This window comes from Sarcophilus harrisii, chromosome 4, assembly GCF_902635505.1.
Source record: "Sarcophilus harrisii chromosome 4, mSarHar1.11, whole genome shotgun sequence".
NCBI lineage: Eukaryota > Metazoa > Chordata > Mammalia > Dasyuromorphia > Dasyuridae > Sarcophilus > Sarcophilus harrisii.
Window position 1 is genome coordinate 302,417,948 of NC_045429.1, and position 72,089 is coordinate 302,490,036.

Here is a 72,089-nt window from a genome sequence, read left to right on the forward strand (position 1 = left end):
GTGAGGAAGATCTAAGTTCAAATGTGACCTCAGTTGTGTGACTCTGGACAAGTCACTTAATTCACTTAGGAAGGAAATGACCAACCACTTCAGTACCTTTGCCAAGAAAATACCATGGATAGTATGATTCATAGGGGTCACAGAGAGTTGCACATAAAACTAAGTAGGGTATCTAGTAAATGTTTCATTAATTTATTCCTTCTGAACTTCATTTTTGGGGTGCATTTTTAAAAAAAATTGCATTGCTTTTCTGTCTTATTGATTCCTTCATTCCAATTAAAAATCAAGAGAAAAAAAACACTTTTGTAATAAAAAAAGTCAAGGAAAATTAACACCACTGTCATGCCAAGAAATATATATTTCTGCAACTCAGTTCCATTATCTCTTTGACAAGAAAGGACATCTCTGAAGATGTAGATTGGTCACTCCAACGATCAGGGTTCTTAAACAAAGTTGTTTTTCTTTACAATATTGCTATCTGCAGGATGGTTTTGGAGAGGTCTGTAGAGATTTACATGAACTGATGCTAAGTGAAGTGAATATAACCAGAAGAACATTGTACCCGGCAACAAGATTATACAATGATCCATTCTAATGGATGTGGCTCTTTTCAACAGCAAGGTGATTCAGGCCAGTTTCAATGGTCTTGTGATGGAGAGAATCATCTATACACAGAGAAAGGATTGTGGGAACTGAGTATGGATCACATCATGATATTTTCACTTTTTTTGTTGTTTTCTTTGATTTTGTTTTCTTTTTCATTTTTTCCCTTTTTGATCTGATTTTTCTTATGCAGCATGATAATTGTGGAAATATGTATAGAAGAATTGCACATGTTTAACATATATTGTACTACTTGCCGTCTAGGAGAAGGATTGATTGGGAAGAGAGAGAAAAAAATGGGATACAAGGTTTTGCAAGGTTGAATGTTGAAAATTATGCATATATTTTGAAAATAAAAAGCTTTAATTAGAACAAAACACAATATTGTTATCCTCATATAAAATAGTCTCCTGGTTATGCTCACTTTGTTCATCAATTCTTTCTACCTAGCATTCTCTGAAATTCTCTTTCAAAATTTCTTACAATGCAATAATATTCCATTAATAGCCATATACCACAGCTTCTTCAGCCAGTTTCCCAATTGTCTTTAAGATGTAACCTAAGACAATCTCTTAGATTCTAGTTCTTTTCTTTTTCTCTCTGTAAGATTAAATTAATGTAAGATTAAACTTACATTCAGAAATCAGGAATTTTATTTCGCATGCAGTTATTTCCAGCTCTTTATTATCCTTTTCAAACTCTTCCTAATTCATCCCTACTTGTTTTCCTGTTAAATGTGTTGTTCCTTTACATTAAATATATGCGTATTCAACCATTTTTGGTCCATTTCATTTAACAGAGAGGTTCATCTGATGCCATCCTCTCCCATACTTCCCAAATATTTGCATGCTATTCTACTTATGTATGTCAATTATGAAAAGTCACACAGGTCCCTATAATTACTCAAATAAGTTTATGTTTCTAGGTTTCTCTGCATTTTTATTTGTGTTTCAAGGAGGCTAATTCTCTCTGGTCTTTCAATTAGAAATGCTTATTTCTTCCAATTTTTTCCCAGAGCTTTTGTTTCATTAAAAAAACAAACAAAAAAAAAACCCTTAATTCATTTCTCAAAAAGACTTTAATTCAGTTCTTCATTTTAGGTAATCTTTGTGGAAAATCCATTTTTCCCCCTTTTCTGTTTGCCATTATGTAATTATTCTCTTTTTTTGGACATTTCTAGGTTTGCAGACACTTGAATACTAGTTAATGTTGTCTTTGATTTATTCATATCTTCAATTTTAGTTCCAGAATTGGAGCTTTGTGCCAGGGCCAGGTTCTGCTTTTTAATTAAGTTTTGGTAGAATAGATAGCCCAGCTTGATCTCATCATGTGACCTGCCTTTCATTGGATCTGAGGTTTAGAGTACTGGCTATCTCAGTTAGAATGTCTCAGCTCCTCTGGGCTGTTCTGGTCTAACACTGTGGTACTAAAGCCACTTCCACAACTCTCTGATTGATTGTCCACTGCTGCTCCTTAAGGTTTCCAAGATTGACTAATGAACAATTTTCTCAGGGAATCTCTCCTTTCTTTCTGCCACCAACTACAGGAGAGCTTGTTTGGCTGGAGGAATATCTCTTTTCCTCATTCCTGCTAACATTTTTGGGGGGAATCCTAAGATAGCAAAAAATCACTCATTATTGTTTCTCATTAGATTTCTTAATCATTATTTGGTCTGGTGATAATTTCAGTTTTGCTAGAATAGCTACGTGGGAGCTAGATAATCTGCCTCTTAGTAGAGGCAGTCATCTTGTCAGGAAGTTAATATATACTTTAAAAAATACGCTATACATAATAGAGATTCATAATGTCATATCTAATTATACTTTCCATTCTGTGCAGAAATACTCATTTTTCACAATAAAAAAATTAATTTTAAAACTCAAGGCTGTTGTTTATATGAGCCAGATTAGAATTCGAACTCATCAAAAGTATTTAGGTGCTTTTCCCCCCATCTTTAATATCTTTTTATTTTATGAAATACATGCCAAAGATAGTTTTCAATATTCACCTTTGAAAACCTTGCATTCCAACTTTTTCTCCCAACTTCCCCCCACCCACTCCCATAGATAGCAGACAATCCTATATAGGTTAACCATATGTGATTGTTCTAAAGATATTTCCCTATTTGTCATATTGCACAAGAAAAATATGATCAAAAGGTGAAAGAAAAAAATGGAAAAAAAATAACACCATCACCAACAACACAAATATGGTGAAAAATACTATGCTTTGATCCATATTCAGTCTCCATAGTTCTCTCTGATGTGGACAGATCTTTCCACAAGTCTAAGCCTTGAATCTAGGTGCTTTATCTTGGAAATCCACTACCATATTAGCCATGACAAAAAGTTATTCTTAGGGGGTGGCCAGCTCTGAAAGCCCATAGTTAAATTTCCATCCTGAGCATTTATTATGCCTTAGAAATCCCAGATTCAAATCAGAACTTAATTTATTGTTTTGTTGACAGTCTGGACTTAAGTATTAATGATGCAAATTAAATTTTAAAATGTATATTCATACATTCCACACACCACCACCACCATTACTACCCCCCAGAGAGCCTTGTTGTTAAACATTTATCAGTAAGTTCTCTGTATTGCTCTATAAACATGGTGTGAAGCCAGCAGGAGTACAGTACAAGGCTTAAAGAATGAAGTCATCATCAGGCTGGAGGCTGGCGAGTATAGGATAATAACAACAATAAATGGCATTCGTATAGTGCTTTAAAGTTTGAGAATCATTTTACATCCATTATCTCATTTGAACCTCATGACACCAGTTGTTCTCCATAGAGAAAACAAGCAAAATAATGATTGGACAGCTTTTCCTTCTCTATTATTGTCTTGAAATGTTCTGAGCACATACTGCCCCTTCTTTGATCCTCCTCTTTTGTCTTCTAGTTTTTTTAAAAGCTCTTCTCATCTTCTGAATTTTAGCATCTCTGATATCATCCTTAAAGTACTATGACACACTTTTATATTCATCATCTTTGACCTGCCTTGACTTTTACATATATTTAAAAAAAATTCTAAGTTGGACAATAATTAAAACTCAATGTTGCCAAATAACTAAAAAAGAGATATGAGAAGGCACTTCTCCATGTTTGCAAAGGTAGAAGATGCTGGGAGTGGATCATTGCATTTAAAATAAAAATTGGTTTTACTGAATTATGGTTTGCCCAATTCTCCACTCTCTTATTTGCTTAAGTTTACTTAAGTTTACTCTCTTGAGAAGTGATGTAAAACAAAAGATATTGATATAACCTGTCCTTGGCAGGTTTCGAGGAACTAATTGCATTGCCTTCTGGGAGATTATCGTTTACTATGTTGTGGAATCTAGGACAGCAGTGGTAAAATGGATAGTGCGCTGGGCCTGGAATCAGGAAGGATCATCTTCCTGAGTTCAAATCTGGCCTCAGACATTCACTACTTATATAATTCTGGTTAAGTCACTTAACTCTGTTTTCCTCATCTATAAAATGAACTAGAAAAGGAAATGGTAAACCATTCCAGTATCTTTAACAAGAAAACCCAAATGGAGTCATGAAGAGTTGGACATAACTGAACAGGAACAATTGTGGGGGAAACTTTTTTGAAGGATTTGGGGCTGGATGTTAAGATTTTTTGTAGCTTGTAGAGTTTGCTGAATAACTAGGGCAAAGTTGGTTCTGGCTAGAATTGTAAAACACAGTCTAATAAAAAAGTAAGACAAAAAAAACTAAGCTGTTACCTATTGAATGGTTTGGGGTAAGAGTCCAAAGGTGTGGAAAGTGGTTTAGATTGATTCTGCAGATACTAAAAAGAAAAATAAAATTGTTACCACAGACTTATTAATAATATTTATCCAGGAACCCCAAATACCCCTGACTTTTTTATTAGAATTTGAAGATAGACATGGGAAAGAATGTCTTCAAGACAACAGGAAGAAGCTGTTTCATGTTCAGAGTGGACTAATGGATCCTAAAATAAACAAAAATGGCAGCCAACAGCTCAACTTAGCATGTATGCATGGATAGGCTCCCTCAAATCTGAAAATGTCTTTTTGGTGAAATAGGATGTCTATTAATGCCACTAAATAAAAAATAAGAACAGGAATCAGGATCCTGGCAAATTGCTGAATACTGGAACAGATTTGTGTAAAGGATTGGGCAACATTATGCTTTGAAAGTCATTGATTCCCACTTTGTTTAAGGCTTCAGGTAAGTGAGGCAGATTGAACAAGATGATTTCTAAGTTTCCTTTATAAAATTCCTAACTTTCTTTTAGGAACTTACTTATGATGGTTAACAAATTAGTTGGGACAAGCAATGATTCTGATTTTTTCTAATTTCATTAAGTGATAGTAATGGTCATATGTGCATTAAGTTACAACTGATACTGACTCAGACCTGAGCAGATAAAACCAGATTTCTCTATTAGTTTTCTGTCAACTGGATGTTAAATTTTCTGCCATACTGATGTTTCACTATTCTCTTTTGTTCTATTTTTAATTATGTGATTTTTAATTATGTGAAAAAGTTGCAGCTTTTTAAAGAATACCTGTCAATAACTATTAGAAATATTGCAATGGATCATATATTTAGGTATGAAGGTCTCAAGAGAAAAGTTCAATTTAAAATGAAAAATTGAAACTATTGCAAAACAGCCTAAATAATCTTCATAATCCAAGAAAAGTTCATCAGAAGAACCTGGTATCTGGAGAAATTGTTACTGATTCCTCTACAATGCAAGCTTCTTAAAGTTGGAAAATCAGGAAGATGACAGGAAAAAAAATAAGAGAGTGGCTGTTGATATGAAGGAAAAAAAATACTTGTCATGGGCAAGACAATACAAAAATGAAGACTGAAACTTATTCATTTAATGCTATGCCAAAACTGTCAGAAGTTGTCCAGGTAACCCTATAAGATATGGGCATCTTCATCAAATTGCAAAATATTCCTTCCCTCCTCCCCACAAAAAAATTCATGTTGAGGACTTTTCTTTGCAGTGAGCCTTAAGTCTTGTTACTCAATGGGAATTGTGAGCCCTAATAAATACCATCATTTTGAGATGCAGAATTATATCTGAATTACAGAAATTCCCAAATGGAAATGAAATATAACACATGCTCTTCACCATGTCACACATAGCAAAAAGTTAAGAAATTTATCTAAGAAAGACCATATTTCAATGGTCTGGAAATTTGCTTGGTTTAAATCTTTTTGAAAAATCCATGAGCTATTCTCAAGACTAACCATGGAAAAATAGAATTTGTCAAAGATAGATATAAATGTCCAGTTTGATAAAAGTGTAGTTTCATGATGAAGAATTAAAAAATGTGTCAAAATCTTGTATACTCAAGACAAAATTGTGTAAAATAAGTGATTGTAGTCAAAGTCATACAGAATATTACATACTGAAATTTTACATACTGAATATTAAGTTTTTTAAACAAAGTTTTAAGATTTATTGTATAACTCAATACATTTTACTTAAATTCATTTAAATCTGAATAATAGTTTAGACTGGAATGAAATCTGATTATAGTCAGCTGTCACCAACTGTTCCCCTGCCAGCCAGTTGATCTCTTGCCAAGGTTCAAGTTTTTTTCAAAGAGGGTAGTTACTGTATTAGCTTATGCTCTATTTAATTTAAATGGCTTTATATGGTGAAAAAAAAAATATTCTGACTCAGAGAAGGCAGCAAGGAGAATAATTGGTATATATAATGAAGGTCATCACTTTAGGTAATTCTGGTCTCTGAGAAAAAAACACAATAAGGTCACCAAATAAAAACTTCTTAATGAAGATTTATAAGGTTACCAAATAAAAACTTCTTAATGAAGATTTATAAGGTTACCAAATAAAAACTTCTTAATGAAGGTTTTCAAGATTTTACCATCTATCTTATCTTAATGGAAGTGTCAAGCCATAGCCATTTGCCAGAGGAATTTTATACACACACACACCCCACAATGTAATGGAAAATGAAAGAGCAACTTTGTATGCTCACTTCAATCTTGAAAAACAGATAAATTCTGTGATTCTCAGCATTTAGGATAGAGGAAAGTTGGAATATTAAATAGAGCTAAACAATGAAAGTATATTAGATATGAATGAGATCATATATATTCTAGATGTGGATGCCTCTAACAAAATAGCTAGCCTGAGTGTGGCAAGAAGATATATTTGATTTTGACTTGTCTCACTCTTTCTCTAAAAGAGACTGATTTCCATCTTTGTGGACTATCTCCAAGAAGGATCTATCGACCACAACTTGAATACTGGTAATCTAGGAGTATGATACTTTTGGGGTTCAAGATAAAAGCTCTTTTCCTTTATCACTTTATCCTTTATCACTCCTCAAAGAGGGGTTAAGTCATCTTATACTCACCAGCTTAGCTGGTGTTAACAAATACTTGGTACATAAAAGATAATCATAAATGGTTAGTTTGCCTCTTTACCTTAGTAAGCAGTAAAATGAAAACCAGAAAAGTTATACAGATTAGAGTAGGTAAAAGGCTATTTGAATAAATGAACTCTTTCCTAATAGATAAAAATTTTGGCTCAATTACGGATAGAATGATCTCACCAGGGGAGCATGTCATTGACCATCACTGGGAATCCAGGGACATGTTGGGGAATAGCTTTTTTATATATTTATAGCTCCAGGATGGTCTTTTACTCACCATTCCAAAGGATTCAGCATTGTAGGCTCAACCAGTCTTTCATCTTTCTTTCTTCCCTACCCCCTCTACTGCAAATTGCAGCACCACACATTGTAGTCCCTCGAAAACCTGCTCTAGGCTTAGGTGGAAGTAGAGTTACATAAGTATCTTGAGGAAAGTAATATGACTTTTTCTATTTTCTATATATATATATTTTTTTCTATTCTCTTTCTACAAGCATTTAATATGCATCAAGAGCTTTTAGAACTAGATCTAAGTTTACAAATGTATTCTCCCAATTGTCAAGATCATATGAAAGGGAAGGCAATATTGTAACATATATAATGCATATTGGGTATGGTGCTCTCGCATATACTCCATTGTAGTAAATCATACAGCAAATCATTGAATCATGGAACGATAGGGTAAGAAACTTCAGAAATCTTCTAATAGGGGCAAATAAGTGGCGCAGTGGATAGATTACTAGCTCTGAAGTCAGGAGGACCCAAGTTCAAATCTGATCTCAGACACTTAAAACACTTCCTAGTTATGTGACCCTGGGCAAGTCAGTTAACCCCAATTGCCTCAGGAAAAAAAAAATCATCTAATACCTAGTCCATCTCTTGTCCTTTTAGCAGATGACAAAACTCAAGCTCAGAAAAATTTTATGTAACTCAGGGTCATATGGCAGAGCTAGACCTAGAACAATGATCTCCCAATTTCTGGTCTAATGGTTTTTCTAATCTTGAGTCAACATGAAAAAAACTACTACCTTTTAAATAAAACATTATACAAGAGTATATATCTTCAAGCCAACAATGTATAATAAGAATGCTGGATTTGTATCCTAGTTTTCTCATCAAGAGAATAAAGGGATTAGAGCTCTGAGGTCCATTCCAGCTCTTTATTTATGCTAACTACTCACTAGGAAGTACTAAACTGGATAGTTTAGTACTAGTATAGTTAGAAAAAGAATCTAAAACCTGGGGACTTGATAGTATCCCATTTCCTAACCTGATAAAAGTTAGATAAGGCAAAACAGAGTAAAATCACAGACTTGAAAACGAAGAAAATTTGGAATCTGAAATTGAAATTTGAAAATTTGATAGTCAAAAAAGCCAACCAAATTAAAAAGTCCACCTTTCTCCTTAAAAGTATTCCTGAAAATGATTGTTTATTCTTTTTGCCTGATTACCATGCCACTTGTCATTCATTTTTGCTGTCAGTAAAAGTTGCTTTGCTCTTTAATTCTCCACATAGTTGTGCTATCTCCCCAGTGGAATTTTAAGTTCCTTGAAGAGATATCTTATACCTCTTGGTTATTTGGTTATTGTGGTTAATTACCACAAGGGCTGAAGTCCACAGTTGGTACTCAATAGTTAAGAGATTTTGATTGACAATTCATCAACACTCCTTCCAGGCCACAACACAAAGGAAATGTCATATGACTAGAAGCCCAAAAATTAGGTCAAGTTTAACTTATATGCTTACAAGGCAGACCAGGAAATTTAAATCTTGATTAATAAAACTTATCATGATAAAAATAGAGAAGGAAAAGATTAAGACTGTATCTGTTAGCACTTCTATCCCTGACACTAATCAGAGGTATTAATTACCAACAGTCCTCTGACCTCCCTCTGGCTACAATGAACACATGGGCTCAGGATCACCCATGCTATTTCTTTTGAGTTGAATTTTGTACCTTCTCCTTGACTCACTGACCTCTTTGGAGTAGTCTTATTGCCTAGTGTAGGAAAGATCTAGTATAATGTAGATAATCTATCTGCCTAATGTTTTATTTTCACAACTGTGACATTCCCTAGTAGCCTAAATGTCAGTTAATTCTTTCATGTAGATCAGGATTAACTTCAATAGATCTTTTCACAATTTTCTACCTTCCAAAATATCTGTGTTTAATATGTATACTCTTAATGTAGTATTTTTACTACTGTTTATACAACATGGCTTAAGTAGTCTTCAAAGAAGACTTGACCTGAGCCCAAAGTCATTGTGACTACCAGTCCTCACAATCACCAAATATGGGGCACATGGGGCTTACCTTCACCATCAGTACCTACCATTCTCTCCAAACATTATTCTCCAGATTCTGCTCCCTCCTTCTACAGGACAAACTTCCAACCATCCCCTCTAAAACTAACCTTCCGGAAGTAGCTTTCCAAATACCAATGGAAAAATCTCCCTCCTCTTTCCTCCAACATAGCCAACCCATTCCTCCAAGATCATCCCATGGTCATAGCAGACACTCCTCAGGGAAGGCTCTGGACTCTTGAGCAGTGACCAGAAAAAAGCCCATCTCCCTATTCATTTTGAGTGGGACAAAGTAAATCAAACAAAAATCCTTAGGCAAGGATGGTTTTAAGAGATTGTCTCTATCATCTTTCTTAGAAAAACTTACCACTTTTCTAAACTTACCTATTACTATTTTGACACCATCTTATCCCAGTCATTTAGGTTCAACAACCTTGACTCCTCCCTCTCTCCCTCAATTTAAATATCCAATCACTGCCTAAATCTCTCCTATCCCCTTCTTTACACTCACATAGCTACCCCTCTACTTCACAAGCTCATTACCTGTCAATTGGACTTCTGAATAGCCTAACTAGTCTCCCTCCTTCACTTCTTTCATTTCTCCAATACCTCCAACTAAGGAGACAAAGTGATTTCTAAAACATGGGTTTGACCATGTCACTCTTCCACTCATTTCTAGAAGTTCTCTATTGACTTTATAATCAAATATCCTAATCTTTTATTTTATTTTTTAAACATTTAAAAGTTGCTTTGCTTTTTAATTCTCCACATAGTTGTGCTATTTCCCCAATGAAATTTTAAGTTCCTTGAAGAAGTATCTTATACACTACCACAAGGCCTGGGGTCCATAGTTGGTGCACAATAGTTGTTAAACGAGATTTTGATTGACAATTCATCAACACTTCTTCCAGGCCACAACACAAAGGAAATGTCATATGACTAGAGGACCAAAAGTGAGGTCAAGTTTAACCTATATGCTTACAAGGCAGAATAGGAAATTTAAATCTGAAAGAAGTCCTACATCTCAAAATCAACAAGTCTAACGTTCAAAAATGCAATCCTCAATCTCAAATTTATCTATGTCCATGGCTCCATCATTTTCTCAAAAACTCAAGATGTTAAATTTCAGGCCTCTAAATATTCAGACCTTCTTATCCATATCTAATCTATTATCTCTGTAATTATGTGATTAGTCCTGCCTCAAATTTCTGGGACTTTGCTTAGATCTTCTCTTTATCTTTATTTAAAGTTATTTGGATTATAGTTATTTATTTATCTGTATTGTCCCACTGAATTACTTCTCCTGTACTTGATCTTGGAATGGAGGTGAGCCTCCATTTGATATATAATCAAAGCTCTGAAATTGCTTTGATTATATATAACCAAGAACAGACCTAAAGATCTTCCTAAATGAATTTAGAAAGCCTCAGGTAGGACACAAAGAAAATAATTGCTAGTATTGCCATAAGATACTGTAGTATGGGGTAATTCCAGTCAATTGTGGTGGTTTTAAGTACCCATAAAGATGAAATCATGACTCTTTTCCCATTTTATATCATCTCTCTCCCATAAAACAAATTTTTGGGGTAGAAGAGGTGTTTTAGCATTATTCCTTTTTTATTTCATTAGCACATTGAAGGTCTTAATGTTTGTTGAATTACTGTTGATTTTTGAATATATTCATACTAATTTTGAAGTCTGAAATAGCTTCATTACTATTTCATTCTGTAAAGAAAATTGATCATTTAGTGTAACATACTATTTCTCACTCATTTATCTCCATACTAATTCTAATTTTCCAGTATTAAATTATATTAACTTTTATTTTCAAATTCTTTGGTACTAATTTTAAATCTACCATTATATAAAAGTTTATTTACCTCAAATTATCAAAATTTTGTATTTACTTCTCATGTTTAAAGAGGTATATCATCTTGAGCTTTGTTCTGAATGATTCTAGCCATACAAAGATTTCTGAAATCTGTAATTCATTCAGTGGCCATCGGGATGGTTATATTTTCTTGAAAATGGAACATTTTATTCTAAATGGAAAAAAAAAATTCACCAAGACACTGACAAAACTCACAAAAATTCATTATTTTATTGCACCATGATCTTGGCAATATCTGAGGCTACCGAGCACCCTTCAGCAGGAGGTGCAAAATACAAGATGACATTTCTATCCACACACATACATTAGAGAGAATATACAACCATTAAATATAAGACTTTAAAAATTGTCAAAATGGAGTCCAGGTTAATAAAACAAGCTGATCAATGGTAATTCATTTTGAGTGATATTATACTTGATCACTCAAAGAGGATAGTCTTTACAGTACAGATCTTACACTATTCCAACTCATCTCTTAAATGCAAAGTTAAATAAAATCCACATTCTAAGTCAGTTGAATGACTGCTATTATAAAAGTTTTAATATATATATGTATATATGTTTGTATGTATATTTATAGATATGTATATATGTACATGTCATCCTAGAGTTTGTATATGAAATTATTTCTGGGCACTATCCCTTCCCTCTCCCAATTTGTTTAATCATGTTTTATAAAAGGAAATGGCTAGTCTACATTTGGACAATGATAAAATGCTTTGGAAAGTCATATATATGTATGTGTGTGTGTGTGTGTGTGTGTGTGTGTATACACATATATATACACACACATATATATATTCAAAGACTGTATGGGGAAAAGATGTCATAATTATAATATGGAAGGGAAAAATGAGGGGGTTTAGGAGTAGAGAATGAGATAAAGGAGAAAAAAATAAAGAGGATACTATGCCAGTAGAATACTCAAATTTTCTTTTTCAACTATAGGACATTAGAGGGAAATAGCTTGAGATATTCTGTAAAGAAGTAAATTTCAACATAAAGAAGAAGTGATTGCTGAAAAAAAAAGCTGCTGCTTCTTCTCCATCATGGCAATAGATAATTAAGCTACAGAACACTGATGACTGTGTCTTCTTTTCATAAGAATGAAGTATAAATCAATATTCAGAAATAAGCACTCTTGAGAGAAGAGCAAAAAATTCTCTAATTAGCATTAGCAAACCCTACAATTCTGTTTTCTCAAGACCTGAAATAGCTGATGAGAATATACTATATGTATTGTTATTCTCAAACAGTGTTCTGCAAATAGTAGCTGCTTAATAAATGATTGTTGAATGAATGAGCCCATTAAAAAAATAAAGGTCTAGACAATGCTGTTAATTTCTCCAAAGCAGTTTCTATCCACACATTCAACATTAAAACACCAACAAAGGTAATAGCAGAGTGTAATGCAAAGTTAATTTAAGAAGAAAGTGGCACAAACATAAATAACAATAGGTCCCATGCAAAAGAATCACTTGTTGGAATGAATTTAAGCCACATGGAAATTTTCCATTTGATACTCAATGTGAAATTTCTATCACCTTTCCTCTTCCTTCCTATAATGGAAGTTTTCTTAAAATGCCAGATAAAGTGAATTTTCCATACTTCTCAAACTGTTAATGTTAAAGGCACAGTAAATAATATTGGGTATCATCTAAACCAAGGTCGTCTATAAAGAGTATCAAAATGGGTGTGTACTACAAAAAAAAGGGCAAAAGGAACATAGGTTAACCACTGGCCTGGTAATAAGTACATTTTCTTCTACCAAATATGAAAGTAAAAGAGAAGAATTTCACCCCCAAGACCACCACCTCAATGGGTCATTGCAGCTGTAAGGTAAACTACATCACAGTCACATTGGAGCAAGAAAAATAGCATCCTTAGAAGCAAAGGGCAGATAATTCCAGCTCATTACAAGCTCAGATTACAGAAAATCAGCTTTTTACTCTATAAAGATATCAATAGCAGCAATTTTCAAGGAAAAAGAGAAATATTAACTGAAGCCTCCATTTCAAAGGAGAAATACTGCAGTAGTCCTGCTTACTGCATCAAGATGGACAGGAGAGGCACAGACCAATCACTCAGGTTCAGAGAAATGCCAGCTCCACAACCAAAAATAAAGACAGTGAGCAGAAGCATATAAAAATGCCAGCAGTTTTAGTACAGATGATTTTTCACCACGAAAGTTACCAAATTTCAGGTGTGTCCCCTCCTTAAAGTTCCTGACATTAGGTTTCCTTTAGGATACAATGGGAGGAGATGCTAGTTTTCATGAAACTACCTGATCCGTCCCTTCATCTTGCATATTTTGTACACACCAGTATCTAGATCTTCTTTGGCTGGATTCAACATTTCTTTTGCTGTGGAAGAATCTCTGTCTTACATTCACTTAAACTACATTCAGTTCAGTTCACACCCTGAGCCCACTAAACTGTCATTTCTGTAGTACTATCAGACTCTGAATTTTTCTACAATCCATTTTTGAAGTCACCAAACTTTAAGCCTTAAAAATCTTTCCTTTTTGTAAAATAATGGTCCATAAGACTCTATTCCAGGATGATCTGTAAAGCAGTGGAGGGAGACTTCTCCTGCCAACGTAAGCTCACAATATAAATACTCTTGGAATAGCAGGGTTATTTAAGGTCCACAACATCTGTTCTTTAGATCCAACAGACAGGCAGCTACAGCTCACAGAGTGATGCTTTTTTTCCTGGAAGCTGTGGAAGAAAGAATTAGTTGATAAATCAACAGACATTTATTAAGCTCCAATTGTTAGGCATTATTAGGTACTAAAGATAAAAAGATAAAAGTGAGGCAGTCAAAAGTTTAAAATCCACACATTCACAAATAATTAAATATAGTATCAATATAAAATAGATACAAAACAAGTAGGGAGATTCAGGAAAAGCACTAACATCAGAATTATAAAAGACTTCTTAAAGGAGTTCCAAAAGAAGAGAGCAGGGCAGTCTCTAAAAAGACATGGAAATAGGGAACAGAATGTTATATACATAGGGAGCAGCAAGAGGACCTCTTAGGACGAATGGCTGAATATTCGTCCTATCAGCCTGGAAAGAGAATGGAGCTATAATGTAAAAAGCTTTAAAGGCCAAAGATAAAGGTAAAAAGGAGAATTCTGATTATATACAATTAAAATTTTCATATCAACAAAACCAAGACAGATAAAATTAGAAGAGAAGCAAGTAAACAGGAAAAATTTTTGCAATATGTTTCTATGATAAAATCTCATTTCTAAGATATATAGGGAACTAATTCAAATTTATAAAAGAGTTTTTTATTTCTTTTTGAGTTTGACAACATTTTCTAATTCATTAAAAATTAGGAAAATGCAAATTAAACTCTAGGATTTCAATTCATTCTCTTCAGATTGGCAAAGTTGACAAAAAAGGAAAATGAGAAATGATGGAGGGGCTTTGGGAAAACAGGCATATTAATGCAGATTGATTGAACTGGTCTACTCATTCTGAAAAACAATTTAGAACTGAATTTTAAAAATCTATTAAACTGTGCATATCCTTTGATCCAATAGCACCACTAGTAGTTCTCTACCCAAAAAAGATGAAAGAAAAAGGAAAAGGATATATACAAAAAAATATTTATAATAGCTTAAAGTTAGCAAAGAATTGGAAACTGACAGGATGCCTATCAACTTGGGAACACTTGAACTAGTCATGGTACATGTATGTAATAGAACTCTACTGTTCTTTAAGAAATGATGACTAGGATGGTTATCCGAGAAACTAGAGAAGACTTAAGTGAACTGGTCAGGGTGAAATAAGTAGAACCAGAGGAACAATTTATATGATAACAGCAATACTATAAAGACAAAATTTAGGAACTAATCAGCTTAATGATCAACCACAATTTCAGAAGACCAGGAATAAAACATGTTGTCTACCTCCTGATAGGCAGGTAATGGACTTATAGGGCAGACTGAGACATAATTTTGGGACATAGCCAATGCAGGATTTTCTTTTGCTTAACTAATACATTTATATGACAGGGATTTTATTTTTCTTCAAGGAGGGAGAAGGTGAGATGGAAAGAATGTGGATCTGAAAATAAAACAAAATTGAATTTTTAAAAATTCAGAGAAGAGCCTGTATATTATCTTCAAAGGGAGTCAGTGAAGCTTCCTGAGTTGGGAAATAATATGTTCAGACCTATACTCCAGGCATATCAGTTTGGTAGTTGTTTGGAAAACAGAGAGATTGGACAATGCAGGAAGGCCAATTAGACGATTACTCTTGTCACTTGATTTGAGGTGACAAGGGACTAAATCAAAGTGGCTGAATAGATTTTTAAAAATTGAAAAAAGAGTTGCTGAGGACAAGAAATAGTCAAAACTTGGCAACTGACAGGATACTAGAGAAGGGAAAAGTTAAGTGTTGATTTAGAGTCAAGTGTGATTCAATCCCCTCATAGTCATCAGACGGACAAAAAATGACAAAGATAAGTGTTAAGGATGCTGAAAGAGAGCAGAAACATTATGTCATGTTGTTGAAACTAAAAATTGATCCAAACCATTCTAAAGTGAAATGTGAATCTGAGGCTCCCAAATCTCTAAAAGAAGCATGATATCACATATGCCTAAGACGTCAAATAGAGAGGGAGAAAAGACCTATAAAGTATTAATAAGAACTAACATTTAAATAATGCTTTAAAGTTACAAAATGTTTTATGAATATCATGAAATGTACAAAAATATTTATGGAAGTATTTCTGTTCTATAACAAAAGAGTATATATCAATATAACTATAACTATCATAATACCAGGAGAAATGATAATTTGAGAAGTTCCAAAAAATCTGATAAAATTTGTAAGAAGTGATGCAGAAGAATATATGTATAATTAAAAGACCAGTTTGCATGAAAGGTCACATGAAAGGCCACAGATTTTTGATGGATGCAGAGACCAATCATAACTTCAGAAACAGACTTTACCTCTAGTGAATAGTGAAATCTTACACCAATCTCTTGGAAGGGAAGAGATAAGAGTACAGGTTCAGAATGAGGCACATCTTTATATATGGCCAATATGTTGATTTGTATTGCTTGACTATATTGCCAATTTGTATTGCTCATTTGCTAAAAGGAAGAACTTCTATGTGGTATGAGGGGTGGGAGTTAGCAAGCTGTATAGAAGAGCAAAACACAAAGAGCATTAACCCAAAATTTAAGAACATGAAGAACAAAGAATTCAGAAAATGACATAAAACAGGTTAATAAGGTTAATTCTATTATGATGTTAAATTTAATATATAATTTTTTGTAAAGAAATAAACTGTACCTAACAGAAGTTAACAGTTTCTTATATAAAACCTATTTTTTGTTAATTGTATCAACTGAAATGTTAATGTTTATGACTGTTAAGTTCATAACAAGAAAAAAAATTTATGGTAGTGCCACTGACACAAACAATAAAGTTGGGGGTGGATCCTATTTTGGGGTCTATAGAACACCTAAATTGAGATGTACAACAAGTAGTTAAGGGATATGGAGCTCGAATTCAGGAAAGAAATGAAGAAGCTAGAAATATAAATTTGAGAGTTATTTGATAGAGATACCTGAACCTATGGGAAATTACTAGTTCATTGAGAAGAGAGATCAAGACAGAACCCTGGGAGGGGATTTATTTATTGATGGGTTATGAATAATGACCTTAACAAAGAAAAGAACCAAGACAGAGCAACATCATGAAAACCTGGGAAAACCTACTCAGAATGAGGAGTGATGGTGGTCATTGGCAAATATTGCAGAGAGATCAAGAAATATCAAAACAGACAAAAGAACAATTGAGCCAACACAGGGATCATAAGTGACCTTGGAGAATGCAGTTTCAGTCAAGTGATGAAAGCAAAAGCTAGATTTCAAGGGGTTGAGGAGTCAATGACGAGAAAGTGGAAGGAACAAGTATACTCATTTAGCTATGAAAGGTAGGAAAAACTATAGATTGAAAGCTTGACGGGATGCTCCAAGGAAGATTTTATAAGGAAGGGTAGGGAGATATGGGCATGTTTGAAAGTAGCAGGGGAGGAGCTACTGGATTAGGAAATGTTAAGAATTAGGGAGAGCTTGCCAATCAACCAAGTCAGAGAAAGGTGTCAGAAAAAGAGAAGGGAGATAAGTCTCCCTTAAGGCTAGAGATAGGGAGGGATGCTGCTGAAGTGATTTGAAGTGTGGAACTGGGAAAGAAAAGGAGTTCCAGAAGAATGTCTCAATGTTTGCAAGTTAAGTAGGAGAAGAGGTCCCACAGTAGATGGCAGCCTACATTAAAGCTATTAAATTTTAACACTTCATTTCATCTTTCTTCTACTCTGTCAACAAATGGAACAAATATGCATTTCAACAGTGAAGAACAAAATAAGATCCTTTCTTCAAGTTACTAGTACTGAAATTCAAAAACAATCTTAGTTTCTAAGATATTTCAAACTTACCTTTCTTAGTAGTAGCAGGGTTCAGCGGCGGTAGCTGAGGCTTGTAACTTTAGCTGGATGGGTTACAGACCAAAAGTTCCGCCTGCTCTGAAGTTTCTGGAAGGCATTGAAGTTTCTTTTCTTCTCTCGTTTAAACTTCTTTATTTTCTTTTCCTAAAAGATACAAAAGTCAAAAATCTCACAAAACACAGTCATCAAATGGCATCAAGTTTTCATTAAACTAATTTCAAGTTCCCCTGACTTAGCTTCATTATATTCACCAAAAAACATTAAACATTAAAGGTTTCCCACAGCACTTTGAATATATTTTTTAATATACATCATCAGATCCATATTCTCAGTCATGTCTTACCTTCCCAGAATCAAATTCTTTGTCCCAATCATCAATCACTGTCTCATTCTGGGCCAGTCTACTATACTGAATAGCATCCTGGCTGATGGCTGACACCTCGCCATCCCAAGTCAAAACTACAAAACAGAGATACAACTGTTAGTACTTAGATAGGCTTAGCTAACTCAGAAAGCTAAATTTCTAATTTACCAAGTGGCATGATGAACTATACTTATCATTTGCTATTAAAAGTGATTTTTTTCAGCAGCAATTGGCTCATCTAATTCTTTTGGGAAGTCCATTTAGTTAGTAACAGCAACAGACCCTAGCAGAAGAGATGAGAGAAGAAGCCTCTATTTCCTTTTTCTGAATACCATCTTCACAACCTTTTTTGCTGAGGGGAAGAGGATAGATGACACTGAATGAAGCTCTTTTTTAAGAAGCTTGCTAAGTAACTTTTTACACCGAGAAAGAACTGAATGCTGACTTTGGAATGTTCTTGGGATAGGTATTAGTGTTACAAAAGAGACCAATTGTTTTAAAGAGTATCCAGAGCAGAAAAAATTAGTCTCCTGCAACTATGCTCAAAAACCTATCAAATTGTGCATACCCTTTGACCCACAGTGTTACTACTGGGCTTATGTCCCAAAGAGATTTTATTTTATTTTATTTTATTTTATTTTTTAATTTAATAGCCTTTTATTTACAGGATATATACATGGGTAACTTTACAGCATTAACAATTGCCAAACCTCTTACCCCCCCCACCCCCTCCCCTAAATGGCAGGATGACCAGTAGATGTTAAATATATTAAAATATAACTTAGATACACAATAAGTATACATGACCAAAACATTATCCAAAGAGATTTTAAAGAAGGGAAAGGGGACTATATGTGCAAGAATATTTGTGGCAGCCCTCTTTGTAGTGGCCAGAAATTGGAAACTGAGTGAATGCCCATCAATTGGAGAATGGCTGAATAAATTGTGGTATATGAATATTATGAAATATTATTGTTCGGTAAGAAATGACCAGCAGGATGATTTCAGAAAGGCCTGGAGAGACTTACATGAACTGATGCTGAATGAAATGAGCAGGACCAGGAGATCATTATATACTTCAACAACAATACTATATGATGATCAATTCTGATGGATGTGGCCATCTCCAGCAAAGAGATGAACCAAATCAGTTCCAATAGAGCAGTAATGAACTGAACCAGCTACATGCAGGGAAAGAACTCTGGGAGATGACTGTGAACCACTACATAGAATTCCCAATCCCTCTATTTTTGTCCCCTGCATTTTTGATTTCCTTCACAGGCTAATTGTACACTATTTCAAAGTCCGATTCTTTTTGTACAGCAAAATAACTGTTTGGATGTGTATACTTATATTGTATTTAATTTATACTTTAACATATTTAACATGTATTGGTCAACCTGCCATCTGGGGGAGGGGATGGGGGGGAAGGAGGGGAAAAATTGGAATAAAAGGTTTGGTAATTGTCAATGCTGTAAAATTACCCATGCATATAACTTGTAAATAAAAAGTTATAATAATAAAAAAAAAATTAGTCTCCCACAGTTTGATGAAACAGAAAGACGATGCCTTAAGCCCTCTGGTAGACTCTGCATCTGATGTGCCAATGGACTAAAATTGTCTGAGATTAATAATGCTGCTATGGAAGCCTCTGCTTGATAAAGTCAAATAATTATTACTATTTCCATTTTGCTTTTCATTCCCTTTCTTGAAGACCTATTTAAAGAGGTTGAGTCCCTAAGTAATGTTAATTAATACTACTTTGAAATTGACCTCATATATTCATATGCTAAGACCAAGTGGTATACATACTGATATGGAAGTGTGTTAATGCACAAGCACTTAACTCCTCAAAAAACTGAAATTATAAGGAGGCAGTTTTAATGAACATTCATGAATGACAAACCCACAGTTGGGTACTGAATTTGTCCCAGATAAAATTACTCTCTCTCAGTGCTCTTGGCAACATTCTAAGATTCTAAGTTACAGAAAAAATCCTGATCTGAATTGGTAGAGGGAGTCTCCTCACCTGGGAGTTCCCTACATCAATGAAATCATAGATCCAGTTGCTATCCTCGTTCACAGGTAAAACATACTACAATAGTAGAATTAGATAAATAATGCAATGAAGGGAAGTAAAGACCCTTTTATAGTCCTATCCACTACTGTAGATGGTGGATATATAGGGAGGGAACTGATGGAAAATTAGAAGTCAGAGAGATATAGAACTGTTAAGTCAGCCAACTATATATAAACATCTATTGTATGTCAGACACTGTACTAAGTACTGAGGATACAAAGGCAAAGACAAAAACAAAAAACTCAAATCAATCAGTCCCTCTTTTTAAGTTCAAAGTCTAATGGGAGAAACAACTTACAAACAACTGTTCATACATACATAATATAACAGGGAAAAATTCAACAAGACATATACAGGATAAACTGGAGTTAATCAACAGAGGAAAGACACTAACATTAGGGTAGACCAAGAAAAGTCTCTTATAGAAGGAGGGACCTAAGTTGAGACTTGAAAGCTAAGGAAGTCAAAAAGGAGAAGAGGAAGTAAAGTATTCTAAGCATTAAGGGACAGGCAGTGAAAAAGGTATAAGATATGGAGCCCTGAAAGAATGGTAAAAAGACCAATGACTTTGTATCGTAGAATATGCGGAAGGGAATAAGACTGGAAAAGTAGGAAGAGGCAATGTTTTTAAAAGCTTTAACCATCAAAGATTTGTTGCTGAACCTAGAGGTTAACAGGGAGCCATTAGAATTTAAAGAAAAGGGTCTTGAATGACATGGTCAGACCTACATCATAGTGGAAGAATGAAATTACCAGGGATGCCAACAAAAGTAAAAACAACAGTTCCTGCTCTCAAGGAAGTCACAAGGAGACAAGATGCAAACATGAATGAAAGATATATAGAAAAATTTGCAGGTAGTCACAGAGATAAAAAATTAGCATGAAAGGAAATGGAAGACGGGAAAGCTAAGGGACCAAGATGAAGATGGGGAGAATTCCAGCAATAGAATTTTCTAATTTTAATTTTCTCTTCTACCCCTTCATTGGCAACCAATTAAAGGAAATGAACTATGTTCTTAGTCCCATTATCCCAGAAGCAATGACTAAATGAAAAGAAGTTTCTCAATATAGAATTTGCTTCTGTATTGTTAAATTTAACTATGTAGGGTCTGTGTATATGGTTCTGTACCTCTTTCTTATCTCTGACCTGTTGGTTAAGAGAGGTTGCAAGCCAGTTGTATATGATTTTCCTAGTTGTCTTGGGGCTAGCCTATTGAGGGGCAGATTATGAGTGGTCAAGGTTTGGGCTGTTTATCTAATAAGCTATCTATGGTCTAGTCATGATATCCTACTGCTGACTTAGAAATTGTCATTTTCCTTTCTGACTATGAATTCAGAGGTTACAAACTAGTATCCTTTATTTGAGTAGAATCCTTTCCTTTGAGGTGACCAGACCCTGCATTTGGCTTTATGCATGAGTAATTGAAAAAGCTTGGTGAAAAGGTACTGCAAGTTGTGGGAGAAAGCACTTTTTCTCTTGCATGGATAGTACCACTAGGATAGAATTCTGGGCCTGCATTTAGGAAGCCCTGAATTTAAATCCTGCCTTAGATACTTATTAGCTGTATAATCCTGTCCAGTCACTGTAAAATGGGGATAATAGCACCTACATCCCAGGGTAGTTGTGAGGATCAAAAGATATTTGTAAAGCATTTAATGCAAAGTCTATCACATAGTATATACTTAATAAACATTCCCTCAATTTCCCAAAATCATCTAGCAAAATACTCATTTGTATGCCATTTTCCTCCTTTTTTGTTCTACCTTGACCTGATGATCACAATCTCCTTCATTTATTTCCCCCACTACTACTCTTTTCTTGTTATCCTTATCTCTCCCTTGGTGTTCCAGTTGAGCAATATGCCAAATAAAAGGCATACTGCTTTAGGGGAAAAAAAAACAACCCAAAAAAACCTTGAATAAAGATGGCCATAATGAGAGGGGAATAAAGATATAAAGTATTCCATATATCTAAATTAATCTTTTTAATAAGTATTCCATATATCTAAATTAATCTTTTTAATAAAAATCCAACAAGTAAGCATTGTTTGAATATCACAAAAAACAAAATAAAATTTTAAACTATCTGTATCAATACCTTATTCCTCACTTTTTGTCTTCAATGATAAGTAGTACAGAAAATTTACTGCTGCTAAGAAAGACAATTTGTGGACACACTTTCAAGTTTTCTCTAATCTAATGATTTATAGCCTTTCACATCATTTCAGGATATCCTTAAATTTTTTTCAGATCTCCTATCTCAAATAATTCTGAGAATTTGGGAAATTGTAACCAAAGAAAGAAAAAAGAGGCATGGTCTTAAAGGCAGTACCTTTTTTCCCATAAGCTTTATCAGATGAATACTTGAGCAATTCCTGGACTACATTAGATTCTTTCTCTTTATTCCAGAGCTGAAAAGGAGCCTGTTTCTTCTCTGTAATTGAATAAACAGTTATAGTTATAGACATCTTTATGTTAAATCATTAAGGACACAATTTTCTTTTTTCTTTACATCACATTCATAGAAAAATATTTCTTCCCCCAATGCAACTCTCCCTTGTAACAAAGTTAAGGAAAAATGCCCAATGTGGTGGGCCCAATCTGATTTTAAAGACCATGTCCCAATCTGATAATATATACAAAATTCTGTCTTATTAGTCCCTCCCTCTCCCCTCTGGGGTGAGGAATGAGGTATATATCATCTTTTATCTAGGACCATCACTGACTTTCTAGTTACCCAGAATTTGGCTTCCCTTTAATGATCATTTTAATGTATATTGCTTGCTTGCTAACTAACTATATATATATATATATAATTCTTTTGATTTTATTTCTTTTTCACTGAATCAGTTCTTAAGAATCTTCTCACATTCCTCCAAATTCTTCATTTGAGAGGCTGGCATTTCAAAATGAATAAAGCACTGAAACTGGCAGTTGGGAAGATCTATGTTCAAATTCCACCTGAGATACTTAATTAATAAGCACCCAGTTCATTTCACCTTTTTATTTTTGAGAGAATAATATTTTAAATCTTAAGTGATGCTGTTTCTTCCTGTCAAGGATGAGAACAGTAAGGAAAATTAACCCATTTAAAGCTAAATTGGGAGAACAAATTTCACGATGACCACAACAGTACAAAAGAAAACAACACTGGAGAAGTTCAGAATTCTGGTCAATGAAGAGACCAAATATGACTGCAGAGGAGAGCCAGTAAAGAAGTACAGAATGAGGCATCAAACTACAGGTATGGCCCATCTAATGATTTGTTTTAACTGTATTTACTTGTTACAAGGGATGGTTCTATTGGTGGGATTTGTCATTGGAAAGTAGTAATAATGAAAAAATAAATTAGAAATAGTATCAATAAAACAATTTAAGAAGAAAAAAGTTAACATTTACAACTAACAGAAAAGGCAATTATCTGAAACTCTTGGAAAAGACAAAGCGAATCAATGTGAACCATATATTTTGTGCAAAAATAAATAGACTATACTTCATATTCTAATATACAGCCTCAAAATTGTAAGAAGAGAAGGAATATATTCCTCAAAAAGGATATACTTGCAGAATTTGGGGTCAAAGTTGAAAAAAAAATAAGTAAACAAGGTTTTTGGGGTTTTTTTTTAAAACAAATAGTTAATAATCAGGGGGGAAAATGAGCCAAGTTATGGAATGTAAGTCAAAATCATCCTGAAGTTTGCCCTTGCATGTAATGAAAGTTGGCAAAGATGAAAACAAGTCAAATTTGGTGGAGTCATGCTTGGTGGAGTTCTAATTTAGTCTTATCTATTCTGGAAAGCAATATGGAATTACAAAAATAAAGTGACTGAAATATCCACACCCTTTGACCCAGAGCTAGTGTGACCTCCACAGAGGTCACAAACAAAAAAGAAAATCTCAATCTCTCTCTCAATTATATCTATATCTATCTATATCTATATCTATATATCTCATAGTAGCACTTTTTATGGTAGCAAAGAATTGTAAACAAAGTAGACGCCCCTTGACTAGGAATGGTTAAATAAACTGGAGTATAAAAATGTAATGAAATATCACTGTGCTATAGGAAAACTGACTATAATGAATATAGATAAGTATGGAAATGAACTGACACAATGATTCTAACAATATAAATGAACAGATGAATAACTATTAATGGTTATACTCAATCAAAACAATGCTAATGAAGTCATTAAAAAAAAAATTAACTTCACAGAAAAGATATGAGAACCTCCCCCCACTCTGCAGAGGTTCTAATTTACTATTGTGTATATACTGTCAGATTTTTTTTTTATTGGTTCTCTGGGAGAAAGAAGGAAAGAGAATGAATGAGGTAAAATGTAGGTAACATAAAATCTATCTTAAAAATAAATAGTATTTTTACTAATGAGATTATAGTACCACCAAATCTCGTCAAAGACAACAAAATTTAATATAAATTGTGAAATTAACTATAACATGTTCAAGGTAATATTATCTTAATATAATGTTATTAATCAGAGAGCACAAACAAGTGGCCCATAACACTCTAAATTAAAATGTCTACACACACACACACACACACACACACACACACACACACACACACAAAATACTTTTTTTAAGTTAATATGCAGCCCACAGGGAGCCTTATGTATGGATTAGTGGCCCATTTCTTTACTTATGTGTGGCCCATTCTTATTACTTTTTGACAATTCCTCTTAGATTTCATGTAGATGTGTCAAATGTAAACAGAAATGGGCTGTCTCTAAATATCTTATCACCCCATTCATCTCATTTTAAGTGTTATTGGATAAAATTATGCTAGAAGGTCATAACTCATTCCAAAACAGAAGTTTTAGTTTTCAAATAACAGTTTGTCTGAACATCAGAACACCTCTAAATTAAAAAGAAAAAACAAAGCAGAACAAGAAATGCTAGCCACGACTCATCAATCACGTAAGACATTATTCTCTCAATCTGCCCATCTCCTAATTATCCCTCATCTCACCCAAAAACAAATATGAAGCAATATTTCCAGGATGCTGGCCATTCACAACTGGAGACTGATTGCTGTCCTTGCAAACACTGTTTTCTTTAAGGATGACCTTGTGATCACTTTGGCAGTCCTTTCTCTGGTGTTTTTGGTGCTCGTTCTCTTCTACTTCCTGTTCTGAATTTTGCTTTCTTTTCTTTTTTTTCTTTTTCCTTGGAGACTCTATAACAGACTCTGGCTCATCCCTGTCACAAATAGAGAGCTGCTGTAAAATTATGGGTTGTAGTTAAAATCTCTTACTCAAAACAAAGAATAAAAAGAAACTCATTTTAAAGAAATCTTATTTCAAATAAAAAGCCAAAATACACTTTTCTTCCATCTACCTGTAATTTGGGAAGAGGGAGGCCCTACAAACTATCACCCCAATTCTTGTAGTCTAGAAACTAGAACCTCAAGAAAGGACAATAAAAATCAATATATTGTCAAAATAAGCTCAAACTATTTAACACACATAGTTAAGATAAGTAATAAATGTACAGCACTACCAGACTGAGAATCAGGAGACAACAAAGTATATGCAATTAACCCAACCACAGTTTGAAACTGTACCTGGTATATTCTTCTACTACTTCCCATAAAGACTGTGGTCAAACTGTATCATACCTAGAGTAATAAGTTTAAATTTCATAAAGGTGGGTTGATATCTGACACCCTTTTATCACTATGCTCACCTGTCCAAAGATGATTTCTGATAGTGAAAATGTTCCTCATTACATTCTTCCATTCTCTTTCTTTTTTTCTCCTTTTTCTTTTTGCAAAAATGGGCATCAGTCACAACTCCTATGTGACTCCCATTCATCTCTTGATTTTTCTCTTCCTCCACCCTATCAACAGTCACATCTAACCCATATTTCCTTCCTAACCCTCTATTCCAAATTGATCTCTGTATTTGTTCTTCCTGTGTAAGAGATGTAGCAACTTCTGTCCAAGATCTATGATTTTCTTCTGTATGCTTCCTCTTCTTCTTTTTCTTTACATGAGAAAGGTCAGCTGCTGCCTCTCCATTTCCCTGTGAGATTTCTTCTTCTGGATTTCTGTATGATCTATCTTCACTTACATGCTTTTTCCTTCTCTTTTTGGAGAAGCTTTGAGGGATATTACTGGTCCCCTGCTGCTGGTGAGAAGAGGACATGTTGTCCCCATTTACCTGAGGCAGGGGATTAGAGGCAAAGGAGCAGCTATGTGGTTCGGTCATCCCTGAAGGCCTAAAGCTGGACAGGAGTGGTGAAGCTTTGATTGAATAGGAATTGAAGGAAGACTTCAAAGGACTTGATGATTTGGGAGGTGAAACAGCCCTAAAAACAGAAAGGCAAGCTTATGAAAAATTAGCTCCAACAGTTCCAAGTTGAACTCATCTTTGCTAAAATTTTAAGCTCAAACAATTTAACCACGTATCTTAAACCCAGTTTCCCCTTAAGAGGGTTAATAAAGATTGCTTTTGAGATGTATAAATACATTTAAGAAAGTATGTCATTGTAGCAGCTGAAATTTAATTTATTTTCACAAAACTTACTATCAAATATTTTATTTTACTTACATAGTTCATGGCCCTCAAAAATTTCGGAAAATTTTGAAATGTTTTTTTCCAATTCAAATGCTATCAGAATTCGAACATGAATGTAGGTCAACCACAATCTAGAAATCTTGGAAACAGTTGAGTGCCTAAAATTAGGCTCCAGTTCCCAGCCCCAAAATTATCAGGGTATACAAATGAAAAAAGGAATTGTATAAGAAAGCCAAGTAAAAGGTCCAAATATTTCCTGTCTTTCTTTACTTAAACAGGGTAACAAGTTGTCTAAATAATGGACGTAAGCAGTTTCAGTAAAATTACTAAAGTAAACCCAATTCAAAACAAAATTATTAAAGTTTCTGGTCATATTCCTAAAGAATTTTCTTTTTGTGCCAACAAGAAAAAGTAGAAAATAAGTGCCTATTCAACATTCCAAAGGTCCTTCCTGAAGGATGAGGTTCAATCTCAATCTCCTACATATTTCAAGCATTGGAACTAAGATATAGATAGAAGAGGAAACAACAATGTTTAATAGAACAAATGTGTTGAATTAAGTATTAATTAATTAATTAACCTTATCCTTTCTTTCTCCCTAAATCAAAGTCTTCAGGGACTTTTCATTTTTTTTAACAGATCCTTTACAATTCTAGAATAGAATTCTAGAATCTAGAAAAGGATTCTAGAATCTAGAATAGAATTATAATTCTAATTTCTTTTTTCTTTCCTTAATGTATAAATCCTAAGTTCTACCCTTAAAAAAAAAAACTTTAAAAGAAGCAGAGTAATTCAAAATATCAGATGGTATAAGACAAATGGAAAAAAGCAAACTGCATAGAGCTCATACTCCTAAATTTTCTGATTTGAGCTCTGATATCCATATATCAACGTACCTTTCCAATTAGTGGAGAGGGGACAGCACCAATTTCAATATTTTTCTTGAAATGCTCTGGAACTACATTGTTTGGCTAGGAAGGGTGGAAACAGTTTTTGAAATGAGGCCCTCATTCTTATTGCTATTTTTTGTTTTTACATCACCTTTATTTTGGATCTTCTTTTCCTTTTTCAAGGTGTAACAAGATTACTCGGATAAGTCTTAGTATATAGTTCGGAGAACATATATTTATGTCTACTATCATATATCATATGGAACACAGTCTCAGAAAAATAAGAACGATGATAACAAGCTGTGGAAATTCAGCTTTTCTTTTACCAAGGAAGGATCCTCTCTCAAATTTCTAATAGGTAAAAAAAAGAAACAATGAGGAACATGTATTACTGTCATTTTTATCATCCCTTGTTTGGTCATTAATCATTCTCACTTCAATATCTAATAATACAACATCCTTCATAGGACTAAAAATGTAGTTTCCTTTAGCCCAGATTAGAATAGACGCCAACCCTATATAACTAGAGTTCTGTGTTGTACAACTTACCTGATTTTACTGACAGGCCAAGAAGAGGCGGAGGCAGGGTGGGTGATTTTCGTGGGGTAGGTGTGGTCAGCGAATGATGAATGGGGAGGTGAATGGAGGTCATTGCCGGTCGCCCTCCGTAGGGTGCTGGCCTGTAGTTATCGACATAAATAAAAACTTGGTGGTCTAAAAAAGGTTTCCGTGAGTGAAGAGGAAAAAATAAAATAAAAATGAGGGGAAAGAAGAGCCCAGAAAGAGGAAAGGTTGGGATGGGCAGGAAGAGAAAATAAAAAACAAACAAAGAAGGTAAAGGGTGGGAAATGATAGAAGAAGAATCAGAAGTGTTTTTGGTTAGAAACAAAAAGGAAAAAAAGAAGGAAATTTCAACAGAAATCTCAGCATAACTGTCACTATCTTCTCATTCTTTCCTTATGCCCCATGAAGGAGATTGCTGCCATTTTCCATGCTGCTATTTCCCTGTCAAACTCCACTATACCCAACCCTCTGAATTCAGAGGCAAGGACACCTATTTGAGCAAAAAACCCTAACTGATTTCTATTGATATTCACCCTAAGTTTTAGGAGTAAGAAATTGGGGTTTAGCTTATGCATCCATCTATCATTCCATAAGGGGACAGTTACTTTCTCTTTTCATAGAATTCTCGGGATGAATTTTACCTTCATTAACAATATGTATCAAACAAACCCAAGAACTATACAAACACAATTACAAAGCATTTTCCATACAAATAAATTCAGATCTAAACAAATGGAAAAATATCAATTGTCAAGGGTAGAGCTAATATAATGAAAATATCAATTCTATCTAAATTAGTGTATTTGTTCAGTGCCATACCGATCAGCCAAAAAAAATTAGAACATTAAATATCTATAAGCTAATATAAGAGAGAAGCTGAAGGCTTCCTTAAAATCTGTGATCTCTACTGTTCCCATCCCCTGCTACTACAATTGTAGTTCAAAATATTGCTAAGGAGAACAAAAATAAAATTAATTTTTCTAAATTGAGGACCAAACACTTAATAGTTTCTCTTCTCACGCACAGTCACTCTAAAATTCTAAGGTGGAAAAGCAAATCAAACCTGCCTCTCTAGCCCCATGGATCACATGCAGGGGATGAGACCTCACATACCCACCTTCTTGGAAGAAAGGGCCAGTTTTTTGGCTGGTGGGGGGGACATGATGCTTGTAGGCTCAGTGGCAGTATTGGTCAGAACAGGGGACTTTAACTTCACCATCTTAGAATCCTCTCCACCAGGTGGCTCTTTGGTACGCTCACCAGCAGAATAGTCTGTTTCCTGAGAAGTATAGAAACAGCCAACTCCATTCTTCGGGGTCTCGGGCCCCCTGGCTGTCTCACTACTGGCAGAATACTCAGGGCTGGAACTGATGGAATCCTTCCTCTTGGGATCTGAACACTCACCATTACCCTTTGGCCCATGGCCATTGACAGTCACTTCAGGCAGGAGCTTAGGTGAGGTAGCTAGCATAGCATTCTTGTTCTCCCATGAGCCTTGTCTACGGCTCTCAAGTTTAGTGCTACTTAAGCTGCTGGTGCCATTTAACCCGTGAGATACTTTTAGTGATGGAGAAAGGTGTTGCAGGGAGAGAGGCTTCTTGACTTTTTTCCCCAGTTTATCCAGTATGACGGGTCCATGAATGGGCTTTGCTGAAAGTTTTGGGGACAGGGACCCCAAGGGCAGCTTTAGTTGAACATTTCCATTCTGTGATTTAGACCCTATCATAAAGCTATTTCTGGAAACTGGGACACCATTTTCTTCTGCTGTATGCTGTTTTTTCATTGATACCAAGTCCAATTTCTAAAGGAAATCCAAGAAGAAGGCACAGTTTAAGGACTCTGAAGTAAACAAAAGGATCAACAAGCAAGACACTAAGTAAGGCAAACACTATCACACTAAAAAAAAGTTTTTCTTATTGTAGAAAATTTTAACAAAGAAATTTTCCATATATAGCCAAATAATGTAAAGAAGACTGATTCCATTTCATTATCTTTTTGTCTCCAAAAGAGATGAGCTAATATATTTTTCAAACTTATGGACTGACCTTCTCTGGAGACAGAAGCAACAAAGCCTACTGTGCAGTTTTTTGGCTTACTTAACATTCACTTTTTACTCCTTCCCTTATTCAACTTATATTGCCATCCCATACAAGAACAGAGTAGAAGCTTACAAGTTTCTTGAAAGTTATTTTACTCTCCACTAAGTTCCCAATAGCACAGAAATGGCCAGATCATAATCATCTGTAATAGATTTCTTTTTCCCAAATAATGACTTGACACTTATTTATACAAACACTGATACAGATTACTCCTTGTTCTTTGTAAGGAAGTATCTTAATGTTTTACAAATTACTTACCTTTCCAATTAGTGGTGAGGAGACAACACCATTACTAATATTTTTCTTGATGTGTTCAGGAACCACACTGTTTGCTCGGCTAGGAAGGACAGAGGCAGTTTTTGCAATGGGACCCTCAGGACTTTTCTTAGAACCTGGAATTCTGGGAAGAAAAAGAAGCTAGTAATAAAGTTGAAAAGACAGTAAACAAAACAGATGACAATAGATGACAAATAAGCAAAAGGACCATGGCAAGAAATAGAGTTACAGCAGAGGGAACCTTAAGGTTGCTAAATGCCTGACAAAGAGAAAAGAATCACTAGATAAATCTTATCTCATCCTATAAACCAATGTGACTTTGTTCATTTTCAAATATATGAGTCTAACTGAACACAGAGCATAAAGACCCTTTTCAAGTGATAGCTTTCTGACTGGGTAAGTTCCAAGATTGTTAACATAATTCTATAATGCCTCATTTTAACTTGGTAGCAACTGATTGATTGCTGATCCTGGGTTCCAGAGACTTACTGGTAACCATCTATGGGGTAAGAAAACCCACATGATATAACTCCTCTTGCATCCTAAGTTTAGATGCTAAGCATTTCAAATCACCACCAATTTTTTTAGCTGTGTACTTCTCTGGCAAGATACTTAAGGGCACCAAAACCCTTAAAGATAGGAAGTACAAAAGAAGCTGGGTTATTTCAGAATTCAAAGATTAAAATGCCATAGAGCAAACACTCATATTCTTTAATGTAGGTGTTGTTTTTGTTTAAGCTCAGAAACGAGCTAGCTTATTTTTGAAAGGGTATATTCTGATATAGTCTTAACTTCAGTGGATATTCCTAGAAGACAAGTTTTCAGGTACATACATTTGGAAATGGCCCTTGAAGTTCTAAGCCAAACTAAAACTAACACTCCACTAAACTGGCACCCAGATGTTCCACGTCTGGAATCTAGCTATGTTAGGACTCCTGAGGTCTGTTTGAAATTGCAGGCTTTTGGAGATTACAAATGAAATTTTTTGTTAAAACATCTGCCTTCCTCTGAGAATTTCTAATTAATTTCCAATTAAAGGATCTAGACAGACTTAAACGAAAGTTCTAAAGGCAGACATCAAAGGACTTACCTGAGATAGAACAAAACATAAGCTTGCTGGTTGAGGACTACTTTGATATTACTAGAATGGACCAAAGAATCATTCATTTGGTACCACTGCCCATTGCTAGCCTAAAGGAATGAATTAAAAAAAGAGGAAAAGATCACTGAAGGTGTGAAGATTCCCTTTTCTGTTCTAAGTAAAAAAACTACTATTTGTAATTTCTAATGTTATATAACTTAAGTGCTCAGAATATATTAATAATTTAAAGAGGCAGGCCTCAAATGGTAACTCCTAAAAAGTTTGACAGATATGAAAGGCTGATATGAAAGGTATAGACCTTTTACCACAAGTAAATGCATTCCTTTAGCTAAGATTCTTCTGTAGATTTATCAGGCAAAGCCATTTATAGCCCAAGCAATTATAACAACTACTTCCCCATTCTTTCTCCACATTTCATAATAGTATAGGTGTTAATAATTTTTTTTTTTTTTTTTTAGAGATTCTTGCTTCCCTTATGTTCTAAGTGGGATTCTGGATCTGCTAGAAAGATGCCCTATTTTCTCTAAGACAAGATTCTAAAGCAAGGGTACCCTTGCACTAAAAAAAAAAAAAAAAAAAAAAAAAAAATCAAGATTTATCAAGAATCTATTACCAACTAAACTGACTAAACCTAAAAAAAAAAAGAAAAAAAAAAAGATACTTACCTTCACATAACAGTAATAATGTCCAGCATGGCAGCTATAACCTGAATGGACAAGTACAGCATATAATCCATACATGATAGGGTCACCATTACTTTGTGACATGTATGGTCGTATATTGAGAAATTCTGGATATCCTACATCCTATTATAAAAGAAAACAATTTAAAATTCATGTCAAGATAAAAGGTCAATTTTGTTTCATCCCTGTCATAACAAAAGTGTTTTTTGGATAACAACTCAAATAGTAATTTCTGGTCCTGTTATAAAGGAACAGTTCTCATCACTTCTTTTCTCATAAATAAAACGGGAATACATTTTTTCCTTCTACTATTCCATAAACACATTGTAAAGATGAATGAGACAATAACTAATGTGATCTATTTAAAATAAAATATATGGATGAACATACCTACTTCCTCCAATAAATACTACTTTAATAGAATGGATCAGGACTAAGGTCATTCCACAAAAATCTTTTTTCTGCAGAATGAGGTGAAAAATGGAGACCAATAAAAATTGACAATTTTTCTTAGAATATTCTCTAAATACATGAAACATACTGATTTTTAAACTTAATTTTAAAACACAAAAATATAAAAATAATTCAAAACTTCAGTCATTTTCATTTGGAAACCAGATTAATTTGCTTTTGTTCAGTCAAAGCCATTTGGTGTTTTCTTGTCAAAAGTACTGAAATGATCAGCCATTTCCTTCTTCCATTCATTTTACAGATGAGAAAACAAGGTTAAAGTAACTTGCTCAGGATCAGACAGTTAATGTCTGAGATCAGATTTGAACTCAGGAAGAGGAGTCTAATTCCAGGGCCAGCACTCCCTCTACTGAATTAGCTAGCTATACAACCTGGAACTTAATAATTACAAAAAGATAATTTTACTACATATTTAAAATCATAATATCTGGCTGGTACCTAGAAGAGCTTCCAAAGCTCTAGTGTTTACTGAATAATTCTTGATAGGAAACTCACCTTGGTGATCTTACCCCCACTGAAATTTGCAAAGCGCTTTAGGGAAAGAGTTAAGACATTGGATGTCCTATGAATTGTGAAGCGCTTACTGGCTGGCACTTTTTTCTTGCATCTATAGGGAAAACAGATTAAAAACTATAGTAGCTTATACTTTAGGAAGAATTATTCTCTCATCTATATGATTTGGGAGTGATGCACAAGAGCATATAAAATGTTTTTCTAACAAAGAATAAATCATCACAAACTCATCCTTTGCTTTTGGACAGTTGATCATCACATAAAGAACTGGATGCTATTTATTAAATAGTGCAAACTATGGAGTTTAACCCTTCACACTTATAAAGTTTTATTATTGCTATTTATGTATCACTGTCATTTATAGATACATAGCTCCTCCATCTAACTCCATTTTATTCTTTGTAACAAAGAAAAAATTAAGCAAAACATCTGATAGTATATATGCAACATTTCATATTCACAGTCCCCTATCTCACTACCAAAGAAGTGAGCTTGTAAAGAGTATGGGAAAGGAAGTAACATATAATATGTAACATAACAGGAAGGACATTTGGACCAGGTTGTAAAGGTCTTTAAAAGCCAAATAAAGGGATTTATATTTTTGATCAGAGGCAACAGGGAGACATTTAAGTCTGTTGTTGTTCAGTCATTTTTCAGTCATGCATGACTTTCTGTAATCCTATTTAAGGTTTTCTTGGTATAGATACAGGAGTTGCCATTTCTTTCTTCAGCTCACTTTACAGATGAGGAAACTAAGACAAACAGAATTAAGTGACTTGCTTTAGATTACAAGGCTAGTAGTAATTGTCTCATGTCAAATTTAAACTCAGGAAGAGGAGTGTTTCTGACTCCAAGGCAGGCACTTTATCCACTGCAACACCTGGCTGCTCCTATTCCATTTAAGTTTACTAATTAAGAAAGTTATGGGATCTGATACATGTTAAAGAAAATCACTTTTTCTTTAGATGAACAGCAGTGCAGAAGATGAACTGAAGTGGACAAGATGGACTTAAGGCAAGGAAACCAATTGGGATACCATTGTAAGTGCCTTGGCAAGAGACAATGAATTCTTGAATTGAGGTAGTAGCAGTATGAGTAAAAACAGAAAGTGAAATATAAGCCATGTGGCAAAGATAGAAAAAGTAGGATTTGGTAATTGATGGTATATAAGGGATGAGTGAGAATGAAAAATAGAGAACAACTCCATTATGATTCTGGGAAACAAGAAGTTTGGAAGAAGGGTGAATCTGGATGGATGAGATTAGTTTGGCTATGTAAAGTTTGAGTTATTAACATACAGTTTGCAATGTCCAATTAAGTAGCTGGTGATGCATTACTGAAGCAAAGAGGAAGAGCATGGAGTTCAATTTATAAATCAAAATGTAAATCTATGAGTCATCCACATAGAAGTGATAATTAAACCCATGGAAACTAATGAGGTCACCTAGAACACACCCAGAATGGAAAGATGGTCAATATCAAATATAAAACAGGTCAAGAAGATGAAGATTAAATCAGCAGATTCTAAAGGATTCCTCCTTACCCCCACCCATGGGGATGACTTGATCTGTTACAAGGCAGTAGAGAAGGAATCAGAAGACAGGGAAATGATGAGTGGGGAGGCAATCTGCTAAAGACGACAGGATGGGATGGAAGCAAGGGCACACATAGATAGGTTGGTCTTGGCAAGAAGACTAGAGATGAGAGAAGATGAGTGATAATAAAGGAATTGTAGATAAAGAGAAGAAGAAAGTTTATGGATAATAATTGAGGGTTACGTCTTCATGCAAGAAGATGAGGTAGGGGTTGAAAGGTAAGGTTCAAAAAGGAAGGCTTAAGGAGAGATTTAGAATTTAGGATATTAAGTTATGGAATAAACTGCACAGAAATATAAAAATTCTCCTGTTACAGTGAGGTCTCACTTAATGTAAATGTATAGTATAGTTGGCAAAAGTTCATAACTTCTTCCAGTTTTAGACAACAGCCCAGAAATAGAATATAGGGTTCGGATTTGACAAGAGGAAAAACTAGCAAGCAAGCAATTTTAGTTAAAAAAAAAAAAAAAAAAAAAAAAAAAGTCTGGAGTCCAACTGGTTAACTATAGAGAATAAAAAAGAAAAGCAAAATCATAGTAGGAGTAATGGCCTAAGAAAGTATTAAGGAGTAGAAGGCTCAGAGAGGTCCTCAGGGGTAAGGTTTGGGGAAAGATGGAAGGATAGATTATTATCAGCTACAGAAAAAAGTTTTTAATCAATAAAATTACCTACTAAACTAAATTATGGAATGGGAAGATTGAAATATTAATTTAGGGAGTTTAAGGGAACATATAAATATTACAGTCTCTTCATATAAATGCAGGAGTTAAGAAGGAAAACAAGATAGTGAGTCCTTAAGAAAAAGAGGATAATGAGCTGGAAGCTGGGATACCATAGCTAACATGATCTGTATAGGGTTATTCAGTTGACAAAAGATTTATTAAGCACTTTATGTATAAAAGATGCCATGCTAAGTAAGTACTGGGAACACAAAGAATGGGAAAAATACATACCTTGCTTTTCAAAGGGCAAATAATCTGATAAGGTAGATAATACATAAACAGCTATATATATTAAGATAAAGAGCAAATGAAATGAGAAATGAGAGGGGAAAGTGAGAGACACAAATGGGGAAGGGTTGTAGTGGTGGTAGGGAGGGGTGGCAAGATTGGGAAAGGCCCCCTGAAAAAGGTGGGATAAGAGGGGACTTTTGAAAGAAACCAGGGAAAATAAAAGGTAGAAATGAGGGGACACAGCTTCAGGAATAAGAGATGGAGTGCTGTTTAAAGAACTATAAGCAGGTCATCATAGCTGAATCATAGAATGTGCAGGAAATTAAGAAGGGGCCCAGTTTACAAACAGCCTTAAGTAACAAACATTGGAGTTTGTATATATAAGAACTATAAGCAGGTCATCATAGCTGAATCATAGAATGTGCAGGAAATTAAGAAGGGGCCCAGTTTACAAACAGCTTTAAGTAACAAACATTGGAGTTTATATCTGGCCCCAGAAGTCTTTGGGAGACATAGCAGTTCCTTGGGGAGGGTGGGAGGGTTGACACTTAGCTTCCACTGTAGCCTAGAGGTCAAGAAGTCAAGAATTAAGCTCAGGAGATAAGTATTTCCTACTTTTCTCCTCCACCTCTCTGTAAGAAATCATGACCAATCATTCCAGAACCCTAAATTATCTTTCTTAACAATCCAAAACTGATGAACTCCCATTCTTCCATTCCCCTGATATTTAGAACTGAAAGGTAAAATCCTTATTTACCTCCCTCTACCTACTCCCTTCTGTGCAGCCTGACATAATGGAGAGCAAGTCTCAAAGCCAGCAAGCTCTGAGAAAAATCAATAAAACTCTCAGTATTCTTCGTAATTTTCTAAGACTATAAACTGGCATGTGAAGTTGGGAATGACACCAAAGAAATAGAAAAAATATTGGGCATTTTGAAACTGAAAAAAGATAATAACCAAGAGAAAACCAATTATCACTAGTCTATATGACTATTTTTCTACCTATAAAAACGTTTATAATTATCTACATATCCAACAAGGAGGGAGAAAAGGATAGTATATATCCTTCATAGGAAAATAAGTGATCTTGGTGAGGAAAGCTATCTTGGCAAGCAGTATTTAAAGAATATTACAGCAATAAAAAATGTCCAGGAGAGATGACAAAATCTAAAAATACTCCAGAGAAAGAAACAAAAGTTGATTTACTTTGCACACATGTAAGCATTTTCTCCACTCAAGACATCTGGTTTTACAAATAGCTCCAAGGCGCGTACAATATTTGCAGCTTGCTGTAAGAGACAAATTCAAGGTAAGATAGCAGAAGAAAGAAAATGAAACATATATAAAAACTTTTTTTTATTTTGAGTTAAGCAAACATTCATGCTATATGAGAATGAGTTTTGAAATTCCAGTCTAACAAGGTCAAATGAAGAGACAACAGATCTATAATGCTATCTATTTTGTGAACTGAAGGAATTATGGGAATGTAGTGAATCACACTCACTCCACCTTGTGGCTCAATTTTGGATCTAACTCGGTTCCCTTTCTATTGTGTGTAGGCCAAAATCTGTCTTCTGAGAAAACTATTTGATTATGGGAATTGGGAGAAAACTTTTGCACCTATCCCTGTTTGGCTGGGTTGCTCTAAGCCATCTCTACCTCTTACTTAGAGATGTTTAACAAAGAGTATGCTTAAACAAGGATCTAGATTATGCCAACCAGAAAATCAATCAGATCTCGATATTAATGCAAGGACTTGTGCTCAAATCTCAACAACTCATATGTTTCATCTGAAAACCAGCTCTGTATTAAGTCAATCAGTTACTGCTTCCATATTCCTTTGAGATAGGGGGAGAGAGGATGGTAGAGTGAAACCTCTTTTTCTGATTTTAGAGAATTGCACCTGTTTGCTGTTTCCCTCCCAATTTGAAAAGTCCCTACTCTTTCCTTCAATGAAAAAGCAAATTACCTAATTTTGTATCCTGGTTTTTATCCTATTTGATTGTTTTTTAATGTATCAAGAAATAGGTTTCCTCCTATATTTGAGTCCAGTGGCAAGAAGAGGAAAGCCTGGTCCTAGTTCGTTATACAACTGCATTCACTGTTTAATAAATGTAAGCTCAGACATAAAAACCTTTTTTTCCTTAATCATTTCAGGTTCCCACTGTCACACAACTCTAAAGACTTCACACACACACACACACAAGCTAATGGGACACACAAGTTAGCTAATGGGACTATCAAGAGTACTACCAAGTATTTTTCCTCTTAAACGCTTCAGGTTTACTCTAAATTACTGAAAATTAGTTAATGGCTCTTCTACAACACAAAAGTTGTGAATACAGAAAAGAATGTTCTTCTTAAAAGAAAAACTTATTATTTCCAAAATATTTGTGAAAAGCTGTCAATAAACATGCCCACCAAAGCAAAACATTTCTTACTTCCCATCTAGTTCTTTTTTTTTTTTTTAAGTTAAAATTCCCTTTGCCAACCCAGTCAAATAAGTGACAAAATTATAATTTTGTACCCTGATCTCCAGTGCAACATCCAAATAGGGGTCATAGGTATCAGAGACGCTCTTACATACTGAACATTTAACTGTAATAAAACAAAGAGCACAGAGTAATTAGTCAAGTAGCAATGTAGCTAACTGTAACTGCTGCAGATTCTTTCTCATTTTTCCCCAAGGTTTATGATGCTTCAAGTTTTTTTTTTAATCTTTCAAAACTCTATGATAATATTAGCAGGACATTATGATAATACTAGGTTTTGGAACTTATAGAATTCAAAGACAAAAAGAGGGAACCAACCAAAAGCAACCCAGCTCAACAGAATGTCTTAGGAGGATAATGGAATTTCTCTCTCAAATAACCAATAGCTTTCTATATTGTTGATAAACAAAACAATCTGGGGATCCATTGTCCTCCAGCTAAGGTTTGATGATTTATATTGTCTTAAGAAATGAGAAGAAACACTAGGAATCCTCTGGTTTATTTTGGTTACCACTCCAACTTCCAACAAGAATGAATACTTACCACGAGATCTGAGATAACCTCCAAAAATCTGATGGACCAAAGTAGTTGCCTGTGTCTGACGATCTAATCTGTAAAAGAAGTATCAATGGAATATGATATGACCTATTGATGATAGGAAATCTCAAGCTCAGTATTTAACTAGATAACATCTAACTTCTACAAAATAGCTAGAATTTGCATTGGAGGTAAACCAACTTACATCTTTTAAAATATTCAGATTCGAGGAGACAATGTATGACAAACCAGGTCATCTCACTTCATTAAAGTAAAACATTCTAACTCCTAAAACATTGCTTTTCATGCAGTAGTATAATGTGAAATTTATTTCTACTTGATACTTACACTTTCCAGTTATTGCTCAGATTACCTTCACAAAAAAAAAAAAACAATTGGATTTTGTTGTCACAAATATTTAAGATATTTAGGGACTTTTTATTTTAAACTGGATTTGTGATTTTTTTTTTGGGGGGGGGGTATAGCAAATGCTCAATTTGTGATTTTTTTGGTTCAAAAAACTCTCAATGAGGAAAACTTGATCAATGCATATCAGCAACTATTTTACAACTTTAAAAATGAGAAATGTTCAGGGTACTGAAAGGTTAATTGACTTGTACAGAATCAGCAAGTTAATGCATCTGAGAGGTAAAACTTGACTTCTATTTTTTCCAATTCAGCGCTAGCTTCCTATTCCCTATGCTGTACTCTCTTACATATGAACATATAAGTTTTCCAGTTTCTTTTTGTTTCGTCTCCCCATTTGATTGTTATCTCCTTTATTCAGTGTCTTTACTCACATTTTCATATCTATTCAGTGTTTAGCATAGTGCCTGACACATAATAGATATTTAATAAATGTCTATTGATTGAATATAATGTACTTGACTGTTATTAGGGTGGTGTAATGTTCTCTTTTCTAAAATATAATGTTCTCTGCGAGCAGATTTCTTGGGGGACTTCTGGAGGCAGACTTAGTTTTGGTTCCATGTAATAATCATCCCAAATGCAGCCAGCTGTTAAAAGTTCAGATCTTTTATTGTCTCTTCCAAAATAGCCCTGTTAGCTTTCTTAGAGGCCTATCTCTCTCCTTGGTTCCAAGAGCTCTTGCTGCTAGTCTTTTGGCTCTTCCAGCTTCAGCCTCTAGCTCTCTTTCCGAATCCTGACTTGTGAATCTCCCAAAAAAGCCTCTAGTTGGCTTGTGGGAGCTGTGATTCCTCCAGTGGGCTCCTCCTCCTCTTATATGCTCTCTTAAAAGTGTGACCAAAGGTGTGAACTCTGAACTAGAGAACTGCTAAGCATGATGCTAAAACTAGACAACCGACTTGGCACTTTATAAGAATCCTAACAGGGTATGATACTCTTAAGGCCTTTAACTTAGTCCCTCTCTAAATTCACCCTAGAAAAGATAACTAATTTGTTAACCAAAAATATCTGTGTATCCCCAGGATTATGCTTTTAAATAAAATTTTTCCTTTTTTTTTTTTTGCACACATGACCCATATGGCACAGAAATCATAATTATTAATTTTACATTGCTAGAAGTATTTAAGTAAAAATGAACAAGTTATATCATCTAAGAACAAAGTTATACCATTTGAACATCAGGTTTCTGACCCCAATTTTCCATAGATATGAAGTTCTTTCACATAAGCCTTTTCATAGTTTTTCCCCTATAACAAGTGTAGTGGGAACTCAAGAGTCTTATTAATTATAAAACAATTAGAAGAGGCTCAAAACAATGAATCACTGACAAGTAGAAAACTGGGTAGGAAATATAGTTGGTAAATCCAGATTTCAAAATAGTATCATGTGTTAAAGATTTTTCTCTGAATCAGGCTTCAGAGATAAATTTCCTTCATCTTGGAAACTCCATGAATAACAATTTCCTTAATTCTTTGGCTCTACAAGGTAAGTATTGAACAATGGTTGCCCCAGCAGAGCTAAAGATGTGTCTTTCTTTGTAGTATTTTGCAGATCTTCTGGATTCAGGCTTCAAACCATGTGAGAAATATAAAATGACTGAAGTCTATAGTAACAGACTGAATGTAATAAAATGACTAAAACATATAATAATAAAGATGCTGACTGCAAAAACATTTTTCTGAATAACACCAATTTATATTTAAAAGTAGTCAATCAATAATAATCTACTTGCTAAGTAGCTATTACTTTGTGCCAGATACTGTACTAATGGGGAAGACAAAGATATAAGTATGTACAGAATAAATATAAAAATAATTAAATAGATTAAATTTTAAAGTAGCTAAATACATAGTAGCTTCAGAGGGAAGGAGTGTAGACAATAGAATACTGTCTACTCTACTGTCTACTACTAATACTGTCTACAATCCTGAATAACTGAATAAATGACATTAGAATTAGCAATTAAATAGATCATTAGGAGGAACAATTTCAGTTGAGCAATATGGTTGAAAGTCAGATTGAAAAGGGCCGAGTTTGAGAGGAGAGGAAGTAGATACATTAGAATGTAATTTTTTCTAGGACTTTGGCTAAGAAAGACAGGAGAAATAGTGGGGATGGTAGGGGTCCACTAAAAAAGTTTATTTTAAAGGAAGAAGACAGCTATATATGAAGGCAATATAGAAAGAACCAGCAGAGAGGGAAAAATTAAAGATTACAGAGAAGGAGGTGGTAAAGTTACAATTTGCTGGAGGAAGATGTGAGGGGACAGCATCAAGAGTACATATATGGATATTGGATTTAACATATATTTTACCATGCTTCACATATTGGATTGGAGGGATATGCCCTCCCCTAGAGGGCATAGGGGAAGGGGGAGAAAAATGGAACACAAGGTTTTGCAAAGGCTAATGTTGAAGAATTGTCCACGCATGTTTTAAAAAATAAAAAACCTTATAAAAAAAAAAAAAAAGAGTATATATGGAAGAGTTTGCCTTGATAATGAGAAGGCTCACCATACTGTTAAAAATCGAGAGAAAAGAGAAAATAGGAAATGACATCAAGGGGTTTTAGCTGAAGAGAAAAGGAAAAGAAAGAGCTAATGTTGAATGGCCTTAATTTTCTCAATAAAGTAAGAGGCTAGTTCCTTTCTGAGATAGCAGGGGATGGGAGAAATATGGGAAGTTTGATGAGAGGTTTAGAAAAACTTTTGTGGGGAGTAAGAAAGGGAATCAATTAAGGAAGAAAAAATATGAATACCTTGCTGCAGTGAGGATCCAGTCGAAGTTGAATATGAATTTATAAATACGTAGTTAGCACAACTGTGTAACTTGCAGTTCCATGCAGCAATATGTAAGTATAAACAGAGAGCTAAGATTTAACAAGAGATAAGCAGCAATAGGATAAGAGAATAAGGGACTGGAAGTAGACAATAGTGTAAAATAGCCAATTTAGGCTAAATTGTGGCTACCTACAGGGTTAATATTGGAGAGAAAAGTAGAGTCAAACCAAGGGAAGTAGTCTAAGAAAAAATTATGGGGAAGAGGAAAGTAATAGAAGACTAGGTAGGGGTGGAAAAGAACATGTTTAGGAAGAATGAATCCTAAGGAGAGATAGAATGATAAGAAGTTATGGCTGCAGAGAGAGATGTTAATTCAGGAAATGGAACTCTTCTAAGTATTGGTAAATTCTAATGTGTATGCATCTCTATTTGTGGCTGAAGTAGAACGAAATGAGGTTCTAGATTCTCAACTAAAGTACATACTTTGTATAGCCATTCAAGCAGGCCTTTTGCATAGCATCAATAATGTACCGAAGAAATTCATGTGCATCTTCCTGGTTTCCAAAGCGGAAGTGCCGAGCAATTTCTATAAAGGGAGACAGAGGGAAAGGGGAAAAAAAAAAAAAAAAAAAACAAAAAAAAACAGTTAATTAGATAGCAGATAGAAATTTTATTTTTCAAACTGTCCTATTCCCTGTTTCTCTCAAATTCCTTAATAACTCAAAAGTACAAAACCTCAATAAGGGTTAATTCTTAATACCTCAGAAAAACACAAGCTATCTTAAGAACTAAATAGGAACTAAGAATATTTAATCCATTGACTTAATCTTCAAAAAAAAAAAAAAAAAGCCTTTTTTTCTATGGCATTGCAAATTGTTCTAAAAACCAACCTATCTACTGCTGTTGGCAGAGGTAGAGGGTCACTTAGTATGCAGTAATGATAAATGGCCATAGCTAATGATTGGAATGTGGGTTTACACCTATAGGAATCCCCCATGCCTTTATGTTTCTGTCCCCATTAAAAGAGAAGTCAGCATGATATAATAAAAAGAACAGACTAGAGAGACATCAGGAGATCTAAGTTTCAGATCTAACCCTGATACTTAACAACAACTATGACCTTGAGAAAGTAATTTTGCCCTTCTAGGTCTCAGTTTCCTCATCGATAAAATAAGGAAGCTAGACTAAATAATCTCTCAGGAACCTTCTAATTCAAATATTATATGACTAAGTTTTTCCCAAAGACGCTAAGCCTCTAATAGCCTCTTCTATCTCTAAAACTGTTGCAATTTACTGCCTTTCACAAATTTAGCATTTTTATATGATTGTATGCCATTTTCTAATTGACATGAACAAGTCTTGCTCCTACAAAAACATAAGTTTCCTCAGGATAGTTCCTATTTCATATATATATATATATATATATATATATATATCTTGCATATTCCCTACAGTATCCAGTATAACAATTACATCTAAATATTTGATATTATTTGATTCTTACTTTTCAAGTCTCGGATAAAGGAGACTGGCTTGATAGCATTACCACTATTCGCAAAGGCTTGAATCATGTGATTCTGCATAACACAGAGCATACAAAAACCTCCTTGGTGACCTGCAGATAGCAAAGAGAAAATGAGATTGCTGACTAATCTCTAACAGAATTTATGAGACAAATGGCAAAAGGCAAGAACATTGAGAATTAAGACAACTATGAGGTTAGAATTAATGATCACCAGGAAAAGAAGGCTAGTTATGCTAAATATATGTTAGAGCTAATGAAAATCTTGATTCTAGTACTCTTACACTGTAGCATTTTTTTTTTAAAGATTCTTATTTGTATCAAATGCTGATTCTTTTAGTTTAATGAGTTTATAAAGTTATTTTCAAGGTGAAACTTAGAAAAAATATTTGTTGTCTACTGGAAAGGATGTGAAAAAGTAGGCATACTAATGTACTAATGGTGGAATAGTGAACTAAATTGTAGAGTCCAACCACTGTAGAGAACAATTTGGAATTATATCCAAAGAACTATAAAACTGCGCATCCTCTTTGATCCAGCAGTACAACTACTAGTTTTATATTCCAAAGAGAGTAAAGAATTGGAAACTGAGTGGATACTTATCAACTGGAGAATGGTGAAAAGGTTGTGGTATATGATCATGATGGAATATTATTTTCCTATAAAAAATGACTAGGGTAATGGTTTCAGAAAAACTTGATTAGACTTATATGAACTAATGCAAATAAACTAATCAAAACCATAAGAACACTGTATACAGGAACAGCAATATTGTAAAGAATTTCAACTGTGGAAAGATTTAGCTATTAAATCTTGCAATTCCAAAATTAAATTTTCCACTGCCACTGCAAATTTTACACTTCTAAAATACTCATGATGAAAAATCTTATCTACCTGCAAAGAGAGAACTAATGAACTCAGTGCAGATTTGGGTATATTGTTTTTCACTTTTTTCCTTGCCTTTCTTTTTCTTTTTTTGCAACATGGTTAATATAGAAATATGATTTATATGTCTTGACTTATATAACGGGTACCTTATTATCTGCCTTTCTTAATGGTAGCGGAGGGGCTAAAGGGAGAGAAATTTGGTATTTTATTACATAAATAAGGCCAAATGTTTTTTTATTAACAAATACTTTATTTTATTTAGGGTATTTGTCCTCCATCTCTTATGTGATTAATGTGTTATAACAGATCATGACAGTGATTACTATTCATACTGAAAGAACTTCATGTAGTATTATCTTGCCTGATATGTTCAGTAATCTCCTTATTACTACAGGTAGTTACAGATATATTGAGATCTTAAAGCTCCAAATGCAATGCAGCAATCTATTCATCCATTCAACTAACTCTGGTCCACAAAACACAGAACATAAGCTCCGCAATAAAGATTTCAAAGTTGGCCCTCAACACTTTTAGCCTACTTAGATCAATTTCAAATTTCAAATCAATTTCAAAATTCTATAAACAGAGCACAAACTTAAAGAGGTCAATTAAAAAAAAAAAAAAAGCACAACCCTTTTCCTCAATTACTGACTTCCAAGTGGGGAAAAAAAAAAAACCTCAAACACCTCAATTTACCATAAAATGCTGTATGAGCTAATCCTCTTAATCATTTTCTGAATGTTGATTTTCAGATGTACAGTCTAGTAACTGAATATGCAAAGAAAGTATTTTCTGGACATAGTCTGATTGATCTAAATACTGATTCTGGCCAAATGGATGATTGCCACATTACAAAAAACAAAACAAAACAAAAAACCCAACACATAATTGCAGAAATATGACCTTGATGTAGCTACATAATCAAATAAAGAAAAAGTTGTTTTTATGTCACAAAATAATACTCACAGTTCCGAGTGTGTTCCTTGGACAGCAAGTAGTTGGCTAGAGGGGGTGTGTAGGTCAAACACTGTATGGTGGAGTTCAAGAAGCAGGTGTTACCTAGATTATGGAGACCTGCTCCAACTCGGTAAATTCGCTCCCATTTCAAAGATAACCTATCCATAGGGAAGAGAACTTTCTGTGGGGCAGGAATGCCATCGCTACAGTTTTCAAACCCATGATCACTGCCTGAAAAAGCAAAGGTAAGAAGAGAAAATAAGTGATATACATATATAGAGTCACAAGAAAATCTTCTGAAATGAAGCTTCTTGTCTAGACTATGAAAGAAAGAAGGAAGGAAAGAAAAAAAGAAAGAAAGAAAGGAGAGAAAGAAAGCAAAGAAAGGAGAGAAAGAAGAGAAAGAAAGGAAAGAGAAAGAAAGAAGAGAGAAAGGAAGGAAGGAAGGGAGGTAGGGAGGAAGGAGGGAGGAAAGGTAAGAGGAAGGTAAGAAGGGAGAGAGGGAGGAAAGGGATTAACAAGAAAGGAAACAACCTACCTGCAATGTAGGGATTCTGAGAAACCTAACTATCTCTTCTTTTTCCCCTACAACAAATACTATAAAATTATTTCTACTGAACACGGGTAGAGACCTTATTCAAATCCATCATTCTCTGAACTATACTGTTTCCAAATTTACTACTTACCCTGTCTCCTGATCTGTGTCTCCTCACAATTTCTGTGGCGACTAGAACCCTCTGTTTTGGGATTCAACAGCACATATTTGCTCTTTAGGGACTCCAACTGGTAAGAGAAACTCTTGCTTGCAGGCTCAAACTCTATCTTCTGTAGAAGGACTTTTTTTGCAGAAGAAGCCAAAAGCTTCCCCAGATCGCCATCATCTGTTGAATCCTTCCGACCAGGTTTCAAAGCTTCCTTTAACTTATCAACAATTGGCATGGTGCATCACTGAAAGTAAAGAGGGAGAAACAGAGTAATAAATAAATTATGTCTGGAAAACTTTCATTAAACTTTTCCCCTTAAACTCATCTCAAAGATCATTACAGATCATTACAATTCATTAAGGAATTATTTGCCTAAGCCACTTAGGAGCATCAATTATCAGCCTCACAAAAGAAATACAAACCATAGTAATAACTGGTAAGGAAAATAAATAACCCAATGAGGACAGATTTCAAAATGAATATTTTATAATCTTACAATTTTTTTTCAGAAATATAGAGAAGCTAACCATAAGGAGCACAAGATTAGTGATCTCTGGGTAGAAATTGGTCAATTTGAAACGGAAAGGTACCAATCTGTTTAAAAAGTTAATTACCACTATCCCTCCAAAAAAAAAAAAAAGAGTGGGAGTAAGGAAGGAATTAAAATAGGATTGGCAACTGGGATAAAACAAAATGACTACATTTAAACAAATCTATCCCAAAATCTCCTTGTCAAATAGTTACTTATAAAACCAATTCAGATACCCATGAGGAGATAAATTCTACAAATGTTACATTCATGATACTATTTTTTTCCCTCCTCTTTCTCTTTTCTTATACTAGTCAAGGGAACAACTGAATTTACCAACTATTAAGTAAATGTCACTTAAAGTAGACCATACTAGCTAGGTGGGATTCAAAAACTTGAATTTACATTTATAAAAAACTAATGAGGAAAATCTATACTAAGAAATTCCTTTGAGCACAGGAATGTAGCTTGATATTATAAACACCAACTAAATACTCTCCATTTTGATGCTACTTCAAGGTCAAGCTAGACTATAGCAATATGGATGATCTATTTTTACATGGATTTCCTTTCCTATATTGGCTTAAAAGAATGTGGAGTTTTACTAACATGAAACCATACTATGACTTTTGGAACACCCTATATAGACATAATATCTATGTGTTTGTGTGCGATTATATTTACATATATTTTTAAAAACTTATTAAGTCAGCTCTCTGAATTTATTAAACAAGATACTGGTTCTATGGGAAAGTCTTCAAAAGCACTAGAAAAGTGCAGGTTAACATGCAAAAAAGTTGAAGCAGTAACAGAATGTAGAGACACCTTTACAGGCTCACCTGAGATATCATTATTTAGACCAGCTGCTGCAGTAGCACCTGATCAGATTATGAAGGAAGACTACTTCAACTAGCCAAATCCTCTGCCCTTGAATTAGAAAGCTCCTCTTCTTTTTCCTTTTAAGTCAGCAAAACTGCCAAAACATTATCAACCATCAGAATCCACAATATAAAAAACTAAGACCCTCAGAAAATTATTAATCAAACTTCAATTACTCCTATTCTTTTCTATCAGTTAATTTCCGTTGCAGTCTACAAAAGTACTGATCATTTACTATGTATATAGAAGCTAAAAATAAAAATAAAAATATTAGAAATTGAGGAAGATGAAACGTGAGCACAAAGGGGACTGGATATTAATTTGTGCCTCATTCATATCAACCTTTGTCCAAAAAGTTTGCCTCAAAAGAAAATATACTAAAAATAATAGCAAGATCATTTGCCAGAATCTATCGTCTTGAAAAGATTAAAAATGAACAGATACAGAGTAACATATATGTTCTTTCAATTAATGAGTATCTGAAAAATACAAGGAATATCAGAGGACACTATCTACTGGCATTTACTGTGGTTGCTTTAAAATATGAAAAGCATTTTATATTATTTCATTTGAGTCACTTAATTCAGGGAGGTGAGTTACTTGAGTTTTAGATAAAAACAAGTAAATAAACACAGAGAACCCATTACCTCAAGGATACAGAACTATGTTTTTCCTTTCTAAATGTAGGATTTGATAATCTTAACTGAAATAATTATCCAACTTCAATATTTAGTTCACAAACTATAACAGAAACTTTAGTAACTGAAGAACAAATAACCCACCCTCTTCAGACTGCAATCAAATCAGCACTGCTTTTTTAAAAAAAATACACTAATTTCACACATTAAAAAACTTATGAAAATGTTCTACACACTAAAGAGTTTTATTTTAAATAAAGTTATCCTGGAATGCCAATTTATTACTAAAGCCTAAAATTTCAGTGAGGAAAAATTCAGTGATCCTGCTTAACCAATGGTAAATTGCTTAGCTTAGCATATTCCAAAGAACCACGAATTAAACATACAATTTTCTTTTCAAAACTATATTGTCCTTCAGTGTAGACAGAGAAGTTCAATATATGCTCAAGGCTGACATTTCTGGGTCCTTCCCAACTGCCATGTGTCAAATATTCTCACCTGCTACTTGCACTCCAAGGAGAGGATTAACAATGTAGAAAAAACTCATACCCTATCCAGGGCTAGCTTTGAGAAATATGAGATTCTACTACATTCCAAAAGAGACCCAATCACCATACTGGAAGGAGGGCAAATTAAGACATTTCCATATCCACCATAAAGCTGCTTGGATCTTAATTTTATATTGGTCTGACAACTGGCACTGCTCTAGGAAGCCATGCTGACAAGTAGAAGAAATCTACCTCATCCTAAAAATAGCTGACAACTGCCCCTTATAAGCAATATGTACTAGGAAAAACACATCAGAAATAAATGTTTACTATGAAAGAAAGGTGACTTTCCCAGAAAAAAATAATTTTCTTAAATCAAATGAAATGATTTGGAAAAGTACTTAGCACACATCATAAGCATTTAAAATGTATTCCTTCTCTCAAAATACTTGCAGTTTTTAAAAGAACGATTTCCTTTCACATTTCTAGAGTATCCTCCTAAATGCACACTAAACTGAAAACTTTTTCCTTTAAAGCTCTGGCCTTTGCTCCCATCAATGTTGCTCCTAGAGGTATGGATCTTAAGTACCAAAAATAGGCTTTCCTCCTTGCTGTCTCTGATTCTAAGGAAGGTAAGATCTCTACCCCCTTAGCGTCCCTAGAATCGATTTTAGTGCTTGATTGGAGAATGAAAGGAATCTGGGGAACAAGAGAAGTTTCAGGCCGGGGTTCCTAGAGAACAGTCCTGAAAGCAAACGTCTAGAAAGCAGGCCTGCGTACCAAGGAAGTAGGTGGATAGTAAGAATCCCAGCATCTATCTGACCTGCCAGAAGCAGGGGAGCTCCAAAAGGCTCACTGGCAGAACTCCGACCTCACCAGAGCATCCAGTTAAGTCTTTCACGGAACCCCAAGTCCGGAACGAAAAAGCAGCTCCCCTCCCCCAACACGGGAGCACGCGGGCGATTTGGCCCATCCTTGAATCTTTCCCGCATGCACAAGGCCTGGGGGTGGGGAAGGGGCACACGGGACCCGAGACCCGTCCGCACTCCAGACCACGCTGGTTCCTGGAGGCCCCGTGGGTAAGAGTGCGCCACGTACCCCGAGAACCTGCGAGGACGGCCTGTTCCACTTTCCCTCCCCCACCCCCGGCCGGCCCTCACGGGGACCGAGCGCAGCATCCTCGGCGCCCACCTCAACCTCAGCCGCAGCGCCGGCTCTACCGGCCTAGGGAAGAAGCGAGGTCCCAGGCCCTGTGGCTGAGGCAACGCTCTCTCTCCACTGCTGCCACCCCCCCGCAGAGCAGGAACTAAGGCTACACCGACCCGACCTCCGGCCCCAACCTCCGCGGCCACAGCCCTACAGCAAAGCAACGACCCCTCCCGTCGCTGCGGGCCCCCAACTGTCCTCGGTCGTCGCAGCCAACCGCCGTCCTCGTTCTACCCCAACTCCCCGCGCCCCAACCTACCCAGGGGGCTTCAGGGGGAGGGGGGAGTCTGTCAGTCTGTCAGGAGCGGCGCGGCGCGCTCCACTAGCTCGTGGGCCCTCACACGCACCATCCGGGGCTCCGGCGGCGCTTCAAACACGTGTCAGCATCAGGCCTTAAAAGCGCCCAGTCCTTGGAGCTCTCCTCGGCTTCGGAGCGAGTTACGTTTTCCTTTAAGAGGCGGAGCCTCCCGCGTTTGGGTGAGCGGCTCGAGTCCGCTCACGCTTCCGTTCTCCGTGTTTGTCACAGCAGTCCTCCTCCTCCTCTTCCCCCTCCCCTTCCTGCGCCTTGCCGCAGAGCACGTGATTGCGACGCCAGTGTCCCGCACTTCTTCCCTTCCCGGGAACTACCTCCCAGTGCACTTTTCCCCTGCTCTCCTCCGCCGCCTCTACGAGAGAATGACGCCGATTTCCTCCAGCTCTGGGCATTTTCGCTGGCTGTTCATCTTGGCTTCTTCCTGTCTTAACTAAAATCCTCCCTTCTCCAAAAAGCCTTTGCAAACTCAGTTCGGTGCTAGTGCCGCTAATTCTCTCCACTGAAGTGTCCATGTTGTCTCCCGAATTAGACTGTGAGCTCTTAAAAAAGAACTCTGGTCTGTCTTTGTACCCCCGGCATTTAGCTCGGTGCTTGCTTAGTACACAGTAGTTGCTTCATACAATTTGGCTGATTTTGTGGATTGACACAGAGACTCCACAACTAGATGATAGACTCTTTGAAAGCAAGAGCCTTATTTTCTAATTTAGTATTTTCCCCACTGCAGCCAGCCAGCATCCCAATCAATCAATCGTGACTTAATCATGATGGTCAATCTGCAACGGGTAGAAGTTACAAAGAGGCAGATTTTGATTTGATGTCAGGAAAATTTTTAGTTTGATGTCAGCAACTGTAACTATCTAAAACTGGAATTGATCGCCATGATAGCTAATGCGTTTGCCCTTCCTAATGGTCTTCAAGAAAATGATGAATGAAGAAAGATAGTCATCTGGTAAGAGGTGTACAAGATGTCTCTAGGATTTCTTAACTATGAAATTCTTTGACTAGATGAGGACCTCCATGTTCGACTCTTGCACTTCTCAAATGTCAGTATCCAAAGTCATCCAATCCTAGGCGTCTTTTCACTTAAGACAAGTGAGGGGGGAGGGAGAATTGAAGACCTTAGCAGTATTTCACTAACTTCTGAGATTAGCACTTTAGTATGCCAGAAATATACATACATCTGAGCTCAATTCTTTACTAGCTCTCTGATCCTGGGGAAATTGTTTATATCTATCTGAAACTCAGTTTCCAGTAAGTGGTTAAATAATAGTGTTAGTACTGATCAGCACCTACCTCCGGTGGTGTTTTGAGATAAATTAAATAATGTATGGAAGGTGCTTTGTAAAACTTGTGATATACAGATGTAAATGATCAGGGATTTTCTTTTTTTGGACAAGACTTGGGATTTCATCAATATTAAAAATTTCTCATGAGGAACTTCCTCCAGTTTCAGAGACTAATTGATTACTTATTATTGTTATGCAACATGGCAAATTGCATAAATCACTCTTTACATTTTTATATTATTGGGGCAGCCTGTGAACTTTGGCAAACCACCAGCACAACCTGCTTACTTTGTCCAAATCAGGGTCACCAAATCCTGCTAAAATACTTCCTGTAGCAACATCTCAACTTCAACCATGAAGGAAATAGGCAGAAAATCATTGACTTAACTTTCCACTGTGGCTTAATTTCATAGATGCTAGGCTGCTAACTATGTCACATGGTCCATTACAAATAAAGCATTTCAGTCATTAGAAGAATATGCTTATTCTTGAGTCACTTGGTATCAGGCTGACAGGCTGTAAGGATGCTTAGTAGATTAAGGTTCATCTAGCACCTTTGAATATAAGGTCAGCATTTCCCATGATATGACTGAACTTTGTAAGGAAAACTACAGCAGCAATTTGGGGAGGAATTCACAGATGTTTTAGAAGGAATGACAGTGCATATTTCAATTCCAATTCCTGATCATTTGGATTCTGGGCAGGGCTTAAAGGAGACAAGAGGATGATATTGACTCTTCCAGTATAGTGATGAATGATTAAGTCTTAGTTAAGATGTTAAATAATGTTTTGAAAGTGCATTTAGAAAAATATATCCTGTTACATCACCATTATTTCATTTATTATTAATGTCAGACCCAGAAAGACCTTTAGAGAACACTGCTCTCTTCCAACATATACTCACACTTATTTTTTTACAAATGAAGAAATCAAAAGCTGGACTGAAAGATTTAAATCCAGTTCTATCATACCCTTTAATTGTGTGATTCAGGGCAAGTTAGTTAACTTGTGTCTTATTTTTATCATCTGTAAAATGCTCATCATATGTGTAGGACCTTCCTCATAGAATTGTAAGGTTTAAATGAGATACTTTAAATAAAGTACATACATAGTACTTATACATATCACATATGCTTTATATATGTATTTATATATTTTAAAGCATCAAATATCATTTTTTATTAAGTTACTTTTTAAAAACCAATGAATTAGTACAGAAGTCCATACTAGAGCCCTAGTATCTGCCTTTCCGTGCGTTTCCTCTACGAATGAAACGATGACTCACACTAAATCATTTATCATGGGTTCTCAGAGGATTTTTTTAGAGTTGGAAGGGACCTTGACTCCCATCATTGTACATATTAGGGTCAAGAAGGTACATTTACTGCCTCAAATTCACTTGGCTCTTCAGGCTTCAAGGTCCCTGATATTTTTCCAATTCTCTGAATTTCTTACAATTTGCTTTTTATCCTAAAAAGAAGATATGAGGAACACCACTTTATCATAAAGGGTATCTCTTATTGAGAAATTATGTATGTATTTTATAGAATTGTCATAAAGAAGAGTCACTGTAATGATCTTACAATGTAGCCTAAATTGTGTGGCAAAAGCCCAAATTCCATGATGAAATTTATAATTATTGGTGATGTTTTTTGACATATGAAAGAGCTGTCTAAATTGTAAAATGAAGGATTATCTTTCAGATTAATGGACGGGTTTCTTTTTTTTTTTTTTTTTTTTTTTAATAATGGCTATTGGACAATGCTGGAATTGTTTAGCAAAGAGATTTTGCAGTCCTCTTTGTAGAGTAAGTGGAAAGAGCATGGGCAACTTTAAAAATAGTACAGTTAAATTTCTCAGCCACCCAGTTCAAGCTGTGTGATGCTAAAATGATTAAAGTGAGGATAAGCAGATGTATCTATATGACATACTCTATTCCTTGAATTAAGTATAATAGGGAGGAAAGAAGGTAAGGACCTGTGGTGGCATGGTGGAGGGAAAACACAATAGGGCAAGATTGTTCCTTGGAAAAATATTCAAGACAATAGTTTGTCAATAAAAAGCTATTAAAAAAAAAACTATAATGCTCTCTGTTTGCTGAGAATAGCAATACTTTGTTCCCATCCCTTACCATTTTAAACAACCTATATAACCCATTCCTCAATTTTTGGAAAACTCTCAAAAAAGAAATGGTTTCTCTAAGATATTGGTGTGTGTGTGTGTGTGTGTGTGTGTATTTTCCTGAAAAACAGCTGAGTGAGACTGATCTCCTAATGACATTAAAAGAAGTTCTGATGTTGAATAGTTTTGACAGCTGAATAAAAGAGATTGTACCGATAATATTTTAGCTTTCCCAAAGCTGAGCAGAGATCAAATGAATCTGGATTCCTATGTAGACATAAAATAAGCCTAACCTTGTACTGATGGGAGAAGATTTGGTAAATAGAAATGATTGAAGGCCTCTTTAAAGCAGTAGAAAGTTTCTATCGCTTTGCCCTACAACAGATTAAAAGAACCTAAGGACAGTTGATTAAAGAAAAAGGCAGATTCTGAGAGACATTCAGAGGGGTTCTCTGCCTATCAGGGTAAAGGAGCCAGAGATGCTAATACATCAGCCAAACATCAATCCCCACCACATGTAGACATACCACACAAGGAAGTTCTCTTAGTACTTACCCAATAAGACAATAAGCAGAGAAAAAGAAAAGAAAAAAATACTATGCAATATCTCCTTAATCAGGAATTATATTCTACATAATTGAATTGACTCTTACTCCTTTAGCCATTTCAAAATTTTGTTTCAAACTTCCTAGATATAAAAAAGTCCCATTTCTTAAAAAGCAGAGGTTCATCCAGCTACACCCAGGGAACGAACTCTGGGAGATGACTATGAACTACTACATAGAATTCCCAATCTCTCTATTTTTGTCTGCCTGCAATTTTGATTTCCTTCACAGGCTAATTGTATACTATTTCAAAGTCCGATTCTTTTTATACAGCAAAATAACTGTTTGGGCATGTATACATATATTGTATTTAACTTATGCCTTAACATATTTAACATGTATTGGTCAACCTGCCATCTGGGGGAAAGAGGGAAGAAAAGGAGGGAAAAAGTTGTAACAAAAGGATTTGTAAATTGAAAATTTTACCTATTCATATATCTTGTAAATAAAAAGCTACAATAATAAAAAAAAGCAAAAAAAAAAAAAAAAAGCAGAGGTTCATGAATACTATTTAACTTTTTCCTTAATGACTCAGTTTCATTATTTTTTTCCCCAGTTTTATTGATGTATTTTGTTTTTACATTACATTTACAAATTACCTCAACTTTGTACGGTCTGTTATAACAAAGTAAAACAAAAAAGTAACATTAATACATTCACTTCATCTGAAAGTTTAACATTGTACTGTTTACCTCTCATTTTTAAAAAACAAATTTATTTCTCTTTCTTCTACAGTTTCCCTCATGCACACACCCCCACTTCTCTGCAGGGGGAAAAAAAGATAATTTTTTTTATAACAGAAATGCATTGTCAAGCAAAACAAATCCCCCCCATGGCTGTACACAAAAATACATCTCATTCTGAACCCTAAGCCCATTGCTTGTTACTGTAACTAGTTACTATAATGCAGTAATATCCTAAGAACCTCTTGAGACCTATTAGAATTGCTATAATTTCTGAATTAACATTGTGCTTTGTATAATTTTTTTCTTATCCTTTGCTATCAGTTGACACTTTTAACTGCTTATAAGTGTTATTTTAAATCTAAGAGTTATATAAGTCTCCTAAGGTTCATAATGATTTACTCCTTTGTGGTTTTAGGGAATTTATTTCAGATTAAAAGTTATAAGAGGAAACTAAGTGGCAGAACCTTAAAGTCAGGGAGATCTGAGTTTAAATTCTGCCTCAGAAACTTACTATGTGATCCTAGACAAGTCACTTAATAATCATTGCCTTTAAAAAAAAAAGTTATAAATTCAGTTAGTCCCTTTGATATATAAACTCCCAGTTTATAAAGTTCTTAACTGTGTTAAATTTATATTTCTACTTATGTCTAGTTAATTCCATACCATTTTTGTAGTTGAGGCAAAATTCAGGTTACTGAAAACATCTGGGTAACAAAACAACAGCCAGCCTATATTAAGGGAAATGGAAAAAAGTAAACCTTTTTTTTTTTTGGCAATTTCCCTCAATGCTTTAAGAAATGGGTATTTCTAGTGAAGTAGACCAAATCTTCAACTCTGAGGTGTTTGCAGAGCTGGTGGTTCTCCTTTAATATTTCTGCCACAGCTCAGTCTTATCTTTTCTTTCTCTTTTTGCTGTTTGTCCCTCTTAACTTTCTGTTTGACCCCTTTCCTACTCCTACTACATTTTCAGACTTTATGAATATATATATATATATATATATATGGTTTACTGATAGTTCCTCCTTTTTTTACAAGTTTCTTAGGATATGACAAAGTTTCTCAAATAATGGCTTTGATTGATTCAAGGAGGTGTAACCAGGCCATGTTTGTATTTATTTCTGATTAATTTAATCAATAAATGTTATTACCTAATAAATGTAATTGTTTTTAAATAAGATAAGATAATCAATGAAAATTAACCTTTTCACAGTTATATACCCACCTCATGCTCTCTTCTCACTTCCTTTTTAATATGTTATTTCTACTCTGTTATGGGATTGGGAAATCAGATAATCAAGCTTTGTTGTTAGTTGTATCAAACTTTTTATTCTTGGGAATCACTGCCTTCTAAATGTTTGTGTTGATATGAAATAAAAATTCCCAAGCAATCAGATCCCCAGACCTCATTACTTGGGCCTTGGGATTCCTTCACTTTTCCCATCCTTCTTCCTTTTCTTTCCTTACTTCTCTAGAACTTAAATCCATGAATAGAGTTATTAATATGACCTTTTTAACATTGATTGGAGAAAAAGACAGTGAGCTACAACTAGGGTTGGAGACTCAGGCATCTCTGAGTGTAGTGACAAGTTTCAGAATTTATCAGCAAAGCTTACAAACATGCCACAGCATATTCTTATACACCAGTGGCCTAAAGTAAGAATAAATAGATACTAAGAGCAAGCTTGAATGAAAGACCTGCTGATTTTGCAAAGCATCTTGCTGATTAATGAATAAAATGCATATACCTTAATGCTTTGTCTTTCTGGCATTTCAGGGGCTCTTCTCACTTTTTTTTTTCTTTATGTCTTTTTATGTCTACACCAGATAAGTGAGGCATAACTATGGTTTGTTCTGACATATATTCACTGTGTTTTTGGTACCCATCATTGTGATTGCTACTGATTCATTTCTCGCTTAATAAAATTTTAACTTTACTATATGTTCCTAGTTACTGATACATCACACCAAGTATATTTAATACAAGTGTTCCTTAGTGAAATGTCTCCTTTGAGACAGAAAATTTTTCTAACATTTAGAACTATTCAAAAGGGAAATCAGTTACCTTGGAAAGGAGCATATTGTTCTTCAATTGAGGTATCTAAGCAAAGTCTGGAAGACCATCAGTCAGATATGTTTTAGAGAATTAAATGAAGTCTATTCTAACTGAGATTAGAGATCAACTGTCTGTGTGACAGGCATTTTGAATACAGTGGAGACAAAATTTTATTAGATAATACTGTTTATTGTTCAATGACTGAATGTTCACTTAAGAATGATACAAAGCGTCAGAGACATGCACAGACTGCTTGTCATTTTTTTTAACAACTTTCATGTGTTCCCAGCACAAGAAGGTTTCAGACATCATATTCCAGCAAAAACATATTGCCCCCAAAAGATCCAAACAAAACAAAACAAAAACCCCCAAAGCTTTAAATTATGGCAGCCATTTAGATATTTCTTAATACTTATAAGCAAAGATTTGAAAATAACTATAATGTAAACTTTCTTTAAAAATATTTTGAGTTGCTTGCACAAAAAAAAGCATGGAGGAAGGGTAGAAAGAACAGTGCTTAGTTTGTATAACATATAAATTAAAGCAATGCCAAATGAAGATCCTTCATAAACAATATATATACACATATATGTATGTGTATGTATGTATGTATGTATATATGTGGTAATTATTTATTGTAAAGCTACTGGAAGGGCTCCTTATCTCACCTGCAATTGTAGTTTTTTTTTTCTTTCCTATTAAGAAAGGAAAGAAAACTAACTAGCAAGGAATAAAAAAAAATATATATATATGTATATATATATATATTTATTTATATATAGCCTGTCCCCCCAAGACAACTTTCTCAAAGACCTGTTAACTTTACAGGCATTTGAACAAGAAGGTATAAAATGAGGGGAAAGGAAAGAAGCAAAGGCAATTAAACAGCTAAAGAAAAGGTCCAGAGGAATTTATCTTCATAGGCTAACTTGACACTCTTTCCATTCTGTGTCAAATGCTTTCATTATAGAAAGCTTTTAAAAGAAAGTGCAATTCTAACACCTAACAACAGGGTTGGAGGTGGTTAGGAGGTGGAAACACAGCACAGTAACGATATAACCAATGCCCAAAACAACCAAAAATATTAAAAGAAAAAAAAAAAGGAAAAGGGAAATCAGAGAAAAAAGTAAATGTCACATGTTGCACATGATTTAACAATAAAGTAAACAAATGGAGAATGTTATATTGGCTTGACTAGAGTAAAATCACTTCCGTTGGTCCAATATGACATCTTTAAAACCTTCTACTAACAAAGAGCATGAAAATGCCCCCAAAACAGGTTTGCAGGGGTTTATTTCTGGATGTTGTCTTAATAATTTTGCCCTAGAAAGGTAAATTATCAAGGCCTGTGCTGACTGGATCCCAGACAAAAGAGGCTCCAAGACACTCAAGGATCATTAATTGTTTTGGGGTCACTGCAGAATATGCTCAACTGATGACAGTTTGGTGAAGTAGTTTCACAGAAGAAAGATCACTCATAAACTCTAATTTTAATTTAATTACAATTTGTGGTGTGTGTATCTTATGAAAGTAGGTTATTTTTACAACAGAGATATTTTTATCTCTGGGACTAACTTCCTTTTGCCATTAGTAAAGTTATTTGCCTATCTTAATTCTAATTACTAGGGACAATGAGCCATCTTTAGGAAAGAGCAAGTAGTATTGTACTTTGAGGAGATCTGATTTTCTTCACTATGTTATATTTCTGACATAAAAAATATAAGCAGATGGTGACACATCTGGCATTTGGATTGATGAATTAAATCTCGAGATGAGATGCCTCTAAAGCAGGTCATAATGTCCTAGAGGAGCCCAGGCAGAAATAAGAGCTTCATTTAACCTTCCTACCTCCAAAATCCCTTTTCTCTCTATATAAGAATCAATAGTACTATGTTGCTAGCCAAATAGCTTTTGCAGAAACCTGAGAGCAAAATGGCAACTGTCAATCTCTTTGGGAGTCTAGAGAAAGTTAAGGAACTTTAACACTAATGCTAGATATCCATGTCATCTGCACAACTGCAGATGCCTTTTTCAAAGGCATGCCATGGAACTCTCAGGATTCAAAGCTGAGTATATGGACCAGAACATCCTTGATTCTGTCCTAAGTCTGTGATGCTCAGAGTGGAATCCAAAAGATTCTCACTTTAGGAGACAGACTATATTTGAACACTGTGTTTAGCTGGAAATTTTGCTGCCTCTGCATATTTCCAGGGTTCTTGGGGCTCCATCTGGTAGTTTGTTGAGTGATAAGTTTTGGATGCCTTCAGAAGAAACAAGAAATCTGAGTGCTAGTTGTACAAATGGCATTTCATGGATACACATTAAGACATGAGATTTTGAAAACCTGTGAAAGGCACAGACTACAGGGAAATGGGGGTGAGGAATAAGACTAGAAAGGGCTTTGGGGAAAGGTAGGGACTGACATTTTGAGAAGAAGAAAAGGAAAATTAATGAAATGAGGGACATGCCACTCAAGATGAGAGATACCTGGTAGACCTGCTACACAGAATCTTGCAATGAACCTCATTGATTTCTGCTAAATGCAACATTCCAAAATAGGGGTACTGGTGGGGTAGAGATTTCCAGGGAATTTCCTGGTGGTTATTATTCTTAGGAATGCAAACTGAAAATTACAGCACTTAGCCCAAGTCTAGATAGGATGGGAATTCTGTGCCCTCCTTCTACCTTTCCCTAGAGATGTAGTATCTGTTTGAAAAAAAAAAAAAAAGAAAATGAAAATCACAGCTAATTTTGACACAATTGGATGATTATATTTTCATGCTGTTTCTTGGAAGTAATGTCAGAGTTGGACCTGTCTAAACTCTTGGAGTCTTTTCTATTGGCTGTTAGAGTTCTGCCAGTCCACTTATGGGTCCTCAATATCAAGAAATTCCTGCTTGGGTGGTGCTGCCCCACGGTACCATGCACAGGACCCATCACTCCTCTTGATACAAGCAAAATACTTTGCCTGATGCCCATAAATGATCTTCTCTGTGACCCAGTCCATCCACAGGCACTCATCTGGTGAAGATACATAACATGGGATCATGGGGCATCGAGAAATCTAGGGAGAAAATAAAAACAGGGTCACAAGACAGACTCAGGGGCAAAGTCCAAATTAAGTGAAGAGGATTCTAGAATTTAAAGCTGTTAAAAAAAAAAAAAAAAACCTTATCCAGCCAAGATCTTTCATCCTACAGATCAAGAAAGAGTAACTCAGAGAAATTTAAATGATGTCCAAAGATCACACAGAGAAACTAGATTCACTTGCTATTCTTATCACACTGTTTTTAGATAGTTGCCTATTGAATCCATTTTGTAACCCCAAAAGAGGTAGCTTAGTCCAGTGCTTAAAGCCTGGGGCTGAGTGCTATTGAAGGAGGAGGGAAACTGTTCCTTTTACTGATGTGTTCGCTTTAAGATTATCATTCTGAAACTGTATTCCATTTTGATCTGTGATCCCTTTTGGAGTCTCAGCCCCTCCTGGGAAAGGCATATCCCCCCAGATAAATTATCTTTTGGGGATGTTAAAGCCTTTGATTCAATTAGAAATCCTGGTTAAAAAGAAACCCGTTAAAGTGTTGTTAATTCCAATAGGAGAGCTGGGCTGGATACTGATAAGCATCTAGACTGGGCCCAAGCAGTTTGCTAGGACCCTGCTCGCTGAGAAGGCATTTTCTTCTCACTGCCAGACTCCATTTTCCCAATAGGACTTTGCCACTATAGAAGTGATTTTTATCCAATAATAAACTTTCATTTTTGCCATTAATATTTCAGGATAAGTGAATTCTTTCACTTTGAACCTGTGGGCTGACCAAAAGGTGATTAACAAGTCTCTTACTGCCACTAACCTTATCACCATCGGGAACTGAGGGGATATAAATCTCATCACTATGACTTTGAATTGCAAGATGCTAAATACCTTGGATTTTTGAGCTTCATTCCCCTACTAGTGTGCTTGGAGCACAGGAGTATGGCCTGTCTCCCTTTCCAAAATTTTTTTCCATGTTGGTCACATTGGAAGAATGAAAAAGGTTAAAAAAAATATTGAGCTTTGTGGAGGCTGGCAGTATATAAATAAAAAACACTGTCATTATGATCTAGTTTGAGCTTAGGTGCTTGAAAGTAGATGACAATCATCCTATTTAAAGAGCAATTTGAGACTTTGCAAAGTAGTGAATACTTTCACCACATCAAATATCCAATAAATCATATGAAAGCTGATAATATTCCGAACTGTTATTAAGAATTAAAGTTTTAAATTAGGGACATTAGCACTCTGCCTTTTTGAATCTGAAAGGGCTAAGTTAAGGGGTAATGCACAAGGAAATAAGAAAAGATCTTATGATCTTAACAAGAAAAAGAAGGGTTTGGGAAGCTACAATTCATAAATTTAGTCCCAATGCCCACTGTATTCCACTTATTGTCTGCCTACACTAATTACCATTACTTTTTGTGACTTCACTTTGCCTCCAGTTACATAATGCTAGTATGAGAAAAAAAACCAGAGATCCAAGACTGGAAGAGGCAAAAGATTAATTCCAGGAATCTTCCATATCTGCTAAATAGTTAGGCAATTAATACATTTACTGGAGGGTACTGCAAAAGTCCAGTCTGATGTTCTCAAGTGGGAAAAACTTGATTTAGAAACCAAAACTGAGTTTGGAGGTCAGGTTTTTTTTTTTTTTTTAAGTCAGAACTATACCCAATGATTAGCTATCTTTTAGCTGATTCTGAAAAAGTTTATTTCTCTTGACAATATTTTGAACAGGGAGAGACACTCTAGATCTATATAGGCTACGATTGGAGGGAGCTTGAATGTTGGCAAGGGACTAATAACACTTGGATTTGTAAGAAAAGGTACATGTGCTTATCTTTTTAGCCAAGGTGCAAAAACATCCACAGAATTCCTATTTTTTTCTATCAGATTTCCTTCCAGATGTCTTCCTTTATGAGTTGCAGATCATAGGCCAGTTCTATCTACATCTGCCTATCCAAAGTTACCCATTTGCCTTAAAAGATGACCTGGCAAAGATGATTCTTGGAATACTATAACCACATTATATTCCTTGTGGCCATTATTTGCTACTACCCCTTCATTTTTATCCCATGAAGTCCCCTCCTTCTATAAAACCTGCCCTTAAGAGCAGATTCGCTATATTTAGAAGAGTGATTCCATACAGCATAGATATGCACAGCATATCTAAAAAGGATATACACCTAGGGTATTTTTTAAGGTCAACATTTACTAAGTGAGAAATCATAAAGTATGATATTTTTATTCATCCAACTAAAAAACAAAAACTTAAGCCTAAATTGAAGGAAAAAAAAAAACATCTAAAATTTAAATATACAAATATTACAATTACTGGAGATTTTTTAAAATAAAATTTTTATTTCTGGAGACTGGTTTTCTCCTTATCTCATCCAGGTGAGAAATATAGTGGCCACTCATTTGTCTAATCTCCACTATAATTGGCACAGAAACTATAACTTTCTTTACTGGACCTAAGTGGAATTAGCCCCTTTAATTAGTCCTTGGGTTAATCAGATTTCTCTCCTGCTTTCCCCTCCCAGAAGCTTCGTCATATTAGTGCCCAACTAATGTAACTGGCTTAGCCCTCTCCCCACTGGAAGCTCACTGAAGTTTCTAAGCAACTGATCTACCAGTCTCAGTCTCCCTAGTAGCAGGGATAACAAGTATGAACTATCATGACCAGCAAATTGTTCCTTTTAATCAAACTCTTTTCCTTATGCTAAAATACAGAACAACCTTGTCAACTTTATCTTCTTGGCTAAAAACACTTTTTTTTTTTTTAAACTTAATGCTGTTTCCCTAGCCCAATACTGCCATCAAGGATGGTAATGGAATTTAAGGACTAGTTAGTACCACCTTTAAAATTTAAAATCTAAGTTTTATGCCTTTCTGGCCCATAGCAATCAGACCCCTAAGGTCACATATAATGAGCTGAGGAAATAAGGAGGAAGATAGAAAGCCTAGAGTGTGTCTATGGCATTCAGATTTCAGAGCAACAAAATCATCATTTGTGATTCCTGCACTAAAGGCTAATGGAAGCTCTGGAGGGGAACTCAAGTGGGAACTAAAGGAAGGAAGTAGAACAATAAGTGTGGTTGTAGGAGCCTAGAGTTACCAGGGATTGGGGAAACCAGCTACATCCCAAGAGGGCTCTCAAGCCTTGGTAGCTTTACCAAAAGCAAGAGGGCCTTGGCACATTAAGATGTACACATGCACAGCTGATACCTTTGCCATCAGGTAAGCCTCAGCTCCACAGCACCATGATTAACTTAAAGTTACCATGGAACCTCTGCTCTAATATTAAGAACTGACTAGTAGTAAGTCTTTGAATGACAACAGAAATTATCTGCTTACCTTGCATTCACAGCCCATCTGGTAGCGCTGATTTAGGCTCTTCTTCTGAGTGGTACTCAGGCTATCCCAGGGCTCAATGAAGTCACAGAGAGTAACATGCATTTTGCCATTTCCTTCTGACTTTCCTGAAAAGACCCAAGAAAACAGTAAACTTGTCTTCTTTTATCCCCCATTATTCATTTGGCTTTTTGGCTTACTTAAGAGTAAGAGTTTAGTTTCACTGCTGGGTTTTGTAGGGTGAACAACACATTCTTGATTGCAAACGTTAATTGACCAACAAACCAACAAACATTTAAAGCACCTCTATTCTGTGCAAGGCTCTAAGTAAGCAGCAAATATTGGTCTATCTGAATTGAAATGTAAAGGTGAATAAAAATGATCCTTCTCTCATGGAACTTATAAATATAGGAGAGACAAATGATTTACCCAAATAGCCATATATCAAAGTAGAAAAGAGAAGCAACAATCTGTTATTAAGCATTTACTATAAGACAAGATGTGACGTACTGATGACACAAAACCAGAGTTCACACCTTTATGAAATTTACCTTTTACTAGAGGAGAGAGAATGCAGTAGGAGTTTAGAGGAGGGAGGATCACAAAGGCTTTGAAGTTAATAGCAGATTATTGGATAGAAAATTCTACTGTGATGTTCCTATCTAACTGGACATAGGTGAATTCCAGTAATTTTTTACATTTTGCAGTGGTTTCTTGACTCAGCTTCCTTCTCTCTCTTTTTGCTAAAGACATAAAACCTGTGACATGCAATGTCTTGGATAAGCAGGAGACAAAACAACTATATTCAGTGAATGATGGAATCTGACAAGGCAGGGTGGTCATTTTTAAAACAACTGTATTCATCCTTGTTAAAATGATATCCTGTCAAAATGTTCAAATGTTCATCAACCAGAATCTCTGACAGGCAGACTGAACAGAGAAGCTTTTTTAGAAATGGAAGGATAGTAGTAATCTGAGGAGAAAATGCCACTTTAAAGGGTAAGCACAGCTTGCTTGACAGGATTTTAGCAGACCAAACTTTAATTATCTCAGGAGCAAATTTCATCTGGCAAAGTCACAAATGGAAATATAGTATAGCAAAGCAGTAGTGTAGCCAGTGAAAAGTATGCTGACACCACAACTAAATGAGCTGTGACCAATTACCACAGACAAAAAATCTTGGGGTGCGTGAAGTAAATAAAACCCTTTATGAGTGAAAATTGTTTCAAGCAGTGCGCTCTTAACATTTGGACTTCTCATATTTTGGTTTCTATTTTAATTGCTTGGCTTTCCAGGAATATTTTTATTTCAACTGGTTCCCCACAGTAGTGTTGGGCTCCAAGTGAAGAAATTATTATTATTATATGTTTTTTTTTGCATGTTTGAATATTTTGTGGAATGGGATGGGAGAAAAAACAAGAAAAAGATCTGGTAATTATACACACACACACAGCATAGCATAGTGTTTAAGAACCCTGAATTTGGAATTAGGAAAACATAAGTTCAAATCCTACTTCCAACACCCTTACAAGTTGTGGGACCCTGCACAAGTCACTTACGCTCTCTAAATGTCAATTTCTTCTATAAAATGGGATTAGTAATAGCACCTAGCAGAGTTATTGTGAGGATCAAATGAGATAACAGGTATACAGTGCTTTGCAAATTTTAAAGTATATAAAAAAGAGCTATTATATGTTAAAAAGATATAAGATTTTATATCTTCTACCTGGCTCAGTAATTTCTTTTTAAAAAAGGATCAAAAAAGAGCTGGAAGAAACAGAAGTGATGAATTATACATAACATAATCTGCTTATCTTTGGTTTTACAATCCCTTTCTTTTTTCAAATCTCAGCTCTTACCCAATATAAAGGGTCATTCATCTATGTTGTCATTGGTTTGAGAACTCTAAAACCCTTATTTGACTTAGACTCTTAGATAATTCCATGATTATCTATAGAGGGCTGAAACTATTAAGTAAATGCACTGAGGTCAGGACTGCCAAGCATTTGAGGCTAACTACTGATTGGACAATACTCTATGGGCATATGCTTGGAAAATGGTCCTTCCCACTATCTTGTGCTGGCTCAATGATTGGTGTATACAGAGGATTATAGGAGGGACTAGGAGGTGGAGTAAGACAAGCCAGGGTCACTCTTGGGGGTAGACAAGGGAGAAGGCGGTGGTGGAGATTCTGCTTCTATCCTGTTCAATCCTGCATCTAAAGACTGAGAATAAAGACTAAGGACTTTTGCTTATCCTGACTCCGCCTGATTCTGGGGTGCCTGGGTGCTAGCGCAGTTGTCACAATTATCCATGATGGATCTTGCTATACATTATTTTGCCATAAGTTATCATTTTAGTAAATGTCAGGAGCAAGATATGAATTTCAGACTTCTGAGCTCCAAGTTTAACATTTTGTCTAGTACAATGATTCAAGTGAAAGCGATAACTAAAAATATTTCTATAAATCCAGCCAATTCTTATGTGGGAGCTGATTTTTCCAATTAATACTTCTCTCAAGTAGGACAAGCAGGAGTTCCTGTAGCACTTTCAGGTAGTACTCATTTTATACTGGCTTAAATTGCTTTTAATCTCTATGCATTAAAACAAAACAACCCCCCCCCCCAAAAAAAAAACAAAAAAACAAACAAACAAAAAAAAACCTTCTCCCAGTCTAAAATACAGGTTACTGGAGATCAAGGACTGAGTTCTATATCCTTGATTCCCTTCATTTCCTAACACAGCATCTATATACAGAGCACATTTGTTGATAGTGATGATGAACCTTATTTCTCATTTATTCATTCAAAAGAAAGTATTGAGTCTGTTAAGTACAAGGCCCTTTGGAGATAGTAAATGAAAAAGACCCAGTTATTATTGCCCTCAAGAAGTATAAAACTCCATAGGAAAATAACCTGCACACAGACATTTACCTTCTAATCCAAATAAGGATGACAAAGTACCATGGGTCAGTCATCTCCAAAGTAAAGGTTGAGTCCTGATCTCAAGAGGGTGAGTGATTAATTTACCACCGACATATAATCCTGAAGGTTAACTGCCACAAAACTAAAATCATCCTTATCCTCCACACTCCATCATTCTTTCTCTTCCCTTCATTGTACAAACTCCCAATCTCCCTTCTTCTGAATTGAGGTCTGGTCTTCAAGGCAGAGCAATTATGCAGGTGGCAGTGGGCAAGTTCTAATCTCATTTACCTTTCCAGCCTATCTATCTCATTCCCATATTCCCTCATGACTTTGGCAGGCATCCCCTGCAAGAGAGGCTCTGTGATAGTGTTAGTGGCTATGAAAACTGAGAATGTGGTTCAAAACATAAATTTTAACCTCTTTTTGGGGAGTTTGCTTTTTCTTTCTCTTGGTTTTTCCCATTTTCTTTTGATTCTTCTGTCAAAACATAACTAATATGGAAATAAGTTTAAGATGATTGTACATATATAACCTATCAGATTGCTTGCTGTCTTGGGGAGGAGGGAAGCAAGAGAGGAAGGGAGGAAGAAAAATACTGGAAAAAATATTACAAAAATGAATGTTGAAAACTATCTTTATATGTAATTGGTAAAACAAAATGCTATTGAGAAAAAAATTTTAAAAATTAATTGTAATATCTATCAAAGTTTAAAATCTCTCTAGGTTGGATTGACTATATATTAACTAAAGCAGATTTAAGATTCCATTGTGACATCATACTGGATACCTTTCACTAAAGAAAGGAGAGAGCATTCTGAGGTTTCCTGGTTCTTCATTCAAATTATATCCCCTAACTGTGGGTATCATGCCATGGCTTTCAACTAAGTCCTCTTCTATTCCTTTTCTACACTCCAATTCCAGCCCCAGTCTTTTTTATGAGCTTCAATCATTCATCATGAATTGCCGATTAGATATTTCAAAATGGATGCCCTGGAGAGAGATCTCTCAACATGTCTGAAACAGAGTTCATTATCTTTCTCTCATCACATCCTTTGTCACTTCCTCACTCTTGTCAAAGGCACTACCATTCTTTCTGTGTTAAGCAGGTTTATAATTTCAATATTATTGATTCCTCACTCTTCCTTCACCTTCACCTAACAAATCAAAACACTTGCCAAATCTTGCTGTTTCTATCTTCCTAACATCTCTAGCATCTGACCTCTTTCTCCAACTTAGTTCAGGACCTCATTGTCTCTCCTCTATATTATTGCAGTAAATTCCTTTTTTTTTTTAAACTCTCTCCACTCCCAGTCCATCTTATCACTATGAGATTGATTCTCCTAAAGAGCAGATCTGACTTGTCTCTTCTTTACTCATTCAACTCCAGTGGTTCCCAGGATTAAATTATTAATTTTAATATTAATTAAATATAAATATACCTGTTTGGTTATTAAAGCCCTATATAACCTGGCTTCATTTTTTCCTGCCTGGCTATTTAACAGTCTCATTCCTATACTGTCCAAGCCTGCCTCTCACCCAAGTTCATGGGTCCTCTGAAATCTATCTGCAGACTTCTCTGGATATCCAAGTTTAAAATCCCTGGTATATAAAAGATACTGAAAGACAAAGACAAAAAGTATTGATTTCTCTCATATGTATTTTTGTTTGATTATTTAAAAAAAATCATAGAATTTTGAAGATGCAAGGAACCTTACAGATAATTAAGTCCAACTCATTTTAGAAATCCAATCCATAAGGGCTTTATTTATTAAGGACTTGTTGAGTGAAAGTAACTGTTAGAATACAATGACAAAACAAAATACAGGACCTGTCCTCAAGGAGACCACTTTCTACTTAGGGGAAACAACATATAATCAGAAAAATACATAGATAACAATTTGAGGAGGAAGGCAAGAACACTGATAAATAGGGGGACAGGAAAGGTTTCCCATAGCATGTCATATGAGCTGTAGGGTTCCTTTCTTCAAGATCCAGTTCAAGCACCACCATCTACAGGAAGGCTTTTCTGATCTCACAACTTTCAGTCCCCTCCCTCTCAGCCTATCTTGTATATGACTTCTTCCTATTTATTCTCTTAATATTTATGTGGCAAAGAGAGGCATATAGTCTAGAATAAAGATAGTGAGCATTGCAGTAGAAAGATCTAGGTTCAAGTTTGCCTCTTTTACATAACAGCTATGTGACCTTGGACAAGTCATATAAGCTCTCTATGTTCTAGCCAATCCTCTAAAATTGTATGGAAGGTGTTGATCTGCTTAATAAAGGTAGTTTTCTTTAATTCAATAGAATCACAGGTCTAGCTCTAAATTTATTCTGTATATACTTCTCTATATACTGAGTATCTCCCCAGATAGTGTAAGCTTCCTGTGATTAGGAATCATTTTCTTCATTGTATTTGTATCCATGGTTCCTCATACAATATCTGCAACAGGTGCTTAACAACTATTTATTGATTGAAAATAAGTAATGTGCAGTGAGTCTTGAAAGGTGCACTGCAGCCATTCTTTGAAGGGCTTTAAATGTCAAACTGACATTATTCTAGTAGTATTGGGATTCTGAATTGGGAGACTTGGTCAGGAGTATGTTTTAGGGAGAATACATTGCCAAAAAGATGGTTTGCAGAAAGGAAGAAACTGGAAGCTAAAGAGTCCAATTAGAGGATTGTTGCAACAGCCTTCATTCTTGTCCTTCATTCTTGAAGAGAACCAAAATAACATCACTATTTTAGGGGTCAAAGTACAGTAATCTAACTGTGGGTGATTAGACCAATAGGAGGTAGGGAATAATCCATTTGGAATAAAGATTTCTTGAATTTGTGCATCTCATGTTTATTTTGAGTAGTGCAATTCCTTTGGAAATAGTGTATTTTAGAAATAACTGATGAATAACAACATCTAAGATTCTTTCTGTGTCAGGTCATGTGTTCTAAACTGGGGACTATATGTATACACAAAAAATAATTACTTTGAAGAGTCTGGGCCACAATTGAAATCTCAACAAGTAACTCATTGTTTTTAAAGTATCTCATTATTGGTCAATTTGTTGCATATAACATAACCAAACTTGTGACATAAAGGGCAAATGAGATATGCTGGAGTAGAATCCAGTTTTCTTAATATCTGAGCCCTGTGACTACTGAAATGTTTTACTTTTATATAAGAAATACCCTGTTTTTGTATGACTATAATAGGAGATCAACTGTCAGTGTACTGAGTATCATTAATTCTTTTGCAGAGATTTTCCCTGTTTGGTTATAACTCAGGAACTTTAGGGTACTTTAACACTGAACCTCTATGTAATGTGTCAGCTTCTGCCTTAAGCCAGGAATGTCTTGCTGGTCTCTATTTGTTGAAGATAAGGTTCTCCACTGTTGTGCTGTTTTGAATAAAATGTTGATGGTTGTTAAATACAATGTTTCATACAGAAAATGGTGCTTGAGTTTCATCATAAAGGAAGAAAAAGGCTCTATAAGTAAGAGGTAAGGAAGGAGTACATCCCAGGCATGGGGGACACCTGGTACAAGGGCAGAGATAGAAAATGGAGGATGATGTGTGAGGAACAGAGAAAAAGCCAGTTTGGCTGGGTCACAGACTACAATCTCTTGATGTTTATGACACAAAACAAATGCTTAATAAATGCTTATTTCCATATTTCTTTTCTACTCAAGACCACTACCCATCTCTTCATTGCTTTATTTCTTTACAGACTGTAGTATTCCATGTTTTAAAGTTAAAAAGCATTACTAAAAGAATGTTGATGTAAAAAAAAAAAAGGATATTTATTCAAACAAGAAGTTTGGGTCTTTTTTAGAGAATGTTAACCAGATAACGATAACCAATACTTCTGTAGCTCACATTTACATGTCAAGGGTGACATTCAGATCCGAGATCTTTCCAGAAGCCAAGTGCAGGTTCCTTTTACACTATGCCACATTGTCACTCTTAGGAATTTCAAGTACCATTTTGACTATACACTTAGAATCATTTATATGAACTCTGAATTGTCCATAATGCAATTCTTGATATTTCAGAGTATTGCTCATTTCCCCTGTGAATAAGCTGTAGAAAACATACACACACACACACACACAGTATGGCTACAGAATGAGATAAAAAGCAGTTTGCTGCTACAAAAGCAGGGACAAAAGGATCAAGAGACCAAGAAAAGATGAAATCTCTGAATCATCCAACTAGGTTCAAGGGTCAAGATTAATGTGAAAAGTTCAGTGCCTTGAGAAGCAGAAAATTAGGAAAGTTTAGAAACTTTAGAATTAAAAAAAAATGCTATAGGCAGGCAGAATTCCAACAGTTCTAAGAAAGAGCATGACCCATAGTTTAGGATATTATACTTTACCAGAGCTTAATGAGTTTAATCTGAGGCCTTTTCTCATTAGCATCTGCTCCCCCTAGCAACCTGACCAATTTAGGCCAAGCCTAGGATTTTTTCCCATCATTCACAGCCTTTTTTTTTAAACAACAAAAGATTTAGATACCCCTCACTTGTACTAGTTATCTAGTTCTGATCTACAAGGAGATACATAAATTTAAACACAGGACCAGTTGAAAACCATTTCCAAAATTCTGTAGGAAAGAAGTTTCTGGGAGTTCATTATTACTATTTGACTTTTATCTGATCATTCAATAGAGGTATGAGAGATTTGGAGTTGGGAATCATAGTAGGTAATCAGAGATTATGCTGGAAGGGGTCTCAGAGGTAGCTAGTTCAACTCCCTCATTTTATTAGATGAGGAAAACGAGGCTGGATGTGTCTTGTCCAAGGTTACTAGGTTGCAAGTACTACTCTATTGAAGGCTGCTTGTCTCTGATTTCAGAGCTAATGTATTTTGCATTATTCCAGGTAAATAAGAAATGAGAGGAAAGAAGGAAAGAACGCATAAATAATGAAGAAGACAGGGTTAAGTGAGAATAATGAATGTGAAATATTTCAAAAACTATATAAGATGTAGTTATAATTGTTTAAAAAAAAGGATCTGAGGGGTAAAAGAGACACTTCTACTGTCAAATCCTCAATGACTACAACTTATGCCACATGCAGTTTTTTCTAATTAGTCTCATTTTCTCAGCTGTCAACACCAGCAGTTTGTTTTTTTTTAAGATTTTTAAAAAATCATCTTCACAGACTTTAGAAGCCTAAAAGCTTGCCCATATTTAGTGGGTGTCTCCTTTTTTATATTAACTTACTTTTAAATTTGGTTATGTTTTCAGATATAGACCAATTTCTTTCATATGCCTTTTGTCAAAAATGGAACAATGAGTATAGGAGCAGGAGAATCCAGATGGGGATGGAGTCTTGAAAATGAATTTTGAGAGCTCCCATCTGGGATATATAGTAAGGCAGCAATTTAGGCATATATTGTGTTGAGAAACTATGTTGTGCCTGTAAGATTTGAGTATTTTCAGAGATAAAATACTTTAATCCTAAAAAGAATTACTGGGTCAAAGAACAAATAGAAACAATAAATAATTTCATCAAGGAAAATGACAGTAATGAGAAAACATACCAAATCTTTTAGGATACAAAAAAATCCTTCCACACACCTGCACCAGCAAAACCCACCAGACTGTACAATGATCAAGAAATAAAACAGGAGGAGGGGATTCTGGGAAGATAGAATAGGTCAGAAGATTTTCAGCTCTCTAAATTTCCTCTACAGTAAAGACAGACATAGCCTCAGAAGGACTATTGAACTTTGGAAATAAACAAAATTCAAACTAAAGTAGTTGTTCTCCTAAGAGAATAAAAAGACCCAAGGAAAGACCTAATCTCTTGGGTCAGAGGTTCAAGGTACAAACACCTCTAAGTCAATTCTGCTGAATCAATAAATAACAAAAGCTT

At 35.1% G+C, this 72,089-nt stretch overlaps 2 protein-coding genes across 4 annotated transcripts in view; both read right to left on the reverse strand.

Moving 5' to 3' along the window:
- Nucleotides 1-11,375: 11,375 nt before the first annotated feature.
- On the reverse strand, nt 11,376-50,198 carry USP36 (ubiquitin specific peptidase 36). 3 transcript variants are annotated; one of them, XM_031965578.1, is made up of 21 exons: nt 50,093-50,198; nt 47,462-47,595; nt 46,076-46,337; nt 45,399-45,620; nt 43,527-43,637; nt 42,506-42,608; nt 38,824-38,891; nt 38,316-38,386; nt 36,995-37,077; nt 33,223-33,334; nt 32,239-32,379; nt 31,562-31,662; nt 30,454-30,595; nt 29,214-29,897; nt 28,082-28,212; nt 25,810-26,433; nt 25,094-25,323; nt 22,436-22,537; nt 18,003-18,118; nt 17,651-17,803; nt 11,376-13,908 (listed from the first exon to the last, which is right to left on the reverse strand). In XM_031965578.1, the coding sequence occupies exons 3-20, from the start codon at nt 46,326-46,328 to the stop codon at nt 17,672-17,674; spliced, it is 3,426 nt and encodes a 1,141-aa protein (XP_031821438.1). In that variant the 5' UTR covers nt 46,329-46,337; nt 47,462-47,595; nt 50,093-50,198; the 3' UTR covers nt 11,376-13,908; nt 17,651-17,671. The 3 variants fall into 3 exon arrangements, with proteins under 3 accessions (XP_031821438.1, XP_003768714.2, XP_023358436.2); XM_003768666.4 differs by lacking the exon at nt 47,462-47,595; XM_023502668.2 differs by lacking the exons at nt 43,527-43,637; nt 45,399-45,620; nt 46,076-46,337; nt 47,462-47,595; nt 50,093-50,198 and adding an exon at nt 39,166-39,190 and having other exon boundaries at nt 42,506-42,602.
- A 6,867-nt stretch (nt 50,199-57,065) lies between these two features.
- Nucleotides 57,066-72,089, reverse strand: part of TIMP2 (TIMP metallopeptidase inhibitor 2) — a 94,527-nt gene continuing 79,503 nt past the window's right edge. The window contains exons 4-5 of the mRNA XM_031965580.1: nt 63,289-63,413; nt 57,066-59,961 (exon numbers count right to left, since the gene is read on the reverse strand). Coding sequence (XP_031821440.1) covers nt 59,764-59,961; nt 63,289-63,413 — 323 coding nt within the window. The 3' untranslated portion in view covers nt 57,066-59,763. The remainder of the gene's footprint in view (nt 59,962-63,288; nt 63,414-72,089) is intronic.

What these genes read in the sequence shown, in the direction of transcription:
- USP36 (XM_003768666.4), bottom strand. Translation starts at nt 46,328, where the DNA reads ATGCCAATTGTTGATAAGTTAAAGGAAGCTTTGAAACCTGGTCGGAAG. An exon ending in TGCTTGAATGGCTATACAAA is followed by an intron (nt 38,892 to 42,505) that starts GTATGTACTTTA and finishes CTTCTTTTACAG; the next exon opens with ATTAGATCGTCAGACACAGG. An exon ending in AATGCTTACATGTGTGCAAA is followed by an intron (nt 33,335 to 36,994) that starts GTAAATCAACTT and finishes TTTTCCCTATAG; the next exon opens with ATGCAAGAAAAAAGTGCCAG.